General features: G+C 37.0%; 2 protein-coding genes and 1 pseudogene across 2 annotated transcripts; 1 reads left to right on the top strand and 2 right to left on the bottom strand.

Moving 5' to 3' along the window:
* Positions 1 to 37,924: 37,924 nt before the first annotated feature.
* LOC114378844 lies at positions 37,925 to 39,721 on the bottom strand. The gene has a single exon (XM_028337445.1). The coding sequence runs from the start codon at positions 39,719 to 39,721 to the stop codon at positions 37,925 to 37,927; it is 1,797 nt and encodes a 598-aa protein (XP_028193246.1).
* Positions 39,722 to 53,166: 13,445 nt separating this feature from the next.
* On the top strand, positions 53,167 to 58,367 carry LOC114378843 (annotated as a pseudogene).
* A 4,533-nt stretch (positions 58,368 to 62,900) lies between these two features.
* LOC114378842 (CST complex subunit STN1-like) lies at positions 62,901 to 63,308 on the bottom strand. The gene has a single exon (XM_028337444.1). The coding sequence runs from the start codon at positions 63,306 to 63,308 to the stop codon at positions 62,901 to 62,903; it is 408 nt and encodes a 135-aa protein (XP_028193245.1).
* Between the last annotated feature and the right edge of the window lie 8,781 nt (positions 63,309 to 72,089).

The following is a 72,089-nucleotide window of genomic DNA, read 5'->3' as shown; positions in this document are numbered from 1 at the left end:
AAGGTATTCCTGATGAGGCAGCAAGTTTAAATTATAGTTAAAAACTTCTCAAACATGTTCTAATATTCATGTATTTTTTACATTCAAAACCAAAAACTTAGATTCCTGGGCGTAAGTCATGCTTTTGGCACTTTAGTCTAGCTTCTACAAAACTGCCCACACACTCACAATGGCAGCCATATGTGCACAATTTGTTTCACAAGCTAAGTTTCACAAAATCATGCGCAAATGCCATTGAGGCATTTCACCGAACACTTGGTGGGCGCATGTTTAAGCATGAAAATCAAGGGAATGGGGGCAATGTGGCATGCCCCATTATCTCAGAATGCACCATAGGCCTAGGGCCATCCCCTACAACCCCTCAATTCATCCAAAACAAGCAACAATCCAAGGATAAATCCCTCACGTTTTTGAGCAAATACATGCAATTTAGAGCACCAAAATACATCAATGGAAAGCTAGAGAGCCAAAGAATGAGGTACTTACTTGTTGGAGATGAATAATAGAGCAAAACGGAATCAAAAATGCGAAAAATGGTGATCTAAGGGCTGCAAAACTCGTAAATCTCGTGAGCTTTTGCTTTTTTGAATGAGGGGGGAGAGTTTTTGGTGCAGAAACCTTCCCCCTCCCTCTTTTTAACCCATTTCGTGCAAGGGTTGCTCGCCCAGGCGAGCTAACCTGCATTTTTTTTGGGAGGAAATAAGTAAGGCTTTCTATGGGTTGACGTTCGCTTACTCGAACCCCCTCAGGGTATATTAGGCATCCAATATTTACTTTAAAGACATAATAGTAATAATTACTGGGAATTTAAAGGATACTGGGTTGCCTTGCAGCGACGCTTTCCGTTTGTCCAGAGCTGGGCAAGGGACGACGATTTATCGATCGTGACCCTAGTCTCTACTTGCGCCTGTCCCTAAGCACCTGAAAGTAGGAAATGACATTGCGCGATAAACTGTGGCCGCATTACTGTTTTACCTTGATTGGTTTCTGCCTTTAGCTTCGTCCCGACATCTGACCACTGCCTAAGACGATTCTGCCCCTGTTATCACAAGATATGCATGCGTATGTGTATGCATTAGTGTTTTCAAATGCAACAATCTTCTTAGTCAAAGCTAGTTAGGTTCAGTTTTAATTAAGCGCTTTGGGCACCCCATGAACTGAGCGAAAGGGCTCAGGTTATCACAAACTGCACATGGTTTAAAACCAAAGTGAGGACTGAAGCCTCAAACCCATGTTCTCTTCTTTTAAAGAACTGTGACGAGAAAATTACAGCGGACAGGAATCCCTGGGGAAAACCAAGAAGAACACACAAAAATAAAAGAACATGCATTGATTTTCTCAATTGCCCCAGATCCTAAGCGTAGTATCGCTTGACAACATCGGAGTTCACGGGTGAGGGTAGCTCCTCGCCATCCATGTTGGTGAGCACCAGAGCCCCTCCAGAAAAAGCCTTTTTCACAATGAAAGGCCCTTCGTAGTTCGGGGCCCACTTCCCTCGATTATCTTTAACAGCGTGAGATATCTTTTTCAGCACAAGGTCCCCCTCGTTGAACTTGCGCGGGTGTACCTTCTTGTCGAACACATTCTTTATCCTTTGTTGATACAAGCGTCCATGGCTCATGGTCGTCAAACGCTTACCTTCAATAAGGTTGAGTTGGTCGTAGCGTGTTTGAGCCCACTCTGATTCTTCTAGGCCCGATTCTGCTAGTATCTTCTGGGAAGGGACCTCTACCTTAAATGGGAGCATTGCTTCCATTCCATAAACCAAGGAGTACGGTGTTGCCCCAGTAGAAGTTCGTACCAAGGTTCGATATCCATGCAGGGCAAAAGGCAACATCTCATGCCAATCTTTGTATGACACCGTCATCTTCTGAATAATCTTCTTAATATTTTTATTTGCAGCCTCCACAGCCTCGTTCATCTTCAGCCGATAGGGGGTGGAGTTATGATGCTGAATCTTGAAATCCTCACACGTTTCCTGCATCATTTTGTTATTCAGATTGGTGCCATTGTCAGTAATGATTTTCCTAGGGAGTCCGTATCGACAAATCTGTTCCCTCTTTATGAATCTGACCACCACGCTCCTCGTGACATTGGTATAGGAAGCTGCTTCGACCCATTTGGTGAAATAATCTATCGCCACGAGAATGAAGTGATGACCGTTCGAAGCCTTGCGTTCGATGGCCCCTATGACATCTGTCCCCCACATGGAAAAAGGCCAAGGGTCGGACATGACATTCAGAGGATGTGGCGGAACATTGACATTGTCTGCGTACGCTTGACATTTATGGCATTTCCTTACATGGGTGCAACAATCGCTTTCCATAGTGAGCCAGTAATAACCTGCTCTAAGGATCTTCCTGGCCATATCATGCCCATTGGCATGTGTCCCAAATGAACCCCCATGGACTTCCTCAATCATGTAGTTTGCCTCTTTGGCATCTACGCATCGCAGGAGGGTCATGTCATGGTTTCGTTTGTACAGGACGGTACCACTCACAAAGAAACCAATAGCCAATCTCTTTAACGTTCTTTTGTCATTGTCGGAAATCCCTGGTGGATATTCTTTGTTCTCGACATACTGTTTGATGTCAAAATACCACGGTTTCCCATCTCGCTCTTCCTCTATCGCGCAACAATGTGCCGGCTTGCCCCGAGATCTGAATTCAATGTACGGCAGATCCCCGTGTGGGGCAAGCTGAAACATGGATGCGAAGGTGGCCAATGCATCGACCATTTGGTTCTCTTCACGAGGTATGTGGTGGAAAGAAATGTCATCAAAGAATTCAGCTAACTTCAAGATATAAGTTTGATAGAGTATCAATTTTTGATCCCTAGTTTCCCATTCTCCTCTCAACTGACGTATTACCAAAGCCGAGTCTCCATACACTTTGAGTAGTTTTACGTCAAAATCAATGGCAGCTTGAATCCCAAGGGCGCACGCTTCATATTCGGCCATATTGTTGGTACAATTGAAACCTAGCCTGGCCGTGAAAGGGATACATTGATCATTTGGGGATACAAGGATTGCCCCTACTCCATGGCCCAAAGCATTAGATGCCCCATCGAAACAAACAATCCATTTGTCTATATCCTCGTGTGTCCGCTTCTCTTCGAATACGGCCATGATGTCTTCATCTGGGAACTCAGGGTGCATCGTGTAATGACCCGCCTCGTCGCTACGGTATCCACACTCTAATATTCGATAATTTCAATTTTTATAAAAAGAACTCCCTTAATTTTTTATTATGAAAATAGAAGTGATTTTGTCACAACATAAATTCATCCAACAACACGTCATTACTTAAGTGAATATGCATAATTACATAGAAACAATAATTCAGTACATGTCATACACATAACGAAAATTAAATATGTTCATATATATATATAATTAAAATTCCAGTTTTACATCTTTAACTCAACAAAAGAAAACTTAAAAGCTAACTACGGAGGAGTTGATTACAAAACACAACTCTCTCCCAAAATAACGCCAACGTCATCACGTCGGCTCGGCGGCTCCTCACCAGAATCTTACTCCCTACACCCTGCCACTGTCATTCTGCTCCCACGAACAAGGTTCGTGATCATCACAGGTATCAATCACACTATACAAAATTGCAAGGGTGAGTTTATTATAAAAGAACCAATACCAATTCCAAATAACCACAATTAGCAAGGAACATAGGCAAACATGATAAGCATACACAACAATCATTATTCAACACTCATATCCAACAAATATTCATCATTCACATCCAACAATTACTCGTCATCCATCCATGGACCCAATCAAGATTGCACAGAATGATGCATGCACCTAACTCAACACTCAGATGCAATGTGGTACGTACCAACAACAACCAAATATCAGGAAATAGCCTAAGCGTGTCTACAAGACACTCTCACTTAGGGAACTGTGCTGAGTTTGTCGAGACCACCCGGTTGTGCACGTAACAGTCCCCCTCCCATAGGTGATCAGCCTGGGAGCCCAAAGGTGTTCCCTACCAGGTGACAACCCCCTAGTACAAAGTACACTTGGCCACAGTTACTCTATTTCCTGTGTCGTATGAGCTATGATCACGACCAAAGGTAAATGCCAAAGACCATGGACCAATTAAAGCACCTAAGCATCCCCTCAGGAATGCTTAGATTCTCTAACCACGCTAGTTACCCACGTCTGGGCCATCCGACAAGGTCAGTGCACTCTACCCCCCCATGACATACACTTCATACGACGTATGATCGTGGCCAAAAGCTAGTGCCAAAGACCCTGGAAGGTCAGTGCACAGTGCCCTCCACGATCTTACACAATATCCAACGTATGAACGTGGCCAAAAGCTAGTGCCAAAGACCCTGAAAGGTCAGTGCACAGTGCCCCCCACGAACATACACAACATGCACATGCCAATGCATTTTCAACATCAATCAACAAATCGTATTTCCATGTCATTCACAACATAAATATCATCTCATCTCAATGACGTTATCAACAACAACAACAACCTCATTTCATATTCACATATTCATCAATAATAACAATTCATGTTGACATGGTCTTTATTAACAATGTCATCTCAAATCAATATCATCATAATCATCATTATCATCACATATCAATTAAAATCCTCAATAGCAACATCAACAACAATTCAAACAAACACAACAATATCATTTCCACACACAGTCTTCAAACAGCCAAAACAATATCATTCATCACAATACATATATATATCGCATCCCATTAGTTAAAACGTAATTTTCTTTGAAGAAAAATCAGCATGCAACAGGGACAGGCAGATATCCTCATAGCTAGGTTCCCTGACCCTAACTATGGTGTTAAAATGGTAAATTTTATAATAAACTCCCCTTACCTATAGTGAGCTACCCCACTGATTCCTCATCGCGCCACTTGAAGATTCCTTTTTGTCCTTGCTTGTCGATTCCACACAAGCCTCTACCATGCCAAAACGAAGGAGACTTAGTATGGATTTAAGAAAACAAAGCTAGTAACAGTGCTCTGGGTCAAACACCCACATTACTACATGAAAGAGCTGAGAGTATTTCGGGTTTTACAAAGGAACGTAATTTGGAAATTCCGACCACGCCAATGTGACCGGGGTTCAGTGTAGGTTACAAAAATAACATGTATTTCATGAAAGGATAACGTTTACAAAGTCTCTTTCTCTAAGGTTTTTCAAAGGAAGCATAAGACATGCAATGGCGGTTGCAAAGTTAGAAAAGATGCAAAGACAAGATGGAACTAACAAGAAACAAGCATAGAACCATGGTTACCTTGAAAGAAAATGAAAGATCAGATTAGGGTTTTCGTTCTCTACCGAAACCGCAAGCCAAGTTGGAAATTCTGCTTCGGTTGAAGGGTTCCTCTCGGTGTGGGTTTTCAATGAAGAACAATGATGGTTTGTGGTGGCTAATGGTGGATGTGGGTGATGGAGAAAGTACTTGGAACTTTAGAAATGGATTTGGAAGAAAGAAAGAAGAAGAAATGACATTTTTCCTAAGCTACAAGAAAGCAAAGGCTGAAATGCTTAAATAAGAGATGCTCTCGGGAACGGAAGCTTCTAGCACACTCCAGATATTTTCTCAAAGATCCCAATGGTTAAATCATGTTAAAGTTTCTTGTGAAGTTGCAAACCAAATTTCGAGAAGATCCAACGGTTAAAGAAGGCTGGGCAGCGTTTCTACCGAGGCAGCTTCATGTAGTTTTCTCTAGAAGCTTCATTAAGAGGCTTCCTCCAAAAGCTTCATTAAGAGTCTTCTAGCAGACTACAGACATCTTCTCAAAGATCCCAACGGTCAGATCATGGAAAAGTGTTTTGTGAAGTTGCAGACCAAATTTCGAGAAGATCCAACGGTTAATAAAGGCTGGGCAGCGTTTTTACCGAGGCAGCTTCATGTAGCTTTCTCTAGAAGCTTCATTAAGAGGCTTCCTCTAGAAGCTTCCTCGTGGCTTCTTTGAGAAGCTTTCTCAAGAGGCTTCTTTGAGAAGCTAGATCCTTATCTATCCACCCCTCTATTAACTAAATTAACTTCCGTAAAAATAATTACGGATGAAAATAACGCAACAAATAATCAAACATCAAACATAATTACTAATAATATATAGATATATATATATCAGGGTGTTACACATCGGCCGATAATCTTGGAGGGGTTGTTGGGCCAAATAATCTGCCAAGGCGCTTCCCTTTATCGCCTTTTGGGTGACGTACACAATATTGAATTCAGATAGTAGTACCTGTCACCTAGCGATTCGTCCCGTGAGGGCCAATTTCTCAAAGATGTATTTCACGGGATCCATTTTGGAGATAAGCCAAGTGGTATGACTGAGCATGTACTGCCTATGACGATGTGACGCCCATACCAAGGCGCAACACGTCCTTTCCAACATTGAGTAATTCATCTCACAGGCGGTAAACTTCTTGCTTAAATAGTAAATGGCTTGTTCCTTCTTCCCAAAGTCATCGTGCTGACCCAACACGCACCCCATAGACTCGTCTAACACAGTTATGTATAGGAAAAGAGGTCTTCCTGTCACAGGTGGCATGAGCATCGGGGGATTTGCGAGGCTCTGTTTGATTTTTTCGAAGGCCTCTTGGCAGTCGCTATTCCACAGGACCGCCTGGTTTTTACGCAATAGTTTGAAGATGGGCTCGCAGGTAGGGGTGAGTTGCGAGATAAATCTCGCGATGTAATTCAACCTGCCCAGGAAACCTCGAACCTGCTTCTCCGTGCGTGGCTCTGGCATTTCAAGAGTGGCCTTCACTTTCTCGGGATCTATCTCTATCCCTTTCTGGCTCACGATGAAACCCAACAACTTTCCTGACTTTACCCTGAAGGTGCACTTGGCGGGGTTTAGTTTCAGTTGGTATTTCTGCAGCCTTCCAAATAGCTTACGCAGATTGACGAGGTGTTCGTCCTCGGTCCGAGATTTAGCAATCATGTCATCTACATAGATTTCTATTTCTTTATGCATCATGTCGTGTAATAAAGCTACCATGGCGCGTTGATAGGTTGCCCCAACATTTTTTAGCCCGAAGGCCATCACTTTGTAGCAGAACGTCCCCCATAGGGTGACGAAAGTGGTCTTCTCCACATCTTCGGGTGCCATTTTTATCTGGTTATACCCTGAGAAACCATCCATAAATGAGAAAAGGGCGAACTTAGTTGTATTATCTACTAGTATATCAATGTGTGGTAAGGGAAATTGTCTTTAGGACTGGCTCGGTTTAAATCCCGATAGTCTACGCACATTCACACTTTGCCATCCTTTTTTGGGACCGGGACAATGTTGGCTACCCACTCCGGGTATCGAGCCACAGCCAAGAAACCCGCATCGAACTACTTTCTCACTTCTTCTTTAATTTTCAAAGACATTTTGGGTCTCATCCTTCGTAGTTTTTGCTTAACTGGGGAAGACCCTGGATTCAATGGCAACTTATGCTGCACAATGTCGAGGTCCAGATCTGGCATGTCTTGGTAGGACCATGCGAAGATGTCTTGATATTCTTCAAGAAGGGTTACCAAACCTTGGCGGATAGGTGCGGTCATACCGGTTCCTACTTTCACTTATTTCTTTCCCTCTTCGGTCTCTAAGTCTATCAATTCGGTTTCCTCTTGGTGAGGCTTCATTTCGCATTTTTCCTGAGCGATCAATCTCTCCAACTCTGGTGAAAGGACGTCCTCTTCCTCTTCTTCGTTTATTGTTTGACTTACTTCTCGGTCAAAATCGATTATCAAACCCTCGTTGTTAGGATCCTCAAAGGATAGATCCTCACATCTATACCATTCAAGACAAAAAAACAAAAACATGCAAAATGATATGAGAAAAGGTGGAATCGCAAGAATAGATGAAACAAGATCTCTTTGTTATTTAATAAGTTAGGTTTCACAAAACAAAAGATAAAGGAATCTATAGCCTCCAATTACATTGAATCAGCGGTATAGACTTCCGACTGGCTCATCACATGCCAGTTCCCCACCTGGAAATTGGGATGGCACGGTCGCACGAAACTCGGCGGATCTTGTGGAGCCTCTTCTCCTATTGCCGCCACCTCTTCCTCGAACATTATCCTGGCACTTGTGAAACATTGGCTAACATGACCGGGCCATGCCCTATCTGCCCGGAGTCTTGATGGTGCATTCATTCTTCCAGGTTTCCCGGGTTCATACCCCAACCCATATTTGTACGGGTTACCCCTAATGTCAACCACATCGACACTCCCGTGGCTGTCCTTGCCCAGACCCATTCCGGGCTCATAACCGTGCCTGAGCATTACCCGCGCCACCATCAGGGCCGCATTAGAGAGACAAGGTAGCAATGGACCTGTTTCCACAGAGGCACAACTTACCACCTCGAAGGATTGGAAAGTTGTTTCCAATGATTCCTCCGCTGCCTCTACATATGGTGCTAAGGAGGGGAAGCTTACCAACATATCCTCTTCGCCCGACACTATCACCAAGAGTCCACCAACCGCGAATTTCAATTTCTGGTGAAGCGTCGAAGGGACCACTCCTAGCGCGTGAATCCATGGCCTCCCCAAAAGGCAGCTGTAGGCGGGATTTATGTCCATCACTTGGAAAACCACATTTCAAGTGTGGGGGCTTATTTGAATGGGGATGTCAATTTCCCCCATCACTTCCCGCTGACTACCGTCGAAAGCTCGTACTACCATCGAACTCGGTTTTAGACGTGACACATTAAAAGGAAGTTTCTCCAAGGTGGTCTTTGGCATCACATTTAAACTTGAACCATTGTCGATGAGTACCTTAGCGATGACATGGTCCATGCATCTGACAGACACATGTAGAACTTTGTTGTGCCCTCTCCCCTCAACTGGAATCTCTTCTTCCGCGAACGCGATATAGTTATTGGTAGTTATGTTATTAACAATGCCTTCAAAACCCTCGACTGAGATGTCGTGTGCTACGTGGGCTTCATTGAGGACCTTTACCAATAGTGCACGATGAGGCTCGGAGTTTATGAGCAGTTCGAGCAAAGAGATCCTTGCTGGGGTTTTATTCAATTGCTCAACTACTTTAAACTCACTTTGTTGGATGAGATGAAGGAACTCATGAGCCTCTTCCAAGTTCACCGCCTTTCCTTGAAGACCATCTTTCTTTTCAGCTCCCTTTACTACCGGGGGATCCACTTCTTTTGAGGGGGTGGCTGATGCAATCCTACCCCGCAAGGGCATTGGATAGAAAACTCCAAGTAGATTGGGCCAGAGATGCAAGAGAAGGCCCTAGGGTTCTTATGAGCCTTAGGGTAGATTTCGGGCCCATGGGCTAAGTACGAGCCCACTTATCTTTGTAAATATTAGATTAAGGTTTCATTATTTTTGGGCCTTGTATTTAGGGCTCCATAATGTAGGTAGGGTACCCTAGAAATATAGGATTTTTCAGCCCTTGTATTTTAGGGCACCTAGACTAGTTTTTGTATTAGGGGTAGTTTTGTAATTTCACATGCACTAAGTGGATATTTGATGTGTGTGGCTGGAAATAAATTTAATTGAATTGGTAGAAGCCCAATCCAATTAAATTTTAGAGGGGGAGGTGAGAATTTGCTTACTACATCCCATTGCCACATCATATAGTCACACTTTGTGCATGTCCTTCATGCTTTTCATGCCTCATGACACCTAAGCACACTTAGTGGAGAATCTTGGAATTGATCTTGGATTTGTGGAGCCAAACTTTGGAGCCAAAATTTCACTAATTATGATTAGTGAATTTTAGTTATGGTTCAGCCCACCAATCGAGGTCTGCAAAGTTGGCCGACATATATCCTATCAGCTTCTCGTAGTAGAACGTAGGCAGCGTATCTACCATAATCGTGATCATTTCCCTCTCAGTCATAGGTGGGATGACTTGGGCTGCTAGGTTTCTCCACCTTTAAGCATATTCCTTGATGGACTCATGTTCCCGTTTGCTCATGCTCTGAAGTTGGTTCCGATCAGGAGCCATATTCGTGCTGTATTGGTACTGCCTAATGAAAGCAGTTGCCAAGTCTTTCCACGACCGAACCTGAGAGGCTTCCAGATTTGTGTACCACGCCATTGCTGCTCCGGCTAAGCTGTCTTGAAAGAAGTGCATTAACAATTTTTCGCCCGTGGAATATGCCCCCATCCTTCGGCAATACATCCGAAGATGACTCTTTGGACATGTTGTCCCTTTATATTTATCGAAGTCTGGTACCTTAAACTTGGGAGGAATGATGATGTCAAGTACTAGACACAGATCGGCTAAATCCGAGAAAGGATAGTTGCCGAGGCCTTCCACTACTCTCAACCTCTCTTCAAGCAGATCGATCTTTCCCTTGTCTTTTGAAATGGGAACGAGTTCCTTAACGGGTGCGGATTGAGACGGGGCATGGCGGATTATGTTTGGTTGGGGCAACTCATGGGGGGCCGGTTCATTGAGGGGAAGTAGAGGGCCTAAATAGGCATCTCCTTCATCATCATCCTGCAGAGGATAGTCGGCATGAGGAGGGAGTTGCCCCTCGAAGGTAGGGGCTTGGCTCAAATCGTCTGGAGCGGTAAGGGGAGTGAAGTCTGGAGGTAAACCACAAGGGTAGGCTTACAGACTATACCTCCGATTGAAGCCCGTCGCGCTTCTGTCCTGGCCCAAGTTCATTGCTGGCTGTAGCACTGGTTTCGCTTCCCTAGCTGTATTGGAAGTGGTTGTCGTAGCATTGTCTTCTATTGATTTTTGAATTTTTAGCATGGCTTCCGTGATAGAAGCCATCTGATCTTTAAAGGCTGACATGTCGGCCTTAATCTGTTCTTGCACTCCCTCCTCGTTATCCATCTTTTTTTTGGATCGGGTGTCATAGGGGTGCCTTTGCGCTTTTTTAGTTATGGTGAGTTCCCTAAAGAAACAAACGGTGGTGAGCATGCCACCAAATCATGAATATGCTAATGAATGATCAGAGCACTTAGATCCACCTCAAGGCCTTTTAAGACAACGTGATGAGTTTCAGAACTTCTCTTTTTATAAAAAGGAACAAAAGCTTTCATCTAGCCAAGATTTTACAAAAGTGTTACAACAGAACCTAACAGTTTCTAATTATATGGGCCATTAAATCTATCATGTGTTGACAGTAATTGATTAGCCCGTGAATTTCCTCTGGGGCTGAATACACTTTGGCCATGGCCCTTGCTTTGGCTAGTAGTCGCGGGAGGTCTTGACTTCCATTTAAGGTCAAGGCGAACCTATCCATCCACATGGTCGCTTCTTGATGCAATGCATCAATTACCCTCCCTCTTGCTTCCTTCTCGGCGTATGCTTGTGCGAAGTCCTCTACTAGCTTTTGCTCATGGGTCAACGACTGGTTTAACTCTTCTTTGTACTGCCCTATTATAGCTAGCATATTTTTCTCCGTGGCTTCTAAGTGTTGGGCCAAACTCTTCTTGGATCTTGAGCAAGCAGCTAACTCCTCCTTTAAGACCATGCTATGTACTCGTGATTGGTCTCTCTCTTCCCTTCGAAGCATGAGCTCATTGTTGTTGCCCCACAAAGCTCTTCGAAATTTATCTCGGCCATGCTCTTCCTTGCGAGCCCTCTTGGTTTCTTGTTCAAGGGCTCTTGCGGTAGCTGCATTTTCTTCTCGTAACTCGGCACACTCTTTCCGGACGTCTGTAGTGACTAACTTGAATTTTTCTTTGGCGAGTCTTGCCTTTCCTAGCTCTGTTTTTAGAGCTCAGACTTCTTTATCCTCTTTCGGAGCTTCGAAGTTCTCCTCGTTGATAATTTTCAACTTGGAGAGCCAAACTAACCCTCGTGTATGAACTTTCAGCCATTCATGATAACCACCGATGATGCCATTACGGATGCCCCTAAGTTCTTTATCTTTCCTTAACGGGCTTTCCCACGCCTTGTGGACTCTTTGTGCAATCTTCAAACTTTGCGCGCCGAAATCTCTCACAAGGAAAGGCGAGAGGCTCTCTTCCGTCGGTGCTCCCCTCATGGGGTACCCTAACTGTCTTATAGCAAGTGCGGGATTGTAGTTAATACAACCCCTCATCCCTATCAACGGAATGTTTGGGTAGTCCCCACATGAGAAGAGAACTCCCTCCTTTCCTTCCTTCCATCGAGGAAACCAGTTGATTGTTCGGCCTCCTATCCCAGCCAAGTATTGGTCTCAATCTACTCTTCTCTTTTCAACACACGAACAATAACTTCGGAGCGGACATGGGTGCCTTATGTCTTGTTGGAATAGGTGCGAAACCAACCACACCCAAAGAGCGGGTAAGCAGCAGACAATCCGTGCGCTGTTCTTCTTGCACCTTCGGTCAAATGTATCAAATAAGTCCGCCAAGATAGCTACCACCGGGCTCTCCTTGCTATGGTGATATGCAAGGAAAGCATCAATCGCGGCTAGGTCAACCAAACCGTGCACGTTTGGAAAGAGGACAACCCCTAAGATTAGCAAAGCTAGTACGTCCGCAAACGGGACCCACTCCTCTTGATTCGCCATATCCCTTGCCTTGCCTTCCAAGTAGTTCCGCGGTAGGCCCACTATGCCGTTTCGAGTTTGCTTTACACGATCCAACTCTCTCGCCAAATCCCTGACCACAACTGCAATCTTGCTCAAGAAGGGAAGAAACCCGGAGAAAAGATACGGTTTTCTTCCCCCAAGAGGACATCCTAGAATCTCCTCAAATTCTTCAACAGTTGGTACTATTTGGAAGTCTCCAAACGTGAAGCATCTCAATGGCTGGTCATAGTATTGGGTGAGGGATACAACGGCTTCCGTGAATACCTCTGCTATGGTCAAATCTAAAATCTTTCCGTACGCCTTGCAGAAGTCTTGCATCTGAAGGGGTCCCATCAACCGTCCCAATTCCTTAAGGCTGGTGACATCTAGGCCCTTAATCTTGACTTGATAGAATCTTTTTCCGATTTGATTTGTTCCCATCATTTACCTAAAAAGGGGTGAATAAAGCCTCTGATATGAATGATGCAATGCACATGCATGAAACGAAAAGAAAAACAAGTGGTAATTTACATATACGAGACCGAAAAAGATCCATCTTTTTTAATACTACGTTCTAGGCATTGCGGCGCCCCAATGTATGCATTAAAAAGTGACGCGTTACTTTAAAGGGACATGATATCACTAGATATACAGCAAAACTATAATTTATGTGCTATCCGCAGAAGAATGCATGAGAACAAATGGTACAGAGCGTGCTTGCTCCATGCCCCTATTTGGGAACCTATAGGATAATATCTAGGGGTCTCTAATAATTACTCCCAACGATCCATATCTCACATGGCTGTTTTCTAGAGGTATCATCACTCAAGATAATAATATTGCGGTGGTATGGAATACCAGCAACAACACATTACAAAGAGAGAAAGCTCTAGACGAGGTTTCACTTCAAAGTTCAACTTCTCTCCCTCTTTTCCTCTTTCAATTTCGTGCTCCCCCCTCTCTCTTTTGATGCAATCCTCCCTAGGAAGGGACCAGCCACTAAATCCATGAGCAAAAGGCTCCAAGAGAATTGGGCTAGGGCTCCTAAAGAAAGCCCTAGGATTCTCATGAACCTTAGGATAGATTTCTGAGCCCATGGGCCAAGGTTGGGTCCAATTATCTTTGTACATATTTGATTAGGATGTCATTATATTTGGTCCTTGTATTTAGGGCTCCATAATGTAGGTAGGATACCCTAGAAATATAGGATTTTTCAGCCCTTGTATTTTAGGGCACCTAGACTAGTTTTTGTATTAGGGGTAGTTTTGTAATTTCATATGCACTAAGTGAATATTTGATGTGTGTGTTGGGAAATAAATTTAATTGAATTGGTAAAAGCCCAATCCAATTAAATTTTAGAGGGGGAGGTGAGCATTTGCTTACTACACCTCATTGCCACATCATATAGTCACACTTTCTGCATGTCCTTCATGCTTTACTTGCCTCATGACACCTAAGCACACTTAGTGGAGAATCTTGGAATTGATCTTGGATTAGTGGGCTGAACAATAATTTAAATTCACTAATCATAACTAGTGAAATTTTGGCTCCAAAATTTGGCTCCACAAATTCAATTTCAAATTCAAGTGAAATTTGATTTGAAATTCAAATTTCCCTCCAATTTTGTGTGACACTTAGGCTATAAATAGAGGTCATGTGTGTGCATTTTTTGAACTTTGATAATTTGAAAATTAAACTTCAGATTTCAGAGCTCTTTTAAAGCACAAAATTTTGTGCTCTTCTCTTCCTCTCCCTTCATTCATCTCCTTCTTCCTCCAATCCATGGCCTCCTACGGTGGTGAGCTTCTTCTAGACTCATCTTCTCCTTAAAGTGGCATCTCCTCTCTCTCTTCCTTCTCCATTCCACTGCCATTCATCTTCCAAGAAGCAGAGGAATCCATTGATGAAGAAGATCCTAGGCCTACAAGCTCTAATGGATCTTATATCATCTTTCTTTTCCTCCATTGAATCTTTCTCTTTAAGCTTCTTATCCAAGGCGCATTCTTGGTGGTGAAGCTCCTTCTTCCATGGCTTATTCCCTCGTCGATGACACATCCTCTCATCTATTCTCCTATATCTTCTGCTGCATCTCCATGGTGGAAAATCACCATTGAAGCTCAAAGATCCATCCTCCATAGAAGCTTCACAAGCAAGCTTACATCAAATATGAGCTTCATTCGTCACTTTGTTGATCCTACAACAGATCCTTAGCGGATTTTTTAGTTTTCATTTATCTAGTATTATATGTCTTTAATTTTCTTGATATCCCAAAATTTCTGCATTGTGTTTCTTTTGGATTTGGCTCTTTATATTTTTGTTTTGGACTTGGTTGTTTTGTGACTGCTTTGGATATTCCTCTTTTCTATTTAAGCCTTGATGTGTTTTGTACTTGGCTGATTCATCTGTGATTTCTTGCATATTTTTGTCCTTGTATGGTTTATTTTTGCTTCTTCTATTAATTCCTCCTAAGTCTGTGAATGCTTATTTAATTCTGGTATTATCGTCTTTTTGATGTTGCCAAAGGGGGAGAGAATCATGTAAGGTACATGGTATAAGGAATATTTTTTCTAAAAATTTTTTTGAAAATATTTTTTGCTAAGCAAATGATTGAAAAAATAAGGGGGAGTGATAGTCTCGCAAAAGAAATATTTTTCAGTAAATGATTTCAGATGTAGTCATCATCAAAAAGGGGAAGAATGTGAATGTATGTGTATGAAGGTTTTGATGCCAAGAGAGAAGCAACACAAGTTTTATTTCAAGTTCAAATCAAGACCAAGAAAACAAAAATCAGGAAGAAAACTAAGTCTTAGTCTATCTTTGTTAAAAGAGTCTCTTAGTGATTGCAAAGGTTTGGCCTCACAACATATTTTTTAAATTGATTATAAAAAGGTTTTAAAATATTTTTTAACATTTCAGAAAAAAAAAAACATGTTTCCACTAGTAATCAATTACCAAAAGCAAAATTATTTTAAAAAGCCTTTTCAGGAAGTTTGAAATTTGAATTTTGAAAGCTGTAGTCAATTACCACTTGACTGTAATCGATTACCAGTGACAAAACTTTTGAGATTCAAATTGAAAATTCATGACCCCTCATTACATAACTATGTAATCAATTGCCAAAGAGCTGTAATCGATTACCAATGACGAAATTTTAAAAATTACTCTGAAAAGTCACATCTCTTCTTAAGTTTTTAAAAACCACCAAGGGCCTATAAATATGTGACTTATCTACGAAAGTTTTCAGAGTTTTTTAGAACCATATTGTCCTATCTTCTAAATAAAATCATCGGCCAAACACTTGCAAATCAATTAAGGATTCTTCTAAGGACTTCATCTCGTACTTCTTTTCTAAAAGAAAGAAAAACATTCATACTTTCTTTAAAGACTTATTGCGATCATGAGGCGGTTTGTCTCTTGAATTATGAGTTTCCTAAACACAAGGGAAAGGGATCCCTCGATTTGTCTATTTGAGACATATGGTAGCTTGATTGATGATATACCAAGACTGCCAAATGATATCCTGGAAAATATGCATGTTACGAGACCTCCAAATGAACCAACATATACAAGTAAAAAGGGTGCTCATAGGTTGCATCAACTAGGAAATAAGCCACTTAGTAAGATCCATAGTGAGGAAACCATCATGAGATTTGAAATCCAGTGCGTTTCAGACCATCATTGATTGAGAACAAAAACGTAAATGATGAAGAAAATTATGTTGAAATTTTTTATTCCAATAATTAATGTGGGCTGATATTATAAGACAACTAAGAAGATTATATTAGCTATTTATCATTTGGGGGTTTTATTTTATGTGATCAAATTCAGTGAGCCCGTTAGACAACTAAATAAGATGATATGGAGTTAAATAAGCAGATGTCAGTATTGGCCCATTAGGGGATAATAAGAATCCTATTAGCTGATTATACGTTTCATCAAAGATCCTAAGAAGAGTACATAGATCAGAAATCACCAACAGATTCAGATTCCGCTGTGTTTGTTTGATCAATCATTATGTATCAAGGTATTCCTAAAACTCTTCTTGATGATCTAACTTAATGTGTTCTTGGTGGTTATATTGGTATTTTATAAGGATACCCTAAAATTCCAACAAGTGGTATTAGAGCCACCGTTACTATTAGATAATTGGAAATTAAAGTTTTTTTTTAAAAAAATAGACCGGTTTATACAAATTGAGTTGTTTTTCTGTTTCGTAAAAAAATGTAGTTTTTTTGTTTTCTTGATCATGGATTCTAATGATTGGCTTTTAACGCCATCTAATCGGGTATTGATTTGTTTCACTTACTTTTGGGTAAAATTTGTGCTTCACATTTTTTGTAATGATAATAAATTAAAGTTGAAGGTGAAGTGAAGTTTCTCTGGTCTCAAGGTACATTGCACAAACATCACAAACATAAACAAGTACTAAGGGAATATTTTTTATGAATAATCTTATTATTATTTTTATTTATATAAAATCTTTTAAAGATTTATTTTAGGAATTTATACAATATTTTTTTAATTCCTTTCATAAATTTTTGATAACGTTATTTACGAATGCAATATTTACTTAGGGTATTTTAAGTATAAATCAATGACAACATTAAATATAATTTAAGGATATGAAATTTACTTGTTGTAATTAATGTTTTATATTGTTTTGCTATAATGATTGAGTGTAAATTTAAGAGAACAGATCATTCCCATTTGTTTGTATGTCTAGTATTTTTTTAATTAAATTGATTGACATTATATATTGCAATAGTAATATGTATTGTGAAAATTAATTTAATTAAAATTGCATAAATTTCGTATGAAATTATTTTTGTGAATTGTATTTGGCCCAAAGGAAGACGCAATTTGACCAAATAATATTTTGTATATGTGATGATAAATGTGTGACAATTATAAAGGTATTTTCATGTGAATAATAGTCAGTCCAAAGAAAGACTATTATTTGACATAATTTATTGTCAATATTTGATTATTGTGTTGAAAGTACCCATTACAAATTAATTTATCTAGGAATTAATGTTCTGCTAGGTATCTTGTGATAGATCTGTTCTACAAAATATTTGCATGTTTTGTTATATATATTTTTTTATATAACTAAATTATATGTGAAAGTTGTAATTTTAAGACCTCTCACTTATTAAAGTTGTGTAACTAAATTAATTTCTCTAGGAATTAATGTTGTTCTATGTATCTTGTGATGGATCTGTTCTGTAAAATATTTGCATGTTCTGTTATATATATTTTTATATAACTAAATTATATGTGAAAGTTGTGTAATTGAAATAACATCTTGTCACTGCTGTGTGAATTGATTTGATTGAATTTATATGGATGTTGCATGGAATTATTTATGTGAATTGTGCTCAACCCAAAGAAAGGCATAATTTGGTAGAATAATTACATGCTTGCGATGGTAAACATGTTGCGATTATAAATAGTGTGATTTTGCATGTGAATAATGAAATGTTCAAAGGCAATCATTATTTGACCAGAGTAATCAGCATATAAATTTTTCATATAAGCAATGGAGTGTCCAAAGACAACCTTTGTTTGACAGGACTTATCACTAATGTTTGATCAATGCATTGAGAGTACCACTTGAAGTTAGTCCTTTTCAATCCAAAGATTGAGGATTAATGGTGCACTAGGTATCTTGTTTGGGTCTTGAAATTTACCATAATGATTATTTGTGCATTGTATGTATATTGTTCTCTTCTTTAATTGTTGTTGTTATTACTACTATGGTTTAAATTACTCATATTATTTAAATCTCAAAGTTGCATGTATAAAATTTAGAGTTTGAGGGGAGTTAGTTGAGAGTTGAAAATATTGCATAATTTGTGTTTTTTTTTCTAGAGAAGAAACAAGATAAAGAAATTCCTTTTTGCTTTTGTAGGATGAGGCATATAAATAAAAGGTCTCAATTACACTATTTAGTGTGTGAAGAATAGTAAACTTCTCATTTTTGTTTGTTTTAAAGTTAATCTAGTTTTGTGCCGAAAGATGTAAGTGGGTAGATTTTGGTTCTACCACTTACATAAGCATGTCAATACGATGTTACCTATGGAGTCATCCGCCAAGTGATAATGAAAGATTCTTCTATGTGGGCGATGACAGACAATTATAGTTGAAGCTATAAGAACTTTTATGTTGCTTTAAAAGACTCAATTTCATTTGAATTTGGTTGAGACATATATTAAGCTATTTATTAAACCAAATTTTATTTCTAATTTGTAAAAATTAAGTTAGTTTTGTTCAATTAGAAATAATAAAGTTAGTCTCACTCTTGTGTGATTCAAATGTTGCAAGTTATGAGTTCTTTTATGGATATTTGAGTGTTCTTAGTGCAAACATTTTTTGGGTGGTTCAAAACTTACAGTTAAATGAGAATTTGATCACTTTATAACATAAGCGCTTAAGTCATATCTCTTAATAGAGAATTTGGATGCTTGTGTGATAGGAAATTTTGGATCCTTTATATTGGTTGGACCTTATAGTCTACATTGAGTATATAAAGGGGAAATAAACAAACAAAAAGGAATTCAAGTGCTCAAAGAACTAAGGATGTGTTAGAACTAATACATACATATATTTGTGTTCTATTCCTTATGGATTCATGGAATGAAAAAATGTATTTTATTATGTTCTTAGATGATTCTTCTTTATTTAAATGAGAAGTTTTGGCCTCTAGACATTTAGTCTTTCAAAGATGAAGTTGAACTTCAACTAAGAAAAAGAAACAAAATTAAGGTTGTCAAATGTGACCATGGGGAATACTATGGTATATATGACATAAGGTACAACTTTTGGAGTCCCCCATGTTTTTTTCTTCAACAATTGTGAAATTTTTTTACAACATGTAATGTTAGGCAAATCTAGCATGAACAAAGTTGCAGAATGATGAAACTAGACTTGTACATATATGGTAAGAAGTTTAATTCGTTTCTACCAAAGTCGCTTTGAGGAAAGACATTGAAGAATGCAATTTATATCCTTTTAGGGTACCAATTAAAGTAGTCACTACCATATAGGTATGAGGCGGGGAAATTCCAACATTTGGCATATACACATTTACGGATGTCCAGTTGAAGCAAAGTCTTATAGGCTACATGAAGGTAAGTTGGTGTTAAAGATAATTAGTTATAATTTTTTTGTTACATTTAAAGCTCTCGCATGTATAAGTATTACAATCCCACTTTAAGTTCATGTTTGAGACAAGTAAGACTCCTTGAAAAAATTGAGTTTGGAGGGGAAGGAAACATAAGGAGTGTTGTCTTTAAAGAATAATATGTTACTGACAATAGATAAGCCTTTGTACTTACCATTGTTCAAGATACGAACATGGAAATTAAATAATGTTGTTACTCCTAACATTATTAAATGACAAGACAACACTAAGATTCCCATTTAAGCACCACCTAAAGTTTAAACTTAATAACCTTAAGAAGTGTCATTAAGAAGATTTACTAGAGAAAGGAAAAATGTAATTTGATATGATTACGTCATATTTCTTTAAGAACATGAATTTGACACTAGGTTGACTGAGAAGGTCTACGTGGCCTTAGTCAAGTCATGTTGTACTCTAACTCTCAAGTGGATTGATGCCATAAATGATGTAATAAAACCGATGGTTAAACATGACATTTGGGATATCGTCAAAATGCTTGAAAGTGTGAAATCCATAATTTGTAGGTAAATATCTATAATTGAAATGGATTTAATGGGTAATTTTGAGATAAATAAAGAATGTCTTGTCACCAAAAGTTTTACAAGAAGGAAGACATTGATCACAAAGAGACTTTCTCTCTTATTTCTTAGAAAGACTTTCTTAGGACTATCATGACACTGTAGATCATTTTAATATTTTTTTTTTGCATAGATGGATGCAAATATTACATTTCTAAATGAAAACATTGATGAAACAATTTATACGGTGTTTAAGATGATTTAAAGTCTATGGTATGCAAACTAAAGAAATCTATTTATGCTTTTAAATAAGTCTTTCATCTATGGTATTACAAAATTCATCAAGATTATCTTTTATGGTGTTGAGGTAAATTTGGTTGATGATTGTGTGTGCTAAAAGTTCAGTGGGAGTAAATTTATTATTTTGGTATTATATGTTGATGACATCCTACTAGGATCATACGATTTATTGTTGCAAAATAGTTATATTGTAATTTATCATGTATTCTTAAGTTTATTTTTTATTATAATAAAATATTTTTTTTGTGGGAGTCCTAAGGTGATATATGAGTAATCTTGGTATGCAAAACTAGAAAGTAGTAAAACGCATTATGTGTTAATTGAAAAGAACAAGAAACTACATGTTTTCATATTGATGGTGTAGAAGTTGAGAGATCATTGGGTATTTTAACTTCGATTTTTTCGGAATGTCTTAGTAGCAATCACTCCACATAAGGATCAACATTTAACAATGTCGGTGGAGTTAATATTTTGCTACGAGACATCATACTAGAATTTTTTATTGCTAAATTATTGTAATTGGCTTGTCTATTTGATGCAATCCTACCCCGCAAGGGCATTGGATAGAAGACTCCAAGTAGATTGGGCAAGAGATCCAAGGGAAGGCCCTAGAATTCTCATGAGCCGTAGGGTATATTTTGAGCTCATGGGCTAAGTATGAGCCCGCTTATCTATATTGACCTATGTCATTGAGTGTATTGATGTGATGGTCATTGGGGTCTAGTTACATTTGTTGCAGTGACGAAAGGCGCAACGATTCCATTATTAATACATGAGATGGACCAGGTTGTTAAGGTGGAACTCTAAAGATAAATAGCATATAGATGCACGGTTAAGGATTTTTGATATAATTGTTACAATATGTAGCCCAAGTAGGAGATTGTTGGAATTTTCTATTCCAATAATTAATGTGGGCTAATATTATAAGACAATTATATTAGCTATTTATCATTAGGGGATTTTATTTTATGTGATCAAATTAAGTAAGCTTGTTAGACAACTAAATAAGATGATATGGACTTAAATGGGCAGATGTTAGTGTTAGCCCATTAGGGGATAATGGGAACCCTATTAGGTTAATACGATATAAGAAAGTTATGGTCCCCAATATACCTAGCCATCACACATAATTTCTCTTCTCTCCATCTGAAGAGTTACAAAGGTCCTATTAAGGAATAAAGAGGTTTCGGTTGAGGAAGAACCATGAAGCCACCGGTTATGCTGTTAGCTGATTATCCGTTCCAACACAGATCCTAAGAATAGTACATAGATCAAAAATCATCTACGGATTCAGATTCTGCTGCGTTTGATTGATCAATCACTATGGATCCAGGTATTCCTAAAACTCTTCATGATAATTAGCTTAATGTATTCCTAGTGGTTATATCGATATTTTATAAGGATCCATTAAAATTCCAATAGATCCTCCTTCGCATTGCCATACCTATGACAGGAAAGATCAAAAGACATGTGTCGTTGAAAAGACTTGGTTAGTTAGTATGTTTTCGTGTAAGGCTAGCCAAAAAAAGTGTTTCACTATTTTTAGGAGTTGGCTTTTCCATATCCAGGTCCAGTCTTTCATGGGAACATTATTAGGCTCTGTTGAGATCCAAGAATAGGCCAAGGAGGTAGTGTAGGTGCTTTTAGGAAAAGGGCTCTAAATTATAACAACCTTAAGCTGAGTTGAAGTTCAATATCATCAGTCAAAGGAGAAGCAATTAAATTCCAATGCCAAGTTCCATCAAACAATACGTCATTGACCAACAAACAAGTAATAAAAATGTTGGATCAAGTGGCCTCAGAATAATTAAGAAGGGGGGGGGGGGGTTAGTCCTTTGAATCTTTGTAATGGGAAACAAAGAATTTTCAGGCGGTTAGTCCTTTGAATCTTTGTAATGGGAAACAAAAGTTATCTCAGACTGTTAGTCCTTTGAAATCTTTTGCTTAAGGGGAAGGGAATAATCAAAAGAATTCTCAGGCAGTTAGTCCTTTGAATCTTTTGTAAGGGAGAAGAGAGACACAAAAGAATTCAGGCGGTTAGTCCTTATGTTCTTTTGGCAAGGGAGAAGAGAATGAAAAAGATGAATAGCACAAGTTTTAGATCAAAGAAATTTTCTTGAAAGAGAAAGTATTTGAACAAAAACTTTAAGAAAGATGAAGAGAAATGAATCAGAAAATTTTGTAGAAAGAGTTGAAAGATATTGAATGATGTTGAGAGAAGATTGAAAGATAGATTGCTATATCATCTTTAAATTCATGCCATGGTCACATATTTATAATCTCTTGATGACTCAAGTCAAAGTTTGTGACTCTTGGCAATTTCTTTAAAACTAGTCGCTTAAAAAATTATGACTTTTGAAAGAATCTTCAGAAACAAGTCACTTGAAGAATTGTGACTTTTGGAAATGTATTTTTCGAAATCAGTCACTGGTAATCGATTACCATTAAGGTGTAATCGATTACACATCAACAAATGTGACTCTTCATTTTGAATTTTGAAAATTAAAATGTTTAGAAGCTCTGGTAATCGATTACAAGTATTGTGTAATCGATTACACAAGTTGAAAATGTTTAAACACAAGTTGGAACTCTTGAAATTTGAAATCTTAACGTTTTAAAACACTGGTAATCGATTACTACCTTCTGGTAATCAATTACCAGAGAGTAAAACTCTTTGATAATGATTTTGTGAAAACTTCTTTTGCTACTCAATGTTTTGAAAAAAAATTTAGTACTTATCTTGATTGAGCCTTCTCTTGATTCTTGAATCTTGAGTCTTGAATCTTGATCTTGATTATTCTTGAATCTTGAATCTTGAAACTTGAAACTTGATTCTTGAATCTTTGCTTGATACTTTGCTTAACTCTTGATTCTTTGACATCATCAAAATAATCTTGGAAGACATTTCTTCCACAAGAAATGTGAACATAGTCAATAAGTTGAGTAATAGGTCCATCATCCATGAATTTATCAAAGAACAAAGAAATCTCCCCGTTTCCAACATTGATACAAAAACCATACACCTTTAAGATTTTGAAGAGCTTTAACTAAAGATGCAAGGTATGGGATGAGCCCTTGGCCTCAGTAACACACATAAAATGAGAATGTTGGAGGTATTTATTAGTTACCATTTGAACCCCAAGATGGTGAGGTTCATGGATGATAGACCAAACTTTTGGGGCCAACATACATTTCTCCTTTTGCAGATACCTAAGCCACCATGAATCATATGCCTAGTTATTGTTTTTTTCCAAACTACCCAATGGCATAAAGTACCTTTCCAAAAATAATTTCCTCACAATAGAATCAATTTCTTCACAAATGCCCTCAGGGAACCACAAATTCTGCATGGTGTAAGTATAACTTGTTGCCAACACAGATTTAGCCAAAGTAACCATACCCGCCTTATTAAGACAATGCCCTTTCCAACCAGCAAGCTTGGAATTAATACGATTCATCACATAGGCAAAGTCTTGACTTGTAACTCTACCAGACAACATAGTGAATCCAATATATTTCCCTATATTTGTGGTGTGGACAAATACAGTAATAAAGGAGAACTTGGTAATCTTCCTATTAGAAATATTCTTTGACCCCCATGAAAAAAGACTTTTGAAGATTGATTTTCAAACCTGAGGCTAGACAGAATTGTTAAATAGTATCCTTCACCAATCTTACTTGGACACAAATAGCTTTCACAGAAAAGAGACAATCATCAATAAAGAAAAGATGACAGATAATTGGACCATGTTTGGAAATTTGAATTGGTTGCCAAGCATCATCACTTTGAATCTTTTCCTAAATCAATAAAGCAAGTTTTCCATGCAAATAAGAGGTAAGGTGATAAAAGATCTCCCTGTCGTGGACCTCTTTGCTGAGTAAAGCCATCTAAAATAGTATTGTTCCACTTCAAAGTGTAAGTTCAGGAAGAAATGCAGTTCAATATTAAACTGATAATCTGATGAGGGAAACCAAAATACTCCAAGGTAAGCTTGAGAAATTCCCAATTCACTCTATCATAAGCCTTTTCAAAATCAATTTTGAAAAGAAGAATCCATTTTACCTTTCTTCTTGTGCATATAATGGGTAATCATAGCATTATCAAATGTTCCTCCATTAGGGATGAAGCTACTTTGAAGAGGGCCAATTATACTGCCAAGGTGAGGTCTCATTCTATTGACAAGAACCTTACAAATAACGTTGAAAATAACATTGCACAAATTAATAGACCTAAAGCCCCTAAAAGATGTAGGATTATCAACTTTAAGTACTGGGACAATGAGAGTCTCATCAAGTTTAGGAGGAATGCTACCTGTATAGAATGCCTTATTCACCAACCTCCAAACACCATCACTAATAATATGCCAATATGATTGATAGAAAATAGGCTGAAAACCATTAACTCCAGGAGCCATGTAAGGTGCCATGGAAAAGGTTGCAAAACAAACTTCCTCACTGGTAACAAGATTAAGTAGAGAATCATGAAAATCCTGAGATACCTTAGGGATATCATGAAGGACCAAGCTACTAGGGGTGCATCTTTCTATGGATTGGAAGAGACTTTTAAAGATATTTTGAGCCTCCTGTTGCAAAAAGGCCATATCAATGCACCAAGTACCATTAATGAAAATACCTTATTTGCTCTCCTTCTAATAGCAATTTGAATATGAAAAAAAATAGTATTTTTATTACCAATTTTTTATTCAATTCTCATGAGACTTCTGAAACCAATTTTTTATTCAAGCAAGATCGTGTTGGAAGCCGGATAATTGTCTAGCTGCTTGTGGACTCCCCTCAATATAGCCTCCAATTGCCTTCTCCGCTTGAAAATGTTGCCAAAAGTTTCCTTGTTGAAGAGAACGGTTTTCTCCTTAGCGCCCTCCAATTTGGAAATAATGTCACCTACAATAATTTGCCTAAGTTTGAGAAACCAGATTATTATAAGCAGGGTGAGTCATCCAAGCAGCCTGAAAATGAAAGGAAGGAGCACGATTACCGGAGATTTTAAACAATGAAGAAGCAAATGATTATATATGATCAGAATTATCTCCGACAATGTTTTATAATGTGTATATAATATTTTTAGTTTTTTACATGCTATATGTACATAATAAAATAATTTAATAGAGTCGCCATAATGTTGATTGCATAGAAATTATTTTAAATATGTATTTAAAATAGTCATTGCAAAATCAATACTTTTTATTATATATTACAATTTATAATTACGACAATGTTTTAATTAAATGTATAATATATATATATATATATATATATATATATATATATATATATTTACAAATGTATAATACTGTCAAGTAATTAAGTCATTGACGATATGTCAAAACAAAAATTACAATACATAAAAAAATGCTTTATTTAAATTTCTTAAGAGAATTCTAAGGTTGACAATAGAAAATTATTTAAAATTATTTGAATAGAAATTTGTCTTTAATATAACTATCATTATGTTATCGAAGATTTCATATTCATCCTATTTTATGGGTAATTAGTTTAGCAGTGTCAACTCTAAAACTTATATTAGAACTCCCCTCAGTTTATTAGTTTTGTGTCCTTGGGATTCTTCATAGTACACATTTATGGAAAATATATAGTTTTTTTTTTATAAATATGAATGAAGACATGTATTAAGAGATTTATAAAAAATTTATGCATTTTTTTCGATTTACTGAAGTACGACTCTCTTCATATTAGTACTTCCTCTATCACAAAATAGTTATTGTCTTGGATTGTGTTACACAAATTAAGAAAAAAGAAATACTAAATAGATAAAAGAATAGTAATTTTATAAAATTAATTTTATATCATCACTAATTCATTTATAGATTTTGTTGCCCATCATTAATATTATATAAGAGATATAAGTGAATACAAATTAATTAATGTTATATTGAAGAAGCTAAATTAATCATGTTGGGACAAATTTTTTTCTTACAATGATGATGGGATAGAGGGACTAATTATTAATATAATGCATCAAATTATTACAAGGGCTACTAATATACAGGATTGCGCTAACTTTCTATTATAACTTCACACAAATACTTTTAATTTTTAAACATACAATTTAATTTATTGAGGAAATAGGTGATGCACTAAACTTGTAAAATAGTTTTACATTGTTATTCAATCACTAACTACGAGTTTGTTGATTTTTATAATACCTACCTAAAAAGTCATGTCAATAATGATTTATCATTGGTTGAGAGTACAAAATTATTTTACACTGTCAGTGCATGACCATCAAATTCTAATTTACTTACACTTAATTCTTGCATGTGTATGTTTATTTGCATAATAGTCAGAGATATTTTTAAAATTAAGGAAAGCTTGTGACTCTTTACATGTGTCATAAGATGTGACTTTCCACAAAATTATGAGACTTGTATTTTTAAAAGGCTAAATCTTTTTACTAAAAGATGTGAGATGGTCTACAAACTGAAACAAACTACATGTAGAAAAACACAATAGAAACAAACTACATGCAGAAAAAAATAGAAACAGAGAAATAATCGATTCTTTGTTTCCGTATCATTTCCTTTCTTCTCTTTTGTGTAAAGAGAATTAATGAAATTTTTGTTATGTGTGAACTTCCATTGACGATATGCTTGATTGAGGGTGTGCAAGCCATAACAAAAAACTATTATATCCTAAAGAGGATTTGCCAAGACATTGCATCAAAATTCTATAAAGGTTAGTGGGGCAAATAAAATATCATTAAACTAATTGAATTAGGTTTTGTGGTATTCATGAAAGTCATAGCACAGATGTTATCTAACAAATTCCGTTAGTTTCACCCAATTCGGAGTTGTATAGCCCCATAAAGAGTCAAATTAATGAACAAAGGTCAAGTTGTCAGTATTAAGTAATGATCCAATGTTTACCTTAGGTTTAAAAATAGCCAATGGTCAAACTGGTTTTTGTAATGAGCATAAGAGTTGTAGATAATTGTCTTAGCTCTCAAACAAGATAAGTATCAACTTAATAGGGTTAGTACATCTCATGTACTTTTAATTTTACTATACAAAGGTCATGGTAACTTAGGAGGAAATGTAAGGATATACTTATTTACTATACATGTACGTGTGGTTGCTATTTATTGAATGAATAAGTGAATAATTATATGCCTTAAATGTTGGACGATTGCTATTATATGTGTGTGTGTGTGTGTGTTTTGTGCCATGTAAATATTACTACTGTGTGATGTGTATATGATTCATAAGGTGTAATGAGGTTTTGGGATTATGAAATTGTAATTAAGATTGAGTATAAGTGGCTAGTTGAGCATGTATTAATTTATAAGATATATGTGAATATGTGATGGTGGATTGTGATATTGTGAGATGTTAAATTGTGGACATGGAATTTAGATGTGAAGAAGTGTTTGGTTAACACTTGATGTGATATTACTTGTGTTGTGAATTGTGAATTATACAATAAGCCGATTAGTGTTTACCTTGAGAAAAGTTATTATGTGCAAGGTGTTAAAAGGATAGTGTAAGGTTCCAAGTTAGGAACCTGAGGTGTTAAATTGTAGCGCAATGTGTTAAATGTGTTTGAAAACAAACGTGAGGTTGTAGGTATTATATAATTCATAAGCAGTCTATGTGTGCAAAAGTTGTTTTAGGGGTTGGACCTGAATTAGGAAGGTGAGACTCTAATAGATTCTTCGGAGTCTATGCCTTGGGGGTAAATACACTTGATTTGAGTATTCCTTTAAGCCTATGTTGATCCCATATGATTTGAGCATTCTCATAAAACAGAGTGACCCTGACTGGTCACCTTATGATTTCACTTAGTGAGAGAGACCTGACATATCCATTGTGTGGCATGTCTTGTTATGTACTCCTAGGCGCCCTGACGTTGTCTTTCACTGACATGGTACCATATTGCATATTGGATTGAGTCTTAGTGTATCTATTGCATAACGCTTGTGTAATGATCATTGTGACTTGTTAAGTGATGAGGGGTAATAAATTGTGTGTGAGATATTGTGTTGTACTTGAGATGTGTTGTTATGAATATGTTATTAATGTGAATGTGTTTAATCTATTTTTGTTATTATATCATTTGGACAAGCGATGTTACCCAATGAGTGGTAAAATGATGCAAATTGTGCTAAGTTGAGCTTGTTATACTTATATTATAGATATATATGCTTTCATTTATCTCTACCTGTTTAGGAATGTGTCGCAACCTACCCTTCAGCGGGAGGACGAGTGAGACTCAAGGGTGCATCTTCCAATAAAGGAAAACACGCGGAAGTCCCCACCAACGTTTATTCGAGGAAAATGTTAGAAAAACCAAAAAGGGGGTCTGCAAATTTTAGTGATAAAGGTTCAGGAGTAGTTTACGTGCGAGGAAGGTATTAGCACCCTACGCATCCGTCACAAGAGACAGTAGCCTTTAATCAAGCGTGCAAAATCATGACTTCAATATTTATTTATTTTTCCCTTTTTTATCTTTTTATCTTTTGGGGTCGACAAGAGCATGACCCTTGCTCCTATGTATCCTCAAGAGCGATGAGGAACTTAGACCTACGTAGTTCTTAAAAAGCAAGAAAGTTATGCGTAGGGTTGATTTTAAACTTTTGAAAGGTTAATTTTAATTGATAAAAGTAAAAGAGACCGTTAAGGCATTAGACCTTTGAATGAATTCAAGTGATTTTTATGGATAAATGCTTGGTTATGTGTTGATTTTAACTTTGGTTTCACTTATTTACTTTCAAAATCATTAAAAGATGACTTGCGAAGTAAATGATCGGTTCAAACTTTATGTTACAGTGATAAAGTGAGGTTACAACACAAATGATTGGTTGAAATTTTATTTTACCATGATAAAGTGAGATTACGGCACAAACGATTGATCACAATTTTATTTTACAATGATAAAGTGAGATTACGACATAAACGATCGGTTGAAACTCACTTTACACAAAGAAATGGGTTCACTGATGGTAGAAGATAGCAGATGAAGATGTACAAAGAAACAAACGGGACTCGTAAGGGTGCATAGAGTGAATTAAAAACTTCAAAATAAAAACTAATCGGTCGATGAACGAAGAACGAACAAAGAACGGTGAAGAGCGATGTAGGAATCAATCACAGAAGTGATTTTGAAGCGCCTCTACCTCATTTTTTCTTCTTCTTTTCACTAGTTTCACCAAAATGCTCTCAATATATCAAGTTGAACCCTTTACTTCAGTCTCATCACGCCTATTTATAGAAAATGCGGGGAGGAGGTTGAACAGCAGCTCTCCCAAGCGAGCTCAACTTGCCCAGGCGAGTTATTGCCTCAACCTGAAATAACCTTGCTCGCCTAGGCGAGCTCAGCTTGCCTAGGTGAGTTGGTTAGTTCACTCCTAAGTTTTCTGGTGGCCCAGGAAAGTCAGGGGTTTGAAAAAGCCCCAAAATGACCATTTTCCCCTCCTTTTTGAGTATTTTTTTGTATTCTTTCCCGAAAGGTCAAAAAATCCTTCGGATTGCAAGGTGCTAAGCAACTCAATTCAGGTGGCAAGAATCTAAATTTTTGCAAATGATCATCCCCGGACGAAACTAGGGTCTAACAGTTGCTCCTCTTTACTTATCTTTTCATTGAAAATAAAAAGATAAGTAAAGATAAGGACAATAATTTCATCCTAGCGATCTTGCCATTCGACTGGCCTCTAGCGGAAACCCTAGTAATGAAACCTTTGAAAAGAAGAAGTGTAAGAAGCATCAGGTATATCAAACAAAAGACCTTGAAGCCTTGAAAAGTAAAGCAGACATTGAAGTCTTAACAGAAGACTCTGATAGTCTTTGAAACAAAAGACTCTAATGGTCATTGAAAATGTAAAGAGCAGATGACTTTGATAGTCTCCGCAAGATAACAGACTTTGATAGTCTTGGAAAAGTAAAGAAGACTGTGATAGTCTTGAAACAAAAGACTCTGATAGTCTTGGAAACGTAAAGAGCATATGACCTTGATTTTCTCTACAAGACAAAAGACTTTGATAGTCTTTGAAAAGTAAAGGCGGATGACATTGATAGTCTTCGCAAGCCAACAAATTTTGATAGTCTTAGAGGCAAAAGACTCTGATAGTCTATGAAAGGTAAAAGAGCATATGACCTCGATTGTCTCTGCAAGACAAAAGACTATGATAGTCTTTGAAAAGCAAAAGGCGGATGACATTGATAGTCTCCACAAGCCAACAGACTTTGATAGTCTTAGAGGCAAAAGACTTTGATAGTCCTTGAAAGATAAAAGAGCAAATGACCTTGATTGTCTCTACAAGACAAAAGACTATGATAGTATTTTAAAAGTAAAGGCGGATGACATTGATAGTCTCTGCAAGCCAACAAACTTTGATAGTCTTAGAGGCAAAAGACTCTGATATAGTCTTTGAAAAGTAAAGGAGCAGATGACATTGATAGTCTCTACAAGACAAAATACTCTAATAGTCTTTGAAAAGTAGAGAAGACTATGACAGTTTGGAAAACCTTTTCACTGGAACGTAAACACACTTAGCAAAGAAACAAACCTCCAATCTAATTAGAACTATAACAGTTGTGCCTTTTGGATTTTCCATTTTAATAAATAAATAAAATTAATTAGGTCTTAAATTTCCCCACTATATAAACTAACTTTTAACCTAGAGGAATTTTTACAAAAACAATATGTTCTTTTTTCTTCTTCTGACGCACAAGAACCCTAATAGAGCAACCCGAGGAGGAGCTCTAGAGAGCACTAGAAATGCCACAATTGCTAATGGAGAACGCTTGAACGACTACATCGAGGTAAAGGATGAGTTACTCATGCTTGGGGATTAGAATGAACATGTGTAGAGATTTCTAGAAGATCAATTTTTGGGTTATTTTGTTATGTTTATGAAGTTCAATTATGTTTTGTTTTGTTTTAATCACGGATTAAGTGTGTTTGATGGACCAATTGGTATTCTGATGTGAATTTGTTGTAAAATTGATGTGTTCTTGTGTTGAGTGTGCACCTTAGGCATTAGGATTCTTTATAAGGAGCATAAAAATTGTGTGGTAGTGATTTTGTTATACTATGTAGTTGTTATTGGATAATTGAATTGACTAAAATAATTTGAAGAAATTAACTAAAGCTTTATTTATATTGTAATTAGGCATTTTCTTGATGTTGGTGACTTAGTTGAAATATGTTTAGAATATAGGTATACATGTTTTTCATATAAAAATCAATATAACTATATAATTTTTTTTATTTGTTATATATATATATATATATATATATATATATATATATATATATTGTATTTATTTAATGATATGTTGATATTTTTGTGATTATTTTATATTAATATATATATATAATATGTACTTAATTAATGATATGTTTATGATTATTGTTATTATTAATTATATATATATATATAGTATTACATATAATTCTACAGTGATATGTTATATATATTGGTTTATTAGTCTTGAAGTTAGAGGTGTTATGTTATTATTATTATACATTTTATTTAATTGTTAAGTATATTTTGTAATTAGTTAAATTGTGAAATGTTAAATTGTAGACATGAGATATGGTTGTGAATGTGTGTGATTGATATTTGTAGTGATATTACTTGTCTTGTGAGTTATGAGTTATACAGTTACCCGACTAGTGTTTACCTAGAGAAAATTTTTATGCGCAGTGTTAAAGGAAAAGTGTGGGGATTCCTAGTTAGAATCCTGAAATGTTAAAATGTAGCACAACTTGTTAAATATGTTTGAAATATAAGTGTGAGGTCGTGGGTATTATATAATTCATGAATAGTGTCTGTGTGCAAAAAAAAATTATTTTAGGGGTTGGACCTGAATCAGGAAAGTGAGGCCCAAACAGATTCTTCAGAGTCTAGGCCTTGGGGGTAAAGATACTTGGTTTGAGTGCTCCTTTAAGCCCATGTTGATCCCATGTGTTTGTAGCATTCTCGCAAAATAAAGTAACCCTGACTAGTCACCTTATGATTTTACTTAGTAAGAGTGACCTAACGTACCCATTGTGTGGTGTGTCTTGTTATGTACTCCTTAGCACCCTAGTATGATTTTTCACTTACATGGTACCACATTGCATATAGGCTTGAGTCTTAGTATAATTGTTGTATAACGCATGTGAATTGTTTATTATCAAATTAGTGAGTGTTGTTATGCCTTGATTGAGTGGGTGATTCATGAATAATGTGTAGGGTGACTGAAATATGAAATTTAAATGATAAAGTGTTGAAATAACGTGAATCAAATTAAGTTGAGTTATATTATAAATAGTTGTATAATGTATTTTTATTATGTTTTATTTATCTGTATTTTATTTAGAAATGTGATAACTCACTCCCGGTGTGTGTTTGTGTTTGGGCTGATTGTCATTTTGTTTCAAGTGAGCCATCATATGATGAGTTCCATGTTGGAGATGGAGAGACTTAGTATGTGATAGGGATATGCTCTGATAAATGTGACATAGGGGCATAGGATTTTACTTCACCTGTTATAATTTCCGTGAATGATATAATTGTGTTATGGTTTCTGTTTTAGTTTTTTTATTTATTCAAAATGAACGTCCTTGTTTTCAGTCGGGATAATTTTATATTTTATTTGAATAATTTCTACTATGTTTTCACTAAGTGGATGTGAACCTTTTATCTTTTTGAATTGGTTTAAAGTAAATGTGTTTTTTTTTAAATCTGCATGATTTTCTTCCCCTTTATTATTATGTGTTTAAAAACTTCTAAATAAATTATGTATGATTTTCTTCCCCAGTAGAGGGTGTCACAAGAACAACATATATTTTTGAAGAAAAATAATATGACTACTGGGGAATGAAAGCATGCAGATAGAATTTCTCATAACCAAAAACTTGATTTAAGACATCAGTATTCCGTTTCTAAAAGAGCATTAGAAGAAACCTGGGTCCAACTGAATAGAGGAAAACCGCTCAAGGTGCATAAAATCTCACATCGGCAAGTGTTTCATCCTAATTCCAATCAAATCAAAGATAATACGTGCAATCATCATGAATCAATAGGGCTTTATGAGGTTGGATTTTGGTAGGAAATTTGGCTTTGGGTGTTCTGGCCTTTCCCTTTTCTGTTTCCTTTTCTCTTTGGTTCGACATGGAACAAAAAAGACATAGATTCGGTTTGTAACTAAAGCAGGTGATTGCTTAACCCCCCCCCCCAAGTTTTAACCACGTTATTATTGGTTCTCTTTTATATTTTTCTCTTTTGGCAATTCTAGACATTGTTTGGTCCAAAGAACCCTTTTCCTCTTTTTTTTTCTTTCTATTTTCCTTTGTTTCTCTTCAATCTTTGATTGATACTTTCTTTTTCTTTTATTTTCCTTTTTTTTCTTTTTTCTTTTCTTTTTTCTTTAATGCACATCTCTAACCCAAGGTAAAATAAGCTTCTCTTGGAAGATCTTCCAGTTCTTTCTTCCTAGGGTAAGGTGGGAAATTTACGTCCTAGGTCGAGGTCATGGCCAAAAAGTTGATGTTTGGATTAAAAGGCCCACGAATGGCAGGACATGATTCATGTCGGATATCTGTTTGGCAAATGGCTCTGGAATAAGGGAATGCCCCAATCATTTCCATGAAAATGCATATTATGATAATTAGAAATTTATGCAAAATTAATCATAGCATACATCCATCTGGAGAGTCAAACTTAAGGCTTTTGTGGCCATGTAAACACTAATTAGGGTTTGTTTTTACCCATCCAAATCAAACTAGTGTTTCAAAAATTGCTCTTTTATCAAGCCACACACATATCTGAGTCCATTTCTGCCTTCGGGAAAATCGTTCATTGTGTTCACCCTTTAAGTGCACATTTCCTTTTTCAAAAACCTTTTTGTGTTTTGATCCATGAATTTTCCAAAGAAAACCGGTTGTCATCATATTTTTTTCAAAAGCGTATTGGCTTTTTTAGTTTTCTTTCTTAGTTTTTATATAGAAAAGGTTTATAGCCTAGGCAAAGTTGTTACCTGAGATTACACTTTATCAAAGAAACAAAAGGTGTGTGAATGAAAAGAAACCAATACACAAGGCCCTATACATTTTGTTTTCTTAGTTTCCTTGATTCAGACAAACCATCACAATGCAATAGTACGACAATACACTGGAAGCGGTAAAGTTCATCACAATGAGATAACTAAAAACTGAAAGCAATAACATAGAGTCCAGTTCTATCGAAATGAGATAAAAAAATAAAAATTGAAAGCAATAACATAGAGTCTAGTTCTATTGAAATGAGATAACAAATAAAAACTAAAAGCAATAACAAAATAAAGACGAAATCACAATTTTGCAGGCGACCTTGGCTAGCAACTCTACTTCCTCACATGAAGTACTTAAGCACATTAGTCATATCATCATCCTCCTGAGCTCCATCCTCATCTTCGGAGGCCTCTATGGGTCCTGCCTCTGTTTGAAAATCGGGCTCATCTCCAGGCCATGCCACTGTGGCCCTGAACTGCTCGGGGGTAGGCCATGGGAAGGGACTGGGGTCCTGGCTCTGCTGGTGCAGGGTGTATCGGTAGAAGCTCTCATTCCACTGCACCTGACCCCTGTGATTAGCCGCCTGCTGGCCAGTCACATGCTGCATGTATGTGTGAATCTGGAGCCGTATCCTCTACAGGTGAGTGAAGATGGTCTCCAGGAACGGTGGTTGCCGTAGAGGTGGTGGCAGCGCATCCGCAGATGGCTGCTGCTAGTCCTCCTCCTCCTACTGTTGTGCCTGACCTTCATGCTATTCCTGTCTGCGCATGCAATATTTCTCTATGAAGGCCCTGTTAATGGGAGGTCGGATAAGCTTGGTGGGAGTGACCGACACTCCATAGAATTGGCAAAGGCCTATGATCAAAGCTGGAAACCCAAGTGCCCTATTGGACTTCTCTAAGTCCACTGGGTATCTAGGAGGTGTGATCCTTGAAAATTGATATATAGCGTCTGAGATCAACTGGGCCACATGGACACTCCCCTAGGTCAGGATGGCATGGACTAGCCGGCACATCGGCAGGGGGAGGTCGGAATTATGGTTGCTGGGGAGAATGTTGCTGAGCAACAATGTCATCCAAATCTGCGACAAGGTGGTCATGCTAGTAGGCATGATCCACACCCGTCTCCCTACTACGCTCTGGGCAAAGTCCTGCCCTATGACACACAATTGTTGGCTGATGGCCTCCTTGTCAAATCCCAAGGCCTGGCTCTTTCTCTAACTGAATTCACAATGTTGGTCATCCTCCAAGACCAATGGATGCTCGAAGAATTGATTAATGGCATCCTCATCAAAGGGGATCCATTGGCCCCTCACCCAGGAGCGCTTGTCTCTAACTCCCTCCTTCGTGGGCCACACATTGGCATAGAACTCCATGACTAGTTCTAGATCATACTTAGCCATGGGTGTCGTAAGTTGAGTCCATTGCCTCCTGGAATTCGGCATACTCTCCTTCCCTTAACTAGACCCGTTTTTCCTTGAGGAATGACCAACCCTTAATTGCCTCAAAACGGCACTGGTGTTCCTCACTTCGAATCTATGTCCGCCGAACTCCACGTCCACTTGTGGGGCTGCACTGGAACCTTCTCCAACGGCATCTTTCCTTGCCTTCTTAGACAAAAGCTTCTTTGGGGCCATTCCCTGCGAGGACACATTCAAAAAGTTAGTTTTCATGAAATACCAATCATCATTTCATTTATCTCAAACACCACAAAAATCCAAACAAACTTGAATGGCGTATATTTCTTTCCACCCAATGCAAGTGTCAATGTGTAATTAGAAAACAATCATACGTTGGTGCATGCACTATTTTAGGACCTACATTTTTTTAAAAAGCATTTTAACTACCTAGATGCAAGGTGTCTATCCTAGTGTAGCCAGTCCGAATATTAGTCTAAAATCCAAACAAACATGGTCTTATATTCATGTAATTCATGCTTTTTTAGCATCCAAGACAAAACTTAGATTCCTATGCCTACGTCATGCTTGTGGCATTTTATTCTAACAACTAAAACTGCCCACACCTTCCAAATGACAACCATACATGCACCAATTCATTCTGCAACTCAAATTTCACAATATGACATGAAAAGGTCATTGAGGCATTTCACCAAACTGTTGGTGGGCGCATGTACAAGCATGAAAAAAATGAGGAATGGGGACAATGTGACATGGCAATTCATACCAGAATCCAAGACTATAGACATCGCATACAGCCCCCAAATCAAGCAAACAAAGTAGGGATTCACACATAACTTGTCTCACGAAATTTGCAAAAAATAGACAACTAAGGGGATGAACAAAAATGCAAAAATGAAAGCAAAAACGCAAAAATGGTGGCTTGGGGCTGCTGAATTCAAAAATCCCATGAACACTTGGTGTTTTTGAGCTTTGAAGGAGAAATGGGGTGAAAACTGGCTTCACCCGCCTTTTTTTAACTTCTAGCGTCAGACATGCTCGTCCAGGCCAGCTCAGCTCACTTAGGCCAACTAATTTAATTATTTTTTTCTCTTTTTGCAAAAACCCTTTGCAAATTTTTGGACTATTCCTTGTTATGTTTATATTTTTAAACTCCTACAATTGTAAATAAACTTAGGTGAATCCAGATATAATTCAAGAAAACAAACAAATAAATAAAAGCAGGAATTTTAGAGAGCAAAAATTAGAGGTACTAGGCGTCCTCCTAGGTGCGCTTCTTTAACATTTTGAGACGGACGCGGGATGATGATTAATTGATCATGGGCCTGGCACCTACTCGTACCTTCCCCTAAGATTTGAACAAAGGAAATGGTATCATGCAACAAATGTGAAACAACACCGCAAAATGCCTTCATTACCTTTCACTTACCCTTGTCTCAATTTTGGTGTGGTATTGACCTTCACTCAAAATGACCCTTTATTCATCCTCCGATCCACAGGATGACAAGATGCGAATGCATGCATGCTTATGATTTGGATGTTTAAGTGCAACAATTAAACAGGTGTTATCGTGTTCAATTTTACTTAAATGCTTATGGCACCTTGTTGATTGAGCCAAATGGCTCCAGATTCAGTGGGCAACATCGACAATGTATGTTCTTAAGAAGTAAAAGACACAACACAGGAAGTTAAGATGCAAATCATTAATCCAATATTTATTAATGTTGCGATCATGGTTTACAAAGGATTTTAAGACTTTGGAGATCCCAATTGGTCCTTCGAGAGCAATCATGTACTGAACCTTTTAGTTGCCCTAGGTACTATGCATAATATCCTCTAGCAATGTCGGAATTCATGGGTGAAGGCAATTCTTCATCTTCCATGTTGGCAAGCAACAAAGCTCCTCCCGAAAGTGCCTTCTTCATAACAAAAGGTCCCTTATAATTTGGAACCCACTTCCCCCTGTGGTTCTTTTGAGCTTGGGACACTTTCTTCTAGACGAGATCCCCCTCGCTGAACTTGCATGGGTGCATCTTCTTGTCAAAAGCACTCTTTACTCGGTGTTGATACAGTAGTCCATGGCTCATGGCAGCCAACCTCTTACCTTCTATAAGATTCAATTGATCAAAGCGAGTTTGGGCCCATTCCGACTCCTCCAACCCTAATTCGGCTAGAATCCTCAAAGAGGGAACCTCCACTTCAAACGGAAGCACAACCTTCATCCCATATACCAAATAGAAAGGGGTTGCCCCAGTTGATGTGTGCATCGAGGTTCGATAACCATGCAGTGCAAAAGGGAGCATCTCGTGCCAATCCTTGTATGACATGTTCATCTTCTGAACTATTTTCTTGATGTTCTTATTAGCAGCCTCAACTGCCCCATTCATCTTGGGCTTGTAAGGCATAGAATTATGGTGTTGGATTTTGAAATCCTCACACATTTCGTTCATCATTTTATTGTTCAAATTGGTGGCGTTATCAATGATAATCTTCCTGGGCAATCCATACCGGAAAATTATCTCTTTTTTGATAAAGCTAACCACCATACTCCTAGTCACACTGGTGTACGAAGCCATTTCAATGCATTTGGTGAAGTAGTGAATGGCGACCAAAATGAAGCGATGTCCATTCGAAGCTTTGGGGTCAATAGCTCCAATCACGTCTATGCCCCACACAGGGAACGGCCAAGGCGCTGCTAAGACATTCAAAGGTTCAGGTGGAGCATTGACATTATCGGCCAAGACCTGACACTTGTGGCACTTTCTCACATGGATGCAACAATTGTTTTCCATAATGAGCCAGTAATACCCATCTCTCAACATCTTTCGTTCCATGGCATGTCCGTTGGCAGGTGTTCCAAAGGATCCCTCATGCACTTCCACTAGCATCTGCTCAGCCTCCCTGGCATCCACACACCGGAGCAAAACCGTATCATGGTTCCTCTTGTATAGGATATTTCCACTTAGGAAAAAGCCGACTACCAACCTCTGCAACATTCTCTTGTCGTTTTCGGAGACCTCCTGTGGGTATTCCTTGTCTTCAATATATCGCTTGATATCGAAGTACCAAGACTTACCATCTTGCTGCACTTCTACCAAACAGCAATGTGCAAGCTTGCCGCGACATCTAAACTCGATGTACAAAAAATCCCCAGGCAGGGTCAATTGGAACATGGACGCCAGAGTGGCAAGGGCATCGGCCATCTGGTTCTCCTCTCTAGGAATATGGTGAAAGTATACATCCTTGAAGTACTCTATTAGTTTTCTGATGTAAGGCCGGTAAGGTATCAACTTATGATCCCTGGTCTCCCATTCTCCCCTCAACTGGTGGATTACCAAGGATGAGTCCACATATACCTTGAGCGACTTGACCTTGAAGTCAATTGTCGCTTGGATCCCAAGGGTGCACGCCTCGTACTCAATCATCTTGTTCGTGCAGTCAAAACTTAATCTAGCCATGAAGGGTATACATTGATCGTCGGGGGTAACCAAAACTGCCCCAACTCCATGGCCTAGTGTGTTAGACACGCCGTCAAACCGCACAATCCATTTGTCCCTATCTTTGTTCTCTACCTCCTCCTCAAACAAGGTCATGATGTCTTCATACGGAAATTCTGGATGCATAGGTTGGTAGTCGTTGATAGCCTGTTGAGCCAGGTAATCTGCCAAGACACTCCCCTTTATTGCCTTTTGAGTGACATAAACAATGTCAAATTCTGACAGCAAAACCTGGCACTGAGCGATGCATCTAATGAGAGTGGGTTTTCCAAATATGTACTTAACTGGGTCCATCTTGGACACCAACCAAGTGGTGTAGTTCAGCATGTACTGCCTTAGACGGTGGGCTGCCCACATCAGGGCACAACATGTCCTTTCGAGCAAAGAGAAGTTCATTTCACATGCCGTGAACTTCTTGCTTAAATAATAGATGGCCTGTTCCCTCTTTTCGGACTCGTCATGCTGCCCCAACATACACCCCATCGACTCATGAGGCATTGCTTAATCCTTCCGAATGCCACCTGGCAGTCATCGTCCTATTGGACTGACTGGTTCTTATGCAATAGCTTGAAGAGAGGCTCACAAGTAGCAATTAGTTGTGATATGAACCTCGCTATGTAGTTCAGACGTCCTAGGAAGCCTCAGACCTGCTTCTCGGTACGTGGCTTGGGCATTTCGAGGATGGCTTTCACCTTGTTTGGGTCCACCTCTATCCATTTATGGCTTATGATTAAACCGAGCAAGTTTCCCGACTTGACCCTAAAAGTGCACTTTGCTGGATTCAACCTTAATCGGTACTTACACAACATCTTGAACAACTTCCATAAGTTAACAAGGTGTTCCTCCTCGGTCTTTGACTTGGCCATCATATCATCCACGTAGACCTCAATTTATTTGCGCATCATGTCATGGAATAATGCTACTACCATAGCCCATTGGTAAGTTGCCCCAGCATTCTTAAGCCCAAAGGACATCACTTTGTAGCAGAATGTTCCCCATAAGGTGACAAAGATAATCTTTTTTCATGTCCTCCGGTGCCATCTTTATTTGGTTATAGCCCGAGAACCCGTCCATGAAAGAAAATAGGGCAAAATTAGTCGTGTTATCTACGAGGATATCGATGTGCGGTAAAGGAAAGTTATCCTTTGGACTGGCTCGATTTAGATCTCGGTAGTTCACGCATATTTGCACCTTCCTATCCTTCTTAGGGACTAGCACGATGTTGGCGACCCATTCCGGGTATCGAGCCATAGCCAAGAAGCCAGCGTCAAATTCCTTTTTCACCTCTTTTTTTTATCTTTAAGGACATCTCGGGCTTCATCCTCCTCAACCTCTGCTTTACCGAGGAACACCCAGGATTCAAAGGTAATCTATGTTGAACAATATTGGGACTCAAGTAGGGCATATCTTGGTATGACCAAGCAAAAATGTCTTGGTAGTCTTGTAGCAGAGCCACCAATTCATCCCAGATATGTGCGGACATGCTTGTGCCAACCTTGACCTCTTTTCTTTCTTTGACAACACCTAAGTTTATGATCTCCATCTCTTCTTAGTGTGGCTTTACTTCCTTGCCTTCTTGTTCAACCAATCTTTTAGTTGTGGAGGAAGCCCCCAATCATCGTCTTCCCCTTCCTCAACTTGATTTACCAGTTGTTCAAAATCAACGTCTGGGTCCTTGTTATCACTACCTTCATAGGACTCATTGTTAGGTCTATACCATTTAATCGCAACAAACATAAATATGCAGAAGAATGAAAATAGATGAAAGTGCAAGAACAAATGAAGAAGGATTGTATATTTATAATTTCGGGGTAACAAAAGACATGCCCAAACAGGGAGGAAACCTTTAAGCCTAGGCCCAACAGTAGGGTTAGAACTAACGAATTACATGGAGTTTGCCACAAAAATTTTGGGTTGTTTGATGATTTGCCAGTTCCCCAATTAGAACTCTGGAGGACACGACCGTACCCAATTTGGTTGCTCTTGAGGGGTTTCCTTGTGTATAATGGAGACCCATCCCTCACACATCCAACCCATGCTGACAAAGCTTTCATTGATGTGGCACAAGGGAACCCCTTTCATTTGCAGTCCTTGCAGTTGTCCCATACTTCTTCCCCTCCTTTATAAGGAAATCCTCCTCACGTTGGCGTGCGTAGGCTCATATCCCAATCCAAACCTTTCGTGGTTCCCTATGAACTCTACCAAACTCGCCACGCCATTGCTGCTCTGACCCAAACCCATTCTAGGCTCCTATCTATGTCCCAACATCACCCAAGCTACCACCAATGCAGCCTCAGATGGGCGTGGTTATACCGGGGGAGATTTCATGTAAGCATTGCTCACCACTTCCAATGCTTGAAAGGACATTTCCAAGGACTCCTTCGTGGCCTCCACATAAGGCGTAGAAGAAGGACAACTCACAAGAATGTCTTCTTCTCCTGAGACTATAATTAATTGCCCTTCCACCATAAATTTCAAATTTTGGTGTAATGATGAAGGGACCACCCCAACCGAATGAATCCAAGGCCGACCTAGTAAGCAGTTGTAGGCAAGATTTATGTCCATCACTAGGAAGGTAATTTGGCATAGGTGGGGTCCGATTTGAATTGGGAGATCAATTTCCCCCCTTACGTCTCGGCGATTGCCGTGAAAAGCCCGGCCCGCACCACCATGGAGCTTGGCCTTAGGTGTGAGGCATTAAGAGGAAACTTGTCCAAAGTAGCCTTGGTCATGACATTGAGAGAAGAGTCGTTGTCAATAAGTACTTTGGCCATTATATGGTCCAAACATTTGACGGATATGTGCAAGACTCTGTTGTGCCCCTGGCCCTCAACGGGTATTTCTTCATCGGTGAATGTGAGGTAATTGTTGGTTTTGATATTGTTGATTATGCCCCTAAAAACCTCCATAAATATGTCTTGGGCTACGTGGGCTTCGTTCAAAATCTTGACCAATAACGCCCGATGAAGCTCAGAGTTCATAAGTAGTCCCAATAGGGAGATCCTAGCCGGGGTCTTATTTAGGTGTTCAATTACCTTGAACTCGCTATGCTGGATGATACGCAAGAACTTGGTTACTTTTCTAGTGCATATTCCCTTTTTGTTGAAGTCGTCTTTTTCCTTGCCTTTGCCTTCTCCTTTGGGTCCTTGGATCACACTGGTGGCTCAGGTGCTGCAAAGATCCACCTGCGATGAGTCATGCTGCTCGTGCCAAAGATGTTTGTGACCTTAGCGGAGGATAGGTTATCTTTAACATGCACGACAAATGCATCTTTCCTTTCGTCAGGTCCCTGTGTGGCGTATCTCCATTGCACTGCCTTGTCGCTCTTGTAGGGGAATGACACAGGTTTCTCAATTGGGATAGGTTGGAAACCTCAGGGCTTTTGTGTGGCAACATCCATGGTGAAGTGGATCACTAATGTCTTGGGTTTGCTCAGGCTTTTCTCAACCAAATGCATGCACACATCTCTTACCCAATTTCTTGCACCACAAACCTCAATTAGGCCTTTGTCCATAATTCCATATAGCAGCTCTTCTGCCACCGAGCATGCCTCTACATCCTGCAATGCCCTCGGATGTATCAAACAAGAGTCTCCCTTGTCCCCGTCAAGGCAAATCATGTCTGCTTCTCACAGCGCTTCCAATATGAAACTCCTAGAGGTTAACACATCTTCCATCCGCTTCGACCCCCGAGGTTCATATTCCTCCATTGCATTAACCGTCGATCCCCTATGACTGACAAGAGGATTCATCCTTACATTTAGGTTGTCCTCTTGAAAAGTCAACTGCCTCACATCAATCAAACTCTAAACCTTGTGTTTGATAGCCACACATTGCTCTATTAAATGCCCCGGGACACCCTCATGATAGGTACAAGTTGCATTGGGGTTGTACCATCGAGGGAAGGGAGACTGGTAGAACTTCTAAAGGATTCACCACTGCCATCTGGTTGGTGATCAAGGATGGTAGCAGGTCAGCATATGGCATCGGGATCGAGGTGAATTCCACAAGCTTCTTCACTGGAAAATTCCTTCCCGGATTGGCGCTTGTGCTGGGATTGGAGTTGGCGGCAGGACAAGATTGTACGGGAAATGAGTTTTGTGTGGGAGACCTTTATGGTTGAGCAGGCAACCTTTGTTTGATTGGGAGTGTTTCCAACATTAGCCGAGAAGCTTGGTGGGTGTGGGGAATATTGGTAAGTGGGGTTGTGAGGGGTTTGCTTGGGTTTAGGCCATCTAGGAGTTGAAGTTACAACATAGGTGTCTCCTTCCTTCTTCTTGGCCTCGCTTGCTCCAAATCTTTATTGCTTGTGCTGGCGGGAGCAGCATAATCAAACTTTCCCCTTCTCAAGCCTACCTCAATCCTCTCACCCGCAAATACCAAATCTGCAAAGCCAGAGGGCATGTAACCAACCATTTTTTCATAATAGAAAACTAGCAGTGTGTCCACTATCATGGTTATCATTTCTCTTTCCATCATAGGGCGCCACTTGTGCTGCCAGGTCCCTCCACCTCTAGGCATACTCTTTAAAGAACTCTTGCTCCCTCTTGCTCATATTTTGCAATTGGGTTATGTCAAGAGCCATGTCAATGTTATATTGATACTGCCTAATGAAGACAACCATCAAATCCTTCCAAGAACGGATCCGAGAAGCTTCCAAGTTGGTGTACCAAGTGATCGCCACTCCGACCAAGCTCTCTTGGAAAAAAATGCATTAAGAGATTCTCATCCCTGGAGTATGCCCCCATCTTCCAAAAGTACAATTTTAGGTGGTTCTTAGGACAAGTAGTCCCCTTGTACTTATCAAAATCTGGCACTTTAAACTTCGGGGGGACGACAATGTCAGGCACTAAACATAACTACATCATGTCGGAAAATGTGTAATCACCAATCCCTTCGATGACCCTTAGCCTCTCCTCAATGAGATCCAATTTCTCCTTTCCTTCCATAGCCGGAGGCAGTCTCCCCATTGAGAAGTGTAGAGGTTGCAGAGGTGGTGTTGAGGAGTCCCTATGGCATTGGGCTCAAGTATACCACTACATGTCGGTCCCTCAATAGCGAACATACAGTATGGTTCGAAGTCACCCAGAGCACTATCCCGAGGCTCCTCACGGGCTTCCTCCAAAGGCTGAGCAAAGGGTGTACGCCCCAACTGGGGTTGCTAGCCTTCAATGGGAACGAAGTGGTTAGCATTCTTGTTGGGCATGTACACTACGTTGGGTGGTGTATAGTTGAGGGGTAAGCCATATAGGAAATCCTTCCTATTTTGCCCCATGTGAGGACCGCCCGTGCTGCCTAACACCTTTCCTCCCTTACCTACCATGTCCGAGATTAGTTGTTTCGCTTGGTTTATGGCGGATGGGTGGGTCAGATCCGCCTCAACAGCGACGCTGGTGGTGGCAACTGTGGCCACATTGTTCTCCATCATTTGTTTCATACTTAATCATGGAGGTCATTTGATCCTTCATGGCCTTCATATCGGCCTTTATTTTCTCTTGCACTTCTTCTATCTCATCCATGATTTTAGTTTTGGAACGGGTTCGATAGGGGTGTCGTAAAGTGTGTTTGTCTTTTTTGGTTATGGTGTTTACTCGACTATAACTGCTAAAAGAACAAAATGCAATGAGTAATGCGACAATGAAATAAACATGAATGCATGACAATGACAAGTTGTCAAAGTATTGGACCCATACAAAAATTTTAGCAAAGACATAGGTTTGAATCAAATCTCATTTTCCTTAAGAGACAATATTGTTTATCTTGTCAAAGTCAAAGCATAAATACAAATGCATCAGCAGTTCCTAATTATATGGGACATCAACTCGATCATATGCTGACAATAATCGAAAAGCCCATGAACTTCCTCGGGAGCTGAGTACACGTCCGCCATTGCCTTTGCTTTGGCTAACAGTCTTGGAAGCTCTTGACTTCCATTCAAAGTGAAAGTGAACCTATCCATCCACATCAAAGCTTCTATATGTAATGAATCTATCACTCTCTCACTTACTTCCTTTTTTGCTTGCAGAGGCGATACTTTTGCATGCTCATCCTCTAGTCTTTGCTCGTCGCTAGCAGTTAGATTTAGCTTCTCTTTATACTAATCGATGATTGTCCACATGTTTTCTTCCGTCCTACTCATTTGTTCGGTCAAGCTCCTCTTCAACCTTTGACAAGCCTTCAACTTGTCATCTAATATCATACTTTTCACCCTCGACTCGTCCCTTTCGGCCCTCCGAAGCTTGAGTTTGCTGTTGCTGCCTCATAAAGCCCCTCAGAACTTGTTTCGGCCCTATTCTCCTTTTCAAGCCCTCTTTATTTCTCATTTTAATGCTTCGGCTATGGCCACGTTGACGTCCCTCAGCTTGTCATACTCTTTCCTGGCCCTGATGGCTGTCGTCTTGAACTTTTCCTTGACCATTCATGTTCTTTCATGTTCCACTTTCAAGGCTTGCACTTCTTTGCTCTCCTCTAGGACTTCGGCTTCTTTACCACTTGAAATCTTTAGCTTCGGGAGCAAAGTTAGCCTTTGCGTCTGAGCCTTCAACCATTGATGATATCCACCAATAACACTATTGCCGCTTCCTCTAAGCTCTTTATCCTTTCTTTGCACCGCATTCCATGCTTTTCAAATATTTTCAAGCATTTTTTCATTGGGGTCACTAAAGCCTCATGCATTGAAAGGCGCGATACTCTCTTTCAATGGTGCCCCTCTCATAGGATAGCCTAGTTGTCTTGTGGCAAGTACATGATTATAACTAATACAATCCCTCATTCCCATCAAGGGAATGTTTGGGAACCCTTCACATGAAGACAAAACTCTAGCCCTTCCTTCCTTCCATCGGGGGAACCAATTAACGGATGCCCCTACCATGCCAGCCAAGAGCTTCTCCCAATTTGCTTTCCCTTTCTCGGCACACATGTGGTGACCTTGTAGGTGACAAACGAGACTACTTTCATGACGGAAAGAGTGGGAGACCAGCCATACATAAAGTGAGAGCGTGCAACAAACAATTCTCGCGCTACTCTTCTTGCATCTCTAGTCAAACCTATCATAAGCATCGGCCAAAACAGTGACGACCGAACTTTCCTTGCTATGGTGATAAGCAAGAAAAGCATCGATTGCTGCTAGGTCCACTAGCCCATCTGCATTTGGAAAGAGGACGATCCCAAACACCAAAAGTGCCAAAACGTCAATGAATGAAGTCCACTATCCTTGATCCACCAAAGCTTTCGCTTTCTCTTCTAAGTGCTTCTTTGGTATCCCAACCACCCCATTTCTATTTTGTTTCACTCGGTCCAATTCTTGCGCCGAGATTTTGACCACCTTTGCTACTCTTTTCATGGAGGGGTATAACCCAGAAAACAAATACGGCTTCTTTCCTCCTAGTGGGCATCCCAAGATCCCTTCAAACTCTTCTAAGATTGGTACTAACTGAAAGTCCCCAAACGTGAAGCACCTTAGCGACCGGTCATAATATTGAGCGAGGGATGCAATGGCTTTAACAAACACTTCTATCATAGCAAAATCCCAGATCTTTTCATATGTCTTGCGAAAGGTTTGACGTTGAAGTAGATTCATTCGCTGCCCTAGCTCTTGCAAACTAGCTACTTCTAGGCTCTTGATTATGACATGATAGAACCTTTTCTTAAAAGAGAGTGCTTGGTTCAATCCCATGTTTGCTAGAATGAAAAAAAAAACTTCGTTGAGCAATACTTCGACACCCTATCATGGAGGAAATATGATGAATGCATGAGGGAATGTTTATGCTATGCATGACAAAAAATGAAATTTATTTACAGACACAGAAGCCCGAAAGACCATCTCTTTTTACCCACAATGCATTGGGCATCTGATATAAGCTCCATTAGAGCTTGTAGGCCTAGGATCTTCTTCATTAATGGATTCCTTTGCTTAATGGAAGATGGATGGTAGCGGAATGGAGAAGGAAGAGAGAGAGGAGACGCCACTTCAAGGAGAAGATGAGTCTAGAAGAAGCTCACCACCATAGAAGGCCATGGATAAGAGCTTGGAGGAAGAAGGAGATGAATGAAGGGAGAGGAATAGAAGAGCATGAAATTTTGTGCTCTAAAAGAGCTCTGAAATCTGAAGTTTAATTTTCAAATGATCAAAGTTCCAAAAAAATGCACACACAAGGCCTCTATTTATAGCCTAAGTGTCACTCAAAATTGGAGAGAAATTTGAATTTCTATTCAAATTTTACTTGAATTTGAAATTGAATTTGTGGAGCCAAATTTTGGAGCCAAAATTTCACTAATTAATATTAGTGAATTTTAGCTATGGTTCAGCCCACTAATTCAAGATCAAGTCCAAAATTCTCCAATAAGTATGCTTAGGTGGCATGAGGCATGTAAAGCATGAAGGACATGCACAAAGTGTGACTATATGATGTGGCAATGGGGTGTAGCAAGCAAATGCTCACCTCCCCCTCTAAAATTTAATTGGATTGGGCTTCTCCCAATTCAATTAAATTTATTTTCCAACACACACATCAAATATTCACTTAATGCATGTGAAATTACAAAACTACCCTTAATACAAAAACTAGTCTAGATGCCCTAAAATACAAGGGCTAAAAAATCCTACATTTCTAGGGTACCTTACCTACATTATGGAGCCCTAAATACAAGGCCCAAAAATAATGAAACCTTAATCTAATATGTATAATGATAAGTTGGCTCATACTTAGCCCATGGGCCCGAAATCTACCCTAAGGCTCATGGGAACCCTAGGGTTTTCTCTTGCATCTTTGGCCCAATTTTCTTGGAGTCTTCTATCCAATGCCCTTGGGGGGTAGGATTGCATCAGCATCATGGTTCATTCGCAGTCATTACCATGGTGCCCGATGCATGCATTTAAGAAGGTGATGCCGACCTTTCGACTTCCCGTGACAAAAGGCCGAGACAAATGCAATACACGAGTGACAAAACAGTATGGGTATACATGCATGAGAGCATGTAGTTGATAGCACAAAGAGAAACATACTGGACGAACGAGTATGGTAACGTAATCAATTAATGCCGAAATGACACAACAGCATGGCAAGCACAAGAAAGACGCACACAATCATGATACCATAAAGATATGCATGGCAATATCAAGGAAACAAAACACTGCATGTTTGCTATGTGCCCCTATTTTAGGAACCTAATGGGAGGGGGCTAAAAGTTTTCTACTCAGTGATAACCCTCAAGGTGGTTGCACATAATTTTCAAAGGTTTCTAAAGATATCATCCTCTTTGATATAAAACATTGTGGCAGTAGGGACTACTAGTGACAATGTATCATCAAAGAGAAAAACTCTAGATGAGGTTTCACTATCATCAAGTGAGTCAGAGACTCAATATGACCATAGATCAACCTCCACTTCCTATGTTCCCATGGACCCAAATATAGGGCCCTACAAACTCACTGCGTCTGAAAAAGTGTAGGTGCCATGTGTGCATGAACAAATATTTATAAACATGCATATGATAAGTAAACAACCACACCGAACACAAAAGCATCGAAAGAGTTATATGAATACAAGAACATACAAGAAAGAAGGGGAAACAAAACAAAGAGGAAGTCATGATAAATATTGCACACAAATCAAATGCTTAACTCTCTAAAAATATACCATAGTGGAGTTGCCAACTGTCGCAACCTACCATTCGGCGGGAGGGTGAGTGAAATAAAGGGTGTGTCTTCCAATAAAGGAAAACGCGCGGGAGTCGCCACCAATGTTTATTCAATGAAAACGTTAGAAAAATAAAAAATGGGGTCTGCGAATTTTAAGGATAAAGGTTCAGGAGTTGTTTACATGCGGGGAAGGTATTAGCACCCCACGCGTCCGTCACAAGAGACGGTAGCCTTTAATCAAGTGTACAAAATCATGACTTCAATATTTATTTATTTCCCCCTTTTTTATGTTTTTATCTTTTGGGGTCGACTAGAGTATGGCCCTTTCTCCTACGTATCCTCAAGTGCGATGAGGAACTCAAACCTACGTAGTTCTTAAAAAGCAAGAAAGTTACGCGTATGGTTGATTTAAAACTTTTGAAAGGTTCATTTTAACCGATAAAAGTAAAATAAACCGTTAAGGTGTTGGACCTTTGAATGGATTCAAGCAATTTTTTATGGATAAAAGCTTGGTTATGTGTTGATTTTAACTTTGGTTTCACTTATTTACTTTCAAAATCATCAAAAGATGACTTGCAAAGTAAATGATTGGTTCAAACATTATGTTACAATGATAAAGTGAGGTTACGACACAAACGATTGGTTGAAATTTTATTTTACCATGATAAAGTGAGATTATCCACAAATGATCGGTCAAAATTTTATTTCACAATGATAAAGTGAGATTACAACACAAACGATCGGTTGAAACTCGCTTTACACGAAGAAATGAGTTCACTGATGGTAGAAGAATGAAGATGAAGATGTACAAAGCAACAAAAAGGACCTCTAAGGGTGCATAGAGTGAATTCAAAACTTCAAAATAAAAACTAATCGGTCGATGAACGAAGAACGAATGAAAAACGGTGAAGAACGATGTAGGAATCGATCATGAAAGCGCGTCGGCTTCATTTTTTCTTCTTCTTTCGCCTTCTTCTCACTAATTTCACCAAAATTCTCTCAATATTTCAAGCTTAGTCCTTTACTTCAACCCCCTCATGCCTATTTATAGAAAATGAAAGGAGGAGGTTGAACAACAGCTCGCCCAGGCGAGTTGTTACTTCAACCTGAAGTAACCTTGCTCTCCCAGGCGAGCTGGTTACTTCACTCCCAAGTTTTCTGGTGGCCCAGGCAAGCTAGAGGCTAGCCTAGGCGAGCCAGGGGTCTGAAAAAGCCCCAAAATGACCCTTTTGCCCTCCTTTTTGTGTATTTTTTGTATTCTTTCCTGAAATGTTGAAAAACCCTTCGGATTGCATGGTAACTGGTGTTAAGCAACTTAATTCGAGTGGCAAGAATCCAAATGTTTGCAAATGATCGTCCCCAGACGAAATTCGGGTCTGATAGAATGTGATAACTCACTTCCTGTGTGTTGTTTGTGTTTGGCTCTTGCTATTGTATAATTCACAACTCAAAACACAAGTAATATCATATCAAGTATTAACCACACACTTATTCACAATCATATCCCATGTCCACAATTTAACATCTCCCAACGTCATAATCCACTATCAAATGTTCACGTGTATCTCATAAATTAACACGTGCTCAACTTGCCACTTATACTTAATCTCAATCACAATTCATAATGTACAAATAGTATTACATATATAAACACACACAATATATAAATAATTAAATACATAAATATTCTAATCGTGAATTTACAAAGTAAAATATAATCAAACAAAACTACACCAATGACTCACTAAAACTTTCAAAGAATCTTATAGTTAAATAGACTTAAACCAATTTTTAAGAATAACAATATGAAACAATATATAAACTCATACTGAATATTAAAACTAAAACAATAATCGAGAATATCATTTTGTTAGCCTATTCTAATTCCAAATTATAATATTAATTCCAAACAATATATAAAAAATCCTAAAAAACACGAAAAAAGGAAAAATACAAAAGCAATATCTCAGTCCCTCTTACGATAAATCTCTCCTTACTTAATTTCATCAATTCATACTAATTAGAAAAAAAATCATTTTCTAGGGTTCACACTCAACAAAAGAACACATTAATTTCACAACTATTTCACATCAAGACATCAATTGGTTTGTCAATTATATACAATTCAAAGTTATAGTTGTAAAGATAGAATCAAAATTTCAAAAATACCCAAAAACTCATCTCAATTGATCCTCTAAGGATCCCTACACATGTTCACACTACTCCCCAACCATGAATAATTCATCTCTTACCTCTAAGCAGGATCATGTGCATGTGGTCCGGTAGTGACAACGGTGTCTCTAGTGGTTCCCTAAGATTCCTCAAGCTTTTCCTTTGGTTGCTTTGCTAGAGTTCCAACCATTAGAGTGAAGGATAAAAGATTGAAGCCTCAATTTCATTATCTTCATGCGAGGGGATTTTCTCTCTCTACAGATATTGTTTACAAATCCCAACGGTGAGAATGTGTGAAAATGAGATTTGAACCTGGTATTCAAATTTTAGGACAATCCAATAGTTAATGAGTCCAAGATCATAGTTTTACAGGGACAAGTTTGAAGTCTATGTGGAAAAAAAGATGGTTTTGGAAGAGGAAGAAGAGAGAAGGAATTTGGGAGGAAGAGGGAGCATAGAAACATATATTAATATCTTAATGTAAAAACTAATCTAATATATCTTTATTTATATTTAGGGTACATTGAGCCTATTATTTACTCTATTTTTCTTTATTTTATTGTTTTATAAAAATGAACTCTATTTTCTCCCTATCAAATGAATAAATATCGACATCCTTTTTATTTTCTAAAACCACATATTTATTTTATTTACCTTAAAATAATAATTTTAATTAATAAAACTATTTCTTCTTATTTATTTAATTACAAAAACCTCATTACTTTTCTAAAATTCTATATATTTTTAATTAAAATAGTTTTTAATATATTTTACGAAAAACAAGGTGTTACACACTTCACATTCTGCACTACAGATGATTTATCCTAAGTTTTTAAAGTGTGTTTTACTATTTGAGTCTCAAAACTCATTTACAAAAACTACATTTCGAGTTTAAGAGATAATCATCCTTATTTTAAAACACATGCACAACCCCCCTCCCCCCATTATTTCCTTAATATTTTCATTAGTTTGTTTGAAATCATTATTTATTTAGAAATAGGTGGATTCTAGTTCCGATTCGGTGAGTCCCTACAATATCCAAAATTAATGTAATCATATATATTTTATTTTATATTTTAGAAGTTACATATTGTTTTAGTTTAGCTCAATTGACAACACATCTAGGAAGAGGTGTGGAGCTTTAATTTAAGTGCGACTAAGCCCTAAACTAAAGAATAGTCCCATAGCCAGCCCTAAGGGTCAATGTTGTAGGGATACCTCGGGGTTCCACTGGAAAGTTGAAGGCCTTAATTATGATGATTATAAAAAATATACATGTTTGATTGATACAAAATAAGATAAAAGACCATTTTGGTCTCTGAAAGGGTAAACTGGTGACAATTTACACTACTACAAAAGCGGTTTTCTACGACGTGTGTTCTAAGACAATTGTCAATAACCGTCTTAGAATATGGAGCGGTGGCAATTTTGTAATAAATGGAATAACTTTTGTATTTAACGTTGCACATTCTAAGGCGGTTGTAGACAACCGTCTTAGAATGTCCTTCGGTGGCAATATTGTAATTACGAGGAACTAAGACAACGACGGGTTTTACTAATGATCGTCTTTGTATATCCTTTTCAATTTCTACCCTAGCCCAGGAAGAACGTGTTCTTTCTTTCTCCTCCCTCTCCTCCGTTGTCTTACGAGTCTTCGCTAGGTTTGTCTCTGTAAACCTCACAGTCTCATAGAAACATTCTAACCCCCTCAAACATTGTCTCCCTCATACCCGTTTGCAAGCTCAGGAGGCATCGATTGTCTATGTTAGTGCTTTTCATACGTCTTAGGTCGTGATACAGGTAATGTGATGAAAGCCTCTGTGTATTCAGGTTTTAATTTAGTACCATGAACAAGTTATGAAACAAGGGTTTTGAATGGCTTTTACTTTTCAAACTCCTGCAGCTCATTTGTTTTCGTGAAGGCACAAATGATTTTAGTTAAAGAGAGAAAGCTGTTGGAGTTCATGTGTATGGTCAAGAGGGAGGCTGGCACCGACAACTTCAATGCTGAATTTCCACCGACGCATGCAAAGAAGGGTCGGGGCAGCTCCAGGAAGCGTCGCAACGGTGGATACCGCCGGGGCTCCACGTCACTGTCGGACGTCACGACGATCTCTGGCGGGTTCGACGGGATGGTTTGCAGCCTGATCCAATAGCAGATGACATTCTGAGGAAAGATCCAAAGCATGAAACTACACAAGATTGAGAATAGCTCTGTAGACGCAAGCTTCATGATGATGAACCAAGCAATTTTTTATGATGCCAAAAGCCCAAGTAATTGATTCAAGACTTCAAGATCAAGCATAAAGAATCCAATCAAAGATTCAAGATTCAAGAGAAGAAATCAAGAAGCAACAAGTCAAGACTTCATATAGGATAAGTATTAAAAGATTTTTTCAAAAACCAAATAGCACAGTTTTGTTTTACAAAAGAATTTTTTCAAATTTTCTAAGTTACCAGAGTGATTACTCTCTAGTAATTGATTACCAGTTGGCAGTAATCGATTACTAGTGACCAGTTTGGTTTTCAAAATGTTTTCAAATGGTTTACAATGTTCCAAAATGATTTTCAAATTTAAACATGAAAAGTCACATCTATTGATGTGTAATCGACTACACTATGATGGTAATCGATTACTTGTGACTTGTTTTGAAAAATAAATTACCAAAAGTCACAATTCTTAAGATGACTTGTTTCTGAAGATTTTTTGAAAGTCACAACCTTTAAGTGACTAGTTTTCAAAAAGAGTCACAACTTTTAAAGTGACTAGTTTTTCACAAAATTCACAACTCTTAAAGAGACTAGTTTTAAAGAAATTGTCAAGAGTCACAAACTTTAACTTGAATCATCAAATGATTATAAATATGTGACCATGGCACGAATTTCAAATATTGATTCCTTCCATGCATAACAAGATTTCTTTCATTCATTTCTCTTCATCTTTCTAAAAAATTTTGTTTAATACTTTCTCTTTCATGAAAAGTTCATTGACCGAAAACTTGTGCTATTCTTTTTCTTCATTCCTTTTCTCTTGTCAAAAGATTCAAAGGACTAACCACGTGAGAATTCTTTTGTTTCTTCCCTTCTCCCTCTTGACAAAAGATTTCAAAGGATTAACCACCTGAGGTATCTTCTGTTTCTTACAGAAGATTTCAAAGAACTAACCGCCTGAGATATCTTTTGTTTCCCCTTACAAAGATTCAAGGGACTAACCGCCTAAAAATTTTTTGTCTTAACACATTGGAGCGTACATCCTTTGTGGTTCAAGTAGAGCATACATCTACTTGGGTTGTGATACTAAGAACAAGAGAGGGTACATCTCTTGTGGATCAGTTCAAGTGAAGCGTACATTCACTTGGTTGTTCAAAGAGAACAAGGGAGGGTACATCCCTTGTGGATCTTTGTTTGTAAAGGATTTTACAAGGTTATTAGAAATCTCAAGAACCGGTGGTTGCTTGGGGACTGGACGTAGACACGGGTTGTGGCCGAACCAGTATAAATCTTGTGTTTGTCTTCTTCTTTCATATACTCTTTACTTTTCCGTTGTGCACTTTTTACTTTCGCTTTATTTTTGTCTAAGTTATTATTACTGTTCTTTACTTTTTCATAACTTAGTTGTAAAACCTAATTGAATCTAGTAATATTAAGAAGGATAATTTTTTTAATTAGTAAAGACACGTTCATAATTAATTCAACCCCTCATTCTTAATTATTCCGAGGCCACTTGATCCAACAAACTCCTCTTGGTATGAAATCTGACATGTTACTCTTCCTCATTCTCTTGAGTGCAAAGAAATTGCTTTGAATGGGTTTTTTCATGGGATGTATAGAATCCCCCTCCTTTAAACACTTGTTAGATTACAATATTTGCATATCTGGAAAATTTATAGTAAACTATAATTGTTATATTTTTTGTTTAGAGGCTCTGTCACCTGATGAAGTTGAAGCTTATGTGTTTCTGCAAGAATGCCTTGAAATGAGAAAAAGATATGTTTTTAGAGAAGCTGTTGCTCCATGGGATAAAGAAGTTATATCCGACCCCAGCACACCCAAGCCTAACCCAGATCCATTTTTATACATTCCTGAAGGAAAGTCTGATGTGAGTTTTTTTCTCCCACCATTGAAAACTTGGATCTCCCTATGTTATATGCTGTGATTAAATTAGTTGTATTTCTCTTGTGCTACAGCATTATTTTGAAATGCAAGATGGGGTTATTCGTGTATATCCAGATAGAGATGGTAAGTAACAGGAATTTGTTATTGACAAACTTGGTAATTTTATCACCACTCAAGGTGGGATCTTATGCATGCTTGTCTATTACTTGCAGAAAAAGAAGAGCTTTTTCCTGTAGCTGATGCAACTACATTTTTCACTGATCTTCATCACTTACTTCGAGTCATAGCAGCAGGGAATATAAGAACTTTATGCCATCATAGGCTCAATCTTCTAGAACAAGTACATCTCTAATTTACTGAAACAAACTGCAGCCTATGCTTGTATTTTAATTACATACAAGAATCAATTGTTGTTTGACAATTTCTGTATTTTTCAGAAATTCAATCTTCATTTGATGCTAAATGCGGATAGAGAATTTCTTGCTCAGAAGAGTGCTCCACATCGAGACTTCTATAATGTTAGAAAAGTTGATACTCATGTCCACCACTCAGCATGCATGAATCAGAAACATCTTTTAAGGTTCATAAAGTCAAAGCTGAGAAAAGAGCCTGATGAGGTGATATTCTGGATCTTGCTGTGATGTAACATACTCTGCAGTAGCCCCCTTTTTTTCCCCTCTCAGATGAACTGTATGACATAAGTGATAGAGCACAAATTGGATTTTTTTTAAGAGTGTAAATATAAATTTGTGCATTTTCTTGTGAGTATTTAATGTAATAATATATTAATATAATTTAGTGTATCTATTAGCTTGATGGATTATGAAATGTTATTGATATGCCTGAAATGATTGGCTTATTGTCATCCCTTGCAGAAGTATGTAGCATGATGAATTATGTTATTTTTTAATCTCTGATACATGTGAATTATATATTTTACGAAGCTGATGTGCACTGTATATACTTTTAACATTCTCAGGTTGTAATATTTTGAGATGGGACATATCTAACATTGGAAGAGGTTTTCAAGAGTTTAGATTTGTCTGGGTAATGAGCTTTTGTAATTATTATAGTTATAATTCGGTAGCTGTATGTTTTAGGAATTAATCCTGTGATGTCCTTTTTTAACATATATGACCTCAATGTTGACCTTTTGGACGTTCACGCAGACAAGAGTACTTTTCATGGCTTTGATAAGTTCAATCTTAAATACAATCCTTGCGGTCAAAGTAGGCTCAGGGAGATATTTCTTAAGCAGGATAATCTCATTCAAGGTAACATTTTTTTTTGGGTATATCAGTCCTATCACCTGTGTTTACTTTAATCAAATTCAAAGTGGCTGAAATATCCCATGGTTTTGTGCAGTATTTTTACTTAATAAAATCTACTTAAAAGTTTCAAATGAGGTTTTTCTATCACAGATTAACATCATCCAAACTATGGATCATGTGCAGAAACTCAGCGTGCTTTTAAACCTATCAATATGACTCCCTAAACACCTGAAAGCACTCATTCAATGCAGGGAAGTTTTCTGCACATGCCTGAGTGGGTCAATATACACTGGTTTGTGCATTTTGGTAGTGCAGAAGTTGTGTTGGCGTAGTTGGGTATTTTTGCTTATGACCCAAAGTTGGAGGGCTTTCTTGAAGCCTATGTCAATATTGTAGAATCCTGTATTGCACTAATTTATTGATTGTTGTATATACAATCTTTTAGGTGGATGCATCTCAATGCTTGTTATGCAGTATTATATCATCAATTTATTTAGGAAATCCAGTGCAGTATAAATAAAATCCTCTCTTCTAAGGAGTAGTATATATTTATCAAGGTTTGAAATTTGAATTTCAAACAGCCATGGTCATCCTTGGAAGAACTTTTATATTGCTTTTGTGAAAGCATTTGCTAATGCCACCTGTGGGTTCATAAAGAGTGAAAAGACTATAAATGAATGGCTTCCAATTATTATTTGGTGTTTATGATTTGTTATCTGTCTTCAATATTTTAGCATCTTTACTTCTATGTTCTAATACTTTTTTCTTGCATTGAATAGGTCGTTTTCTTGGTGAGTTAACTAAGCAAGTGTTTTCAGATCTTGCTGCCAGTAAATATCAGGTGCTTTCTTGAGTCTTTGTGTGTAAACACACATATATGTCCTTTTTTATCATGTCTGTGATGTAAGACAGTCTGACAGTGCTTCTTGGCTGGGTATCGTGATGAAAAATATTTCTCTAGGGCTGGAGTTCTCTTTTCACTTAAATATCATAAACTGTTTGATTGTAGGAATTCAATATTGTACCATAACAATCATTTTCATACCTTAAACATAAATAAGACTGATCCCAACAATGTACATCTACCACTACCCAATGATGCAATAATGTTCATAAGTATGAGAACCTATGTTGGCCAATGTGTTTGGACTTGTTGACAATAATTTACCATTTCTTGACTGTAGTTTATATATGCTCATCCCATCTAGATGTTAACTTATTTCTGTGCCTTATTTATTCACAGATGGCTGAATATAGAATATCAATATATGGTAGGAAGCAAAGTGAGTGGGACCAACTAGCCAGTTGGATAGTGAATAATGATTTGTACAGCGAGAATGTCGTTTGGTTGATTCAGGCATTCTTTAATTATTTGTTTAGGGCACAGATTGGTTTTATTTCTCATAATGATATGGCAACAATTTATTATTCCTCCCAATCTACAAATTATTTTGGACGGCTAAATAATAAGAATTTGGGGAGCTTTTCCTGCTTATCATTTATTGCCTTAATTTGCTCAGCCAATTATATAGTGTTAGCAATTGATGGTAGTTCTTATAAATGTCTTACAGCTTCCACGGTTGTACAATATGTACAAAGAAATGGGAATTGTGACATCATTCCTGAACATGCTCGACAATATTTTCATTCCACTTTTTGAGGTCACTGTCAACCCAGATTCACATCCTCAGCTGCATGTTTTCCTGAAACAGGTGTGTTATTCATCTATGTTGACCTTTTAGAGTAAGCAGCCAATTTTAGTCCTCCAAAGATGAAGTGTCTTTAGATTTGTCCTCATCATAATGTTTGGTTCAGCTGAATCCTAGATTTGTACTGACAGTGTAAAAATAAAAATATTGTAATAAAAAAATATATGTTGAATACGTATATGTTTTCATTTATGTACTTTTAAAACTTGATTTTAATCTTCGGATTTTAATTAATTTGATTCCAGCTGGCTTTTTTCAAAAAGCAGTATTTTTTTTTATCCTTACTTACAGTAAAAACTGTATGTGATGAGAGAATCACTATTTTTCCAAAATTCGGGGTCAAATTAATCGAAGTAAAAATATGAGAACTAATGCCAATTTTTAACCAAATCAAAGTGACTAAACATATTTTACCCAAGAAATGATGTATGTACTCTAAAAGTATATTATTTTTTTTATATTATCACTATATCATAAACTATCCTATAAGATGAATTTATTAACTTTTTATAACGAATCATTTTATTTAAACTTAAATAAAATAATTTTCCAAAAAAATAAATTTTTAACAAACATACATGGTTCGTGAATAATAAATTTGTTAACTTTTATAATTAAGGATTTTTTTTTAATCTAAAAAGATAATTTAAAAATACTTTTCTAAGAAAAATGATTTTTAAGAAACATACATGATTTGCTTCTTAAAAAATTATAAAAAAATACTGTTATTTTAAGATTAAATAATTTAGATCAATACATATAAAATATTTTTTATCAGAAACATTTTTTAAAATATAAGCTTAAACATATGGATCCAATAACTATCTTATAACTCATATTAAAGATCATTTAATTGATCGATAACAGTTAAATTTATTAAAAATCATAAAATGCGGGATAGAAAAACTCGTTAATTGATAACTAAATGTGTTTAAAAAAGTGAGTCAATAGTACGTACGTTACGTTACTAGCATTTCTCTAAACTCAAATATCTTTATAACTTTATATAATTTTTTTGTAGGAAGTGGCATATATATGTCACTGAGAAATAGAAATAAAATTAAACAAAAGAGTAAATTACATTTCACTACCTTAAGATTTATCTAAATGACATTATGCAAACTTACTCAAATAATACACTTCACTTCACTCCATTTATATATATATATATATATATATATATATATATATATATATATATATATATATATATATATATATATAAAGTTGGATACAGTAAGTTTTAGACTTTTCTAAAATGATTAATGTTCAAATTTAATTCCTCTAGAAAATTTCATATTATTTTCGTCTATCTAATTTTAAAACGTAATTTTTTATCCTTACGAAAAAAAATACATCCTACATAATTGTAGCACCAATGTCATGAGAACCTAAGCTCTTGATAACCTGAATTATTAATTTTTCTCATAATATAGCGCCTTGCATCGCACCCTGACTGTTTAAGACGATTATGCGAATAACCGTCTTAGATTCTCATCTAAACAAATGAGATACTAAGATGATTATTCTAATAATCATCTTAGATTCTAAAGACATATACTAAGACGGTTATCGGAACCGTCGTTATATTTTTTTTGCCATTTTATGACACCACTTTTTACGACGGTTCAAAATCGTCGTAAAATATCCAATTTAACCGACTTAAAAAAATATTATTTCTAATAGTGTTAGTTCGTAAATGTATAAAAATGAAACAATTACTTACTCATACAACTTAATGACAAATTGGTCATTGAAGTTTATAACTTGGTATTAAATTGATCTTCGAAAAATACAACTTACTGTCAAATTGGTCTTTGAATGTTATAACTTAATGATAAAATGGTTCCACAAACATATTGACAAAATAAAACTATCACACTTTTTACACATTCAAAGACTGAATTAAAAATTTTATTCTTTCAATAATTAAATTATCAACAGTTTACACATTCAAAGCATAAAATAATCATTTGTCCTACATAATATATTTAAGTTTCTATATATAGTTAAGATATTATAAATTATAGGATTATATATTAAGATATTATAAGTCTTTTGACTCACACCTCATGTTAATGAATCCAACCTTATTTATAGGAAAAAATCCACTTCATTTAATGGATGATCCAGTAAGAGAAAGACAAACACATACCCACATACCCCTTTGTATGTCTCTATTCTATTGGACTCCTCTAGTAATTAAAGATATGCTTTGTTCTAGTTCGTAATGCAAAAGGAAAACCTTACACTTAAGCAAAATCTGAATTGAAGAGTACACGATTGCATAATGGAAACAAAAAGAAAAAAAAAAGTAAAATATCATTACGTATATCTTTTTTGCCCCATAGACAAAAAAATTGGTCAAACATGCCAACATGGAAATATTTTTTATAACAAAATCAGATTTTTTTTTTCTAGCGAATCAAGGAACGCATTAAAGAGAGATGGATCACAATGTTAATTTTTCATTCATGGAATCATTAATCCACTTCAAAAAGATTTTTCTTATTGGGTAGATTCTCTTTACATGTATATGCCAAATTAACAAGGAACTTTATTGTTGAAATTATTTTCAAACTAACTATTTTGTTTATATAAACGCTTGACTTCACTTCCAACTATGATACACTACAAACAACAAGGCTAAATTTTATTGTTATTGACATATATTGTTTTGGAGATGACTAAGATTTCTTTTACAATAATTTTCGCTCTTGCCCTTTTCTTCACAGGTTTAGTAATTTCTCACAATTTCTTACAATCTATCTATTTTCTTTTTATTTATCTCTACTGGGGTTGTTTGTTTTTATGTGGCATTGATGCAATTAGCTAAATATTCTGTCAAGGTGTGGTATTGCATGGAAGATCATTTATTGAGAGAAATCAAACTACAATAAATCTCACTATCTCAAGATATTAATCTCTAGCTTTTGCGTAGAGAATAACTCATGCTGACCCATAAATGAAATAGATATTCCTAATTAAATTATTTAATTTCGTTCAAATTTTAGTTTGGGTGAATCGTTCATTTTGCAAATATCAAAATAAATTACTATTGGTTTAATTATTAGATTCCTGATTTTCCAAGATGGTATCTTAACCCCTAATTCAATCGTCCTATCAAATTTTTATTTATTTCTTTATTTGTATGTTTTCAAAGTTATGTATTGGTCTACTATATTTTAATAATTAGATCTCTGTTTCTCACCCTTCTTATTTTATCTCTTCCATTTTTTTACACTCCAAACCCCTTGCCAAAATTCTTATCAAGCATCTTTGCATGGTTACATTCATTATCCAATTTTGTTATCATTTTTTTTTAGGTAAAACCCTTATTGGAAATACAAAAGTGTCGAAACTAAAACTAAGCGCTAAATTAATTTTAGTGAAATATAAATCAGTATTTCAAATTCCTTTGATTATATTATCTTGCAATAATCACAGAAGATTAAGAAGAAATGTTAAAAAGACGATTACATAGGTAAGGATAAAATCTTAAAAAATATAACCATTTTTGTCATTATATAATCTCGGCGATCAGATTGAGTGAATAAGATTTTAGCTAGTCTAAAGGGTTTTGTTCCACTTGCTACAAAACTAGTTCACAAATCAAAATAAAACTACATAATTGAATTTAATTTGTATAGTTTTATAGACATCTCAAACTAAACTGATATATGATTTTAATGAGAAATTGTTTTTTCTAATGTTGTTTTGGCAATTATGTAGTTATTTCAAAGACGAGTGAAACAATGATAGAGAACCAATGTTCGACAGTGTTGGATCCAAATGATTGCAACCTCAGCTGGTGTCAAAGCAATTGTCGTCAACAATATCAAGGATTTGGATCTTGCGTTGACGTAAATCCTCACAAATGTGTTTGCATCTATGATTGTTCCCCTAAAATGATCTATTGAATGTTCCAATTTAAATACAAAAGAATAAGAAAATAAGACTAATGTATTTATGGACAATGTTATATATTTTATTATTAGAAAAGTGTGATCAAATACATTTCTAATATTTCTTTGCAGATCTATTTATAATCTATTTTTCCCAAGATTCGCAACAATACACTTAATTACACATCAATACTATATTTTTGGACACATCATATGTTTTGCTGACATATGAGCCTTCTCAGATTCCTCACCTTTCCTTTTCCATGTTCATAGAAACTACTATTAACAAGCCAAATGAAGTCTTATACCACATCATTACTAAAAAGAGTAGTTTTTTACAACGCACTTGTTAAGAATGTTTCAAAAAACCGTCTTAAAATGTGAGACCGTGGTTATTTCGTAAATAATAGAAGATGTATGACAATGGTTTTATAAACACCATCTTAAAAATTGAGTGTTCAAGGAGAGTTTTAAGATGATTTTCTTAAAACCTTCTTTGAAATTATTTTCCTCAACCTTACTCTGATGCTCAATCTACCCTTCTACCAAACAAAACAAAACCTATTGTGTCCGTTCTTACTTATCTCTCTCTCTCTCTCATTCTTGTGTTCACCAATGGTGTCGTCATCACCATCGCCTTCTCTATTCTTCGTCTCCCTCCTTATTCTCTTTGCTGCCACGGCCTCCTGCCTGACACCTGCACTGGACCCATGACCCCGTCAATGCCCCAGCCAGGGAAGACATTGTAATAGTTATGAGTCAACAAGATGCAATTCAGGCAGTGGAAGATCTCTGCGTTGGGGTTTCTCTCCACAACAACGTTGGACATCGTCACCTGCACTGCTCCCCTGAAGCGGCTCAGCCTGCCCTTAACTATGGCCACTATGTCAAGCTTGACGAGTGAGGCGAAGCGCATGGCGTGGTCGTGGTGATGACGGCAGGCGACGGAGGAGGAATTGGCATCGTTGAGCGAGAGCAAAAGGATGCAGTTGGTGCCATCGTCCACGGCGAAGCAGAGGAACTGATCATGCTTCAGGTTCCACAACATGATACTTCCCACTATTTCCATGAACGAGATTGGGATTCCTTTGCAGTATAACAATGTCATGACATCTGAAGATGGGAAATGGTGATTGGCTTAGAGAGAGAAGATCGAAGTCGAGGAGTTGTAACTGCATGATGTGTAGTGACTTGGGTTAAAGAATTTTGATTTTTTTTCTTCTTAAAATCCTTTTTTATAATTTTCTTCTTTTATTTAAACAATAATATTCTTTTAGACAAATGTAATTCATCTGGTGCCTTACTATGGTCAGGAGCTTCTTTCTACTGGAAGGTATAATGTGCCGAGAATAGTGCATGAAGTTATAACACTACTTGCCTGTTGTCTCTCACGATGGGATGATAGGTAATGGTAGCATTTCCTTCATATTTGATGCCAGTAATAGTTAATTTTGGAAAAGAAATAGTCAAAAGTAAGTTAGGTGTTGCTTCTAGTTATATAACTTCAGAATTTAGATGTCTGAGGGTGACTTAAGTGTGTAAATATTAAAACATTACATGTTCTTAAAGAAAAAGCTAAAAATCATATGAAAATGTAAGGTAAGGAGGAAACTTCCAATAAAAATATAAGGTGTTTGTGAATATGCTATAGGAGAAAACTTCTGAAAACTCTTTGAATAAGATATATTCCTTTATTTTAAACTCTATTGTTAATTACGAGTTTAATTAGTGATTATTATTCATATGTGTCCTTAATTTGTATCATAAGTTGTTAACGCTGAATTAGTGACAAAATATGGTGAGTTGTTGTTCATATCACTAGCTGTTGTGGTCTCATTCCAATGTTGTTTATCCCACTATTTATATGTTCATCGTAGGTATTCAAAAGGAAGACATAAGAAGCTTCCCTGGCCACAGAAAAGCTGAAATCTTGATTTAGATGAAATGGCAGTATTTTTGTCACGTGAAATGGCAGTATATGGTTTTAGATGAAGCCCAGGCTAACAAAAGTGCAACCAGGTTCGCTGAAATCTTATTTTTGAGGTGCATAAGTGAATGACATCTATTATTAATTGATAATTGTTCCCGCCCTTGTTTTTTTTTTTAAAAAAAATCAGATTAATTATTTTATATTGTGCGTTTCTTTAGGATTGTGTTTTCTACAATTTTGTATGTATTTTCTTAATTGTGTTGTTAATCAAGAAATTATATTACTATTAACACTTTTTTGTGATTTCCCTTTTTAAATTTTTTTATTTGACAATATAGGATGGAAGACACTCCTCAGTTTTAATTGTCAGAATCGCCAACTGCTGATTGGTACACCCATTTAGAATAATATGGCTGAGTTATGGGCTCTTCTTGACTTCATCATGCCATCTTTATTTGACAGTCATGAGCAGTTTAACAAATGGTTTTCTAAAGGTTATATATTCCGCCTTAAATTGCTTGGACATATTAGCTATTTAAATTTAAATATGGTCTAGCAATCTTTTATGTCAGAATTGAGAACCATGCAAAACATGGGGTACTTTAAATGAGCACCAACTTAATTGATTGGTAAGTTTCTTTTCTTGTTGATACTCACAGTGATGAGATGGTTAGGATGTGTTATTATATTATATTGGATTTTATTGTAAAATTGTAAATTTTATGTGCTTATAAATAGCCTATGTTGTGGAATGAAAGGTAATTTCTTGGTGTTTGGCAATAGGGGAAGTTAGTAGTGTCATTCATTGAGTTCTTGCCTTTATCATGTCTTAAATTTTTTTAGGAATTTTCATAAGCACAATACAATTACAAATAAAACACTACTAGAAAATGTAGATTTAACATCGATTTTTGATAAAAAAAGCGATCTTAAAAAAAACACGGTTGCATAATGATAAATAGCGTGACTTTCTTAACATCAGTTTTTCAAATAATCGATGTTAATGTAGTAGGTTAACATCGATTTTTAAAAAATCGATGTTAATATCACTTCGATAACCTCGGTTTTTTGATGTTGAGAAATGATAAGTTATAAAAATCAATGTTAATGTTCACATCACTTCCTTAACATCAATTTTTTTTTACAAACCGATGTTGGTAAATGATAAGTTAACATCATTTTTTTTTTTAAAAAAAAATTGATGTTAATGTTAACATCACTTCGTTAACATCGGTTTTTTGTGAAAAGTGATGTTAATGATCTTGATTTTTAAAAATATTATTGGCTCCACACCCTAATTGACTCACATCTATTGCGTATCTTCGCCTCTACCATAACTCTAGTGTCCCCCGCATTATCCTCTTCACCGCAACTCCTTCAGTCACGGTTCATAACATCCGAGTTTTGCGCCTTCACGTACATGTTCCTCTCTGTCACAAACTCTCCACATCGTGACTCTTCTTTCTCACTACCACTCGTGGCCAATCTCACTGCCACTGTCACTGTTGGAGTCGAGGTAAGCTTCATGTATTGTTTCTATTTTAAATGGAATGGTTTTCTTCATGGGCTTTGTGTGTCTATTCCATGTGTCAAACAAAATCGGTTATCTGTTGTTTTTTTTTTGTTATTGGGCTGTTTTGCTATTTTTGTGTTTCTTTTGTCTTTATGGTTCCTCTATTCAGTAGCTTGTTTGATTTCTATTTTGTCAATGACAATGAAATGAAGCCATGCATGGCTAAAGTTGTTGAGTAGAAAAGTAAAGTTGTTGAGTTTTACTTAATGTTATGCATGTCTAATGTCTTGTGGGACAACTAGTATGTCGAGGAGTTTTTTTCGATCAACATTTTTTTAACAATAATATGTAGTCTTTCCTTTTGTTCAACTTGGTTTGTTATGTCAAGGGTAAAAAAAAATACGTAGTTATGTAACAAATCATGCAAATATACTTGGACAAAATCTTTAATAAATGAATACGAAAATCAACTGCATTTTGAATTTGAAGTTTTTCTACACGGAGTTGACAATTCTAAATATCTCAAGCTCTTGACTCATGAGCTACGACAATGAAATTTCACGTAAAGGAATGGCTAAATGAGTTGGTTGAGTTAGAAAACACTGAGACACGTGTTTACATTGTTGGTCGAGAACAAGGGTTGGGATTCAAGCATGAAAATGCTATTATGGCAATACGAACTATGTCTAATGAAATTTCCATATTTGGCTCTAGGAGTCGTTGGTCCAATACTTCATATAAAGTGATGCTATGAGTAGATTTTGATTGGAGTGATGATAATATTTCCTTAGGATGTTTTCCCACCAAAGTTTCAAGTGCCACTACTCTTAAGCCATAAACATCACATTTTTCATTAACACCCATTGTAAAGGCAAGTTTTGCATTAATCAGATCAAAATCGATCAACAAAAAATTTAATGATAAAAAAATTAAAATATTAGACAAAATCTACAATTCATATTAACTATGCATTACAAACAAGTCCAGTTGCATATTAAATTAAGAGGATATAGTGAAAAAGGATAGGAACCGAAAAAGAAAGGAAGCCTAAGAATAATCTTCTACATTGTTTCTTGTTCTTATTCATGGTCTTATATACTTTTTCCAAATAGGTAATCAAACCATGACTTTTGTGTTTGCAGAGAAAGAGTGGTGTCTCTCTCAAGGACTCCACTTTGTTCTATCTTTTATTGTTAGAACCTATCAAAGCTAATTTCAGGTCTTTGACATTGAGGTGCAAGGTAAGTTAAACTAAAGCTTTTTGTCTTCTTCTGAATTCATCATTAATTTGTTTCTTAGTTATCTCTGAGTATATTAAGGTATTTTACTTTATTTCCTTTTAGAAGGACTTTATGTTTAGCAAATTATACTAATCAATGTGAGGTTTTTTATATTGATACTAACCTTTCAGAAGGAATACATGATGTAATGTGTTTCTTGGATAACAGGGGCTATCATTGTAATATATAAATATAAGTATATAAGGAGTAGCAGTGTAACGATTTTCAAACAATTAAAGGGGTTAATGTAAAAATAAAAAAATATATAAGGGTATTAGAGCAAATATAATGAAACCTTAGTAGGTGTTTAGTATAATTCATATTTGCCTTTTGTGGGTCTTCACTCTTCACTTCTAGCATTTCTCGAGCTATGTTGTCATTGTTATGGTTGAGTTTGTTGTGTTGTGGATATGGCACGACCAATTTTCTGGGTCTCGAGAAGAATTATATTCATGGAATTTAATGTCCACATTGTTGTTGTGTTGAGTTTGTTTATGGTTGAAACTGTTATGATTAATATCTTCTACACTTGGATGGCTGAAACTGATAGATATTACTATCTATTTTTTAGTTCTTTTAATTGTTAATTCTGAGTTATGATCAAAGTTGTTGATTTCACTATTTCTAGCATATTGGGGTGTCTTGACTTGCTGTGTTTTCTGTTGAGCCTTGACTTCCTTGCTCCCACTCTAACCCAACTTCACACTAGTTTATTTCTTGAAATGTTGGTAAGTTTGTCAATCAACTTTTGTATGTCACATGTTATAAATATGGTTGATGATTGATGTAGGTGGGGAAGTTTTATATCTAATGTTTTTGGGAATGATGATTCATGTAGGTGGTGATTGAGTTCTTTATTGGATTGTTGCTATATTTTTTTATCGTGCTGCTCATCATCGCAAGTACAAATGTTTTTTTGTAAACTTTTGATGTTTTTGTTTGTTACCAATGTTTTATTACTTGTTCACTGTCATTAATGAGAATTGATATATGCTATACATGAGTGAACTTTAGATTCCCGTTTGAGATTGAATATAATGATTCTTGTAGACAGTTTGCACTAATCGTTGTATTGAATCTTGAATTGTCCGTTTGGATAGTTTGGGGAGAGTTGTATTTTTATGGTAGATTCATGCGCATTAGGGTTAAGATTATTTTTTTGAATTTGATGAAATTTCGGTACAATGCATTTCTAGTTGTCCTTTGAGTGCATATTTGATTGTGAGGGAATTAATGTCTTCGCTTTCATTTCATGTACTTGGAGATGAATGTGAAATTCTGCCGAAATTTCATCAAATTTAACAAAATAGACTTAATATTGACGTATGAAGCTTCCATAAAAAAATGCCTTCTTGAATGGGATAGGGCCACACCTTTATTGAAAAAGTGAGATTTTCATGCATCGAATCACTTTTTGAGTATCATGGAGTTATTATTTAGATGGATCAAAGTTGGATGAACGAAAATTGCATGAGCCCTACACATGAGGAAGGTATGGAAGAGTTCTTGCAATTTGCTTCTGAAAGAAGTCGACCAGATGGGACCAAACTTTTTTTTGTCCTTGTATAAATTGTTTGAGCGAGAGAATTATACAAACATGGTGAATTGGCAGACATGCAGAGGGGGATCTATTATGTGATGGGATTAAGAAGAATTATACAACATGGATATGACATGGTGAATTCGCAGACATGCAGAGGGGGTCCCAATCTGAACCATTTGATATAGAAATTGGAGATCGCTTAGAGAATATGATTTGTGATCTTGGACAAAAGTCTTTTTAGCAAGTACATGCCCTTATGTATGATACATTGTAAACTGATTCAAAGAAGCCTTTGTATCTGAGGTGCAACAATTCCTTGACGGTGTGTTAAGTCTGGTTAATGTGAAGGCCAGATTGGGTGGAGTGACAAAAGCTTTAGTTCACTGCTTCAAGTAGTGCATGATATGCTTCTAGAGAAAAACACATTGTCAAAAATTTACTATTAGGCCATGAAGATATTGTTTCCGATGGGTATGGAGTATCAGAAAATTCATGCTTGCCCTAATGATTACATACTGTACAGACATGAGTTTGAAGAAATGCACAAATGCCCTAGGTGTGGGGTATCACAGTACAAAGTGAAGGATGATGACGAGTATAGTAGTGATAAAAACTCAAAGAAGGACCCCTCAGCGAAGGTGTTATGGTATCTTCTGATCATTCCAAGGTTTAAGTGTTTGTTTGCTAATGGAAACGATGGAAAAGACCTTACATGGAAACCAAGAGCATGAAAGTGCGCTGACACCGTTAGCTAGTGACCAGGTCCTTCAATGGGTTCAACACCTGAATACTATCTTTGGAAAGACCCAAAAGAAGGAAAGAAGTAAGACTTGCATATGGAAGAAAAGGTCAATTTTGTTTGATCTTTCGTACTGGTCCGATCTAGATGTTAGACATTGTATTAATATTATGCATGTAGAGAAAAATGTTTGTGATGGTGTCATTGGAACGCTCCTTAACATTCAAGGAAAGATGAAAGATGGTTTGAATACTCGTCAAATCTAGCTGAGATGGGTATACAAGCGCAGTTACATCCAAGGTCTGATGTTAAAAAAATATACTTGCCTCCAGCTTGTCATACTTTGTCCAAAAAGGAGATGAGTTTTTTCAGTGTTTGCGTCGTGTCAAAGTCCCACAAGGATACTTTTCAAATATTAAGAGCCTTGTGCAGTTGAAAGATCTTAAGTTGGTAGGCTTAAAGTCTCACGATTGTCACGTCTTGATGCAATAATTGTTAGCCATGGCCATACCAGACATTTTTCCTAACAAAGTTAGGCTTTCCATAACTCGATTGTGCTTATTCTTCAATGCCATATGTAGAAAAGTCCTTGATCCTATCAAGTCAAATAAGCTGGAAAATGAGGCTGCCATTATATTGTGTCCATTGGAGATGTATTTTCCTCCTACTTTCTTCGAAATCATGGTTCACTTAATTGTTCATCTGGTCAAAGAATTAAAATGTTGTGGTCCTGTTTATTTGCAGTGGATGTACTCGGTTGAGCGATACATGGAGATCTAAAAAGGGTATACAAAGAATCTACACTGTCCGGAAGCATCTATTGTGGAATGGAAAATTGCAGAAGAAACTATTGAATTTTGTTCAGAGTACATTGAGAAAGCAAAACTTGTTGGGCTTCCCAAGTCTTAGCATGACGAAAGAGTGGGAGGTGAGGGTTCAAGAGGGCTGCATGTTATCACTCCAAGTGTAGAAGATTTGCAACAAGCCCATTTGTATGTATTGAATGACAGTAATGAAGTTTTGCCATTTATATTTCGCCACAAATGTTTAGTGAAGGAAAGTAATCCAAAAATTTTGAAGAACAGGGTGTTGAAAAAGCATAACAAGACTTTCCTAAATTTGTTTAAAGATATAATCTTTGTTGATGATAATGCTTCTGAAACATTAAGAAAGCTAGCAGATGGGCCTAAAAGAAATGTTATAACTTGGAAAGGATACAATATAAACAAGTATTCCTTCTATACAAAAGCACAAGACGAGAAAAGTACAATGCAAATTAGTGGTGTTACCCTAAGGATTGAATCTCAACACTTTGCTAGTGTACATGATGACAATCCACGTGTAGCTTTCATCCATTACTTTGGTTTCGTTAAATAAATCTAGGAGCTTAACTATGCCAAATTAATTGTGTGTGTTTTCAAATGTAAGTGGGTAGACAAAATATCGGTGTGCAGATCGATGATGTAGGGTTTACGTTGGTAGATCTTAAGAAACTCACTTAACAGGATGGCCCATTCATTATGGCAGAACAAGCTAAACAAGTATTTTATGTTCAAGACCCTTGTGATGAAAGGAGGTTAGTGGTTCTATAAGGAAAACAATTGGTCTTAATGTTGAAGATGATGATTCACTCATTGATACCTATGTTAGTTCTTTGTCCACGCAAATCTCACCTAACATCGTTAGAGAAAAAGAAGCTAACGATGTTCATGCAAATCGTAATGATCATGATGAAGGAGAATTAATTAAGATCATATATTGTAATTTTTTTATATGTACTTCATTTCAATTTATTCAGTTACATAACATAAAATACTTTTATGATCATTTTAAAAATTAATGTTTTTTTCTTAACAGGAAAATAGTTACACCACCCAGCTCCCCTCCTCCTCCTCCTTTTCTTGATTCAACATCACATTCACCTTCTACCATGAAGAGGACAAGAAAAGCGACCCAACTGAGATCATTGGCTACTATACCCATTGGGGCAGAGAGACCCCTGGTCCATGAGGATCCTGCAATTGGGAAAGCCGATGGTCCCCACAAAAAGAAGTTAAGAACATATTTGGGGATCTTCGCTCGTGAAAAGGTAGATGTAACATATGAGAATTAGAAACAAGTCTTTGCAGCCCAAAAGGATTTGATATGGAAGGATATTCACGTATTTGACTTAAATGTTGCATTTTGTTAATTAACAATAAAATTGTAATTTACTAACAATAAAATGTAATTTTCATTTGTTAGGCTGAATTTGATATCCGTGAAGCATCTGATATGAGGACGAAAAAAAATACTTCGGACCATGGGGGAGCAATGGACACAGTTCAAGTTTGATTTAACATCAAAATGGGCACTTGCGACCGACAAGGACGGTGTCGATGACATTATTTGCGAAAAGCACAACATTAGCAAGGAGAACTGGACCCAATTTTGTCTGAGCCGTAGGGACCCTTCGTAGGAGGTAACTTTGTGATTTTCATTGTTTAAACATTAAATTTATTTATAATTGTTAGTAATAATGTGGATCATGCATTGTTTTGATGATGTCTAAAAGAAATCACTTGATTGTCATCATCAAAAAGGGGGAGAATCTGAATGTATAAATACATGAATTTTGATGATGCCAAAGAAGAATCTAACAAGGCCGCTTCAAAGGATAAGCATTTGCTTCAAGATTAATTCAAGATTGCTTCAAAAAATGGAGCCTTGTTTCAAGATTCACTAAAGATCAAGCCTTGCCTCAAAACAAAGGGTTTCAAAGTCATGCAAGACTCTGGTAATTGATTACTAGGAAGTGTAATTGATTACCAGAAGGAAAGAATGAAAGAACTGTTGAAAAGGGTTT

Source organism: Glycine soja, chromosome 12 (genome assembly GCF_004193775.1).
Source record: "Glycine soja cultivar W05 chromosome 12, ASM419377v2, whole genome shotgun sequence".
NCBI classification, from domain to species: Eukaryota; Viridiplantae; Streptophyta; class Magnoliopsida; order Fabales; family Fabaceae; genus Glycine; species Glycine soja.
Note: the sequence above shows the minus strand (reverse complement) of the source record. Positions and strands in the feature narration are given on the sequence as shown.

What these genes read in the sequence shown, in the direction of transcription:
- LOC114378844 (XM_028337445.1), bottom strand. Translation starts at nt 39,721, where the DNA reads ATGGACCCAGTTAAGTACATATTTGGAAAACCCACTCTCATTAGATGC.
- LOC114378842 (XM_028337444.1), bottom strand. Translation starts at nt 63,308, where the DNA reads ATGGAAATAGTGGGAAGTATCATGTTGTGGAACCTGAAGCATGATCAG.